The 72,089-nt window shown below is 45.1% G+C and overlaps 1 protein-coding gene and 1 long non-coding RNA gene across 2 annotated transcripts; one reads left to right on the top strand and one right to left on the bottom strand.

Annotated features, from left to right (window-relative positions):
- Window positions 1-40,895: 40,895 nt before the first annotated feature.
- Window positions 40,896-42,913, bottom strand: LOC126517822 (forkhead box protein D5-C-like). Its single transcript, XM_050167625.3, has one exon. The coding sequence runs from the start codon at window positions 42,877-42,879 to the stop codon at window positions 41,887-41,889; it is 993 nt and encodes a 330-aa protein (XP_050023582.2). The 5' UTR covers window positions 42,880-42,913; the 3' UTR covers window positions 40,896-41,886.
- A 14,667-nt stretch (window positions 42,914-57,580) lies between these two features.
- On the top strand, window positions 57,581-67,866 carry LOC140214094 (uncharacterized). The gene is made up of 3 exons (XR_011891016.1): window positions 57,581-59,112; window positions 65,636-65,720; window positions 67,676-67,866. It is a non-coding gene; the product is annotated as an uncharacterized lncRNA (long non-coding RNA).
- The last annotated feature ends 4,223 nt before the right edge of the window (window positions 67,867-72,089 follow it).

Genomic DNA, 72,089 nt, shown 5'->3' with positions numbered 1-72,089 from the left:
AGGTATAGAGCTGCGCTCAAATTTCGCATTAGGGAGTATCGTGATCGTCGGTGAATTTTCCTCAGGCTGGCTCAGCTACACTCCTTATACATTTATTGAGAGTCGACGCTGCAAGAGAGCTTCGCTGTCTCGCTCGTACCATCACGATAAGTTACTGGCATACACCACAGAACTCGTAAGTTTCGTTTATACAGCCTCGACCCATCACTGAAACTTAAATTACCATCGAATCTTCCACGACGTGACGCAACACTTCTGTGTCGGCTGTGGGTAGGAGTAGCATTCACCAACTTCTACAGCTATCGTATTGGAATGGCGGATTCACCAATGTGCGCTAATTGCAAGTGTGAAGAGACAATCAGCCACCTTCTGTGCCACTGTTCTCGCTTCGTTAATCAACGTGAGACTCTCCAGTGTGCCTTGAACAGACTCGATGACCGGTTATTTACGGAAGCGAAGATCTTGGGAGCCTGGCCTCACAGTTCATTAGCGCAGAAAGCAGTTCGAGCGCTTTTTCACTACCTGACGGCAACAGACTTGAGTGCCCGACTATTGACATCCTACACATAAGTTCTCTCTCTCTCTCTTTCACTCCCCATTCCCCTCCCCACGTGTAGGGTAGCAAACTGGACTCAGTCTGGTTAACCTCCCTGCCTTTCCTTCTTCCCTTCTCTCTCTCGCGTCAAGACATTTATTTTACTAAGATCCTGCAATTAAGCTGCCGAAAAGAAAGCCTCTGGGCTATCTCTTTCTCTAGGTATGTAATGCACGCAGCATCGTTATTTAAAATCATGCAGTTATGCAATACCAGATTGACAGGGACTTCGAAGAGCCTGTGCAGTTCATAATATTGTCACGTTGTAGTGGTGCGGAAGTACATAGTAGCGAAAACGTCAATAACATAACTTTTCATTGCGCGAACCTGTCCCACAGAAGCACGTTACAAGCAAAGCGCAACGATAGCGGCGAACACAGTCGGCAGTCGTCGAAAATCTGATCAGAGGGTCAAGCGTGCGTCGGCTTTTTATCCATCACTCGTCGAAGGTTCCAGAGTAATCGCTGGTGCCGACGTGGGTTATGACGCAACTACACAATTCTCGTCGCGCATGGAATCTGATAATACAAGACTCTGGAAGCGCATACAACAAGAGATCAAGCGAACAATAACATCTGCGTAAGTTCCAAATCATGCAGGAGCGTCTTGCGCTGAGCGAGAAGGTTTAATATTTCTTAGTCGCTGAGAAGCTGTCACCGGAGAAAGATACACATGCACGCGTCTCAATATATTATCGGACAGTAACCCCTTCTTAAGTACCATTTTCACCAAGCTTTTACACACAGAGGGACACAGTTGAACCGCAATTTCAGCATTTCGCCTGTTAAAAATTTGTACGATAGGTCCATTGCGTTCCTACATACGAACAAAAGTATGAAATAATCTTGGAAACGCGAGAGAACGGAATACTAAGCTTTCTCGAGCTTTTACCCAGCCCTAACTGATAATAAATATTATTACGATATCATCTAGCGATGCTCAAGGGACGAGCCGCCGCGAGAAGGACGATGAAGTGGGTCGGTGCTCTTGGCGCGAGTGAATGTCGGCCTGGCACTCTGGCTCCAGTTTAGTGTAAATAGCCTGTAAATAGCCTCTTTCGTCTTTGTCTTTCTACGCGTAACAATATGTTTCATTGGTGTAATATAGTATTTGCGGTTTCGCTACTCGTTGATTTTTATTTTGTCCACCTTTAAAGCGGAGTTGCAATGATGTATTGTTATATTTGGATGGGTCCAGAACTATCGCGTTGCCAAGCACCCAGGTGTTTTTTGCGTCAATATTTATGTACACTTATGCAAATAAGCTAATCATTCATTCGACTACTTCAGATTAGGACGAGATCTCACAGGTTATCCTTTTACACTGTGCCTATTCTGACAATGAATGACTCCTGCGCTATATATTTGAAGACAATGTGTTCGTGCGCGTCCCTTGTTCTTTCTTCTTACTGTCTCTTTCTGTCCCCCTTACCGCAGTGTAAAGTAGCCGACCAGGTGCTACCTCCCTGTCTGTCCTTTCTTTCTCTCTTACTTCTACGGTGATTCCTTTGTGAACACGAATCCTGCCGAGGTTGAACACGCGCTGCCAGAGAAAGTAATTTGGGGAGGTGTGCCAGGAGGGGTGCTACGATGCTATTTTCTCTAGCCCACACATAGGTCCTGCGTGCGTACACGACGCTCGCGCAACCATATGACGCCGATGATTTGATAGCTGCGGGAAAGGAGGCTGCCGCTTTCTCACCTCTAGCAGACATTGGCTGCCACACCGCGCAAAAGTATGTACCCTCCCATATGAGCAGAGCGCACAGCGTCAGCGTTCGGTGAGAGAAGCCATCCACGCTGGTCGGAGACGCGTTTCCGCGCGCCCCCACACAAGCGACAAAATGAAATATAACAACCTTTAGGCATGTTGGTGGCACGCTGGCCTATTTTAGGAGAAAGAGTAGAATAAAAAAATGGATAAAAATAAATTCTGGCGAAGATTCGTCCTTCACTGGTGAAGTTTCACAGTGACTGCATGTCCTGCGGCCATGTTCTCACTGAAACACCCATCAGCACGATTGAGTCCCAGGGCAACGCACGAGATGCTTCAGCGTAAGGCAGGCGCCCATGTTGCACATCCGAGACTTGGTGCTGGCGGCACATGCGACGTGTTGCCCACTGCGGTGAACTGCATGTTGAAGTTGAAGTTGATCTACCATATAAGTACACTGATGCATGTAAGCGGTGGGGATGGCAGGATAAAAGCTGCATAATGGCAGCTTGACTTGTCCCTCCTCCCCGCGAACAAGAGGCAACAACATGGCAACATATTCGTTGTACGTACTTGTGGCAAGGTTAATATGCACACACACACACACACACACACACGCACACGCACACGCACACACACACACACACACACACACACACACACACACACACACACACACACACACGCACGCACACGCATATATATATATATATATATATATATATATATATATTTACACGCACATGCACACTTACATAGATACGTACACACACATGCATATACCTATACATATATACAGGCGAAGCAGAAGTGACAACTATCAAATGGCAAACAAATACTTTTCAAGTGACAAACAAGAAAGCTAACATTCACAGAAATTTTCGCAGTAATGTGCTCTTGGATATATGTCCTATGTTTAAATCACTTAGATTGTGTTTGTAAACAAAAATAAATGATGGCGTTTAACGTGCCAAAGCCGCTGTCTGATTATGAGGTAAGCCGTAGTGGAGGACTCTGGAAATTTCGACCACCTGGGGTTCTCTAACGTGCACCTAAATCTAAGTACACAGGTGTCTCCGCATTTCGCCCCATCGAAATGCGGCCGCCGCGGCTGGAATATTGTATTTGTTAAATTTGTTAAGTGTTGAGGAAAGACAACAGAAGAGTGCTTGAAGGCCATAATTAGTTCTGGGCATGGAACTTCCCAGTGTTCGGTGTGTTGATTTAGGCGAAAAGCAGGATTCTGCGACAAGTTCGCGATGTTTATGATATCATTAGTCCTCTTAATCGTGTCACATTAAAAAGAACGAATAAGTTGATGCTCGTAAAGGTTGTCTGCTTGTAAAATTTTAAACTTCCGGAATACATCATGCGTATGTGCATTGTAAGGCAAGTTTGAAATAGCACGTAACGGCTAAACCCCATGAGCGCGATTTTGTTCGCGACAGCGACGAGCGACAACTTCGAGCTACGGATCGGGCCGTCATGTGAACAGATCGCTCGGTCTTGTCGCGCGATCGCTCGGTTCTGCAAATCTAGAATTCGTCGCTCGTCGCCCGGAAGTGCTATGAGCGACTGGTCAATAGCGCGACGCCGGAACTGGATGTACATATCTCAAGTACTTCCGGTTGTCGCACGGAATGAGCACACCATTGAATTTTAATACTTGGAAGGATACGAACCTACTGCAAGACTTTCAGAAATATTTTATGCTGCTTTTGCAGTAAAACACATCAACTTAAGGTAATAAAGCACGTGTCACGCTAGTTTCGGCGCCTATATTGCTGCCCTCATACTAGCAACACTGGGGAGACGTCGCTCGAAGTCATCACTCGCATGGGGTACAACTTGTAGGTGACGAGCCAACGTGACAGCCATCTCCATCGCGTCGCTTGTCGCTGTTGCGTGCAAGATCGCTTGCATGGGGTTTATACTTAAGGCATTCTTTTGAAGAGAAACTAAATTACCTAACGATCTCTTAGTACTATTTGCCCAAACGAGTTTACAATAGCGCAGGTGAGAAGCAAATAGTACGTTATAAACCTCAAGTTTCTGTGGTATTGGTAGTAACCTCCGACATTTGCGCAACATACATAACGCTTTACTAAGTTTATTTCCTGAGTAATCGGTGTGGGGGTCCGATTGTATCAGTTCATGAAAGATAGTACACAAAGTTTTTGCTATAGCGGAAAGTTCCATTTTCGTGTCATTGAGTGTGAGGCCCTGAGTGAGATCACAAGGCGTGGGTTTCGCTCTAAAGAGGACCGCTTTTGCCTTGGAGCAATTTACCTGGAGAGAGTTTTTTGCCAACCAGTTATATATTTTGCCTAGTATTTCATTTGCCAAATTCATGAGTTCATCCTCCTTAGTCCCTGGGAAGAATAAACTACTGTCATGAGCGTAAATAATATACGTAATCGAAACATCAATATTCACAATGTCATTGATATAAATGATAAATGGAAGTGATCCCAATATGCTACCTTGAGGCACACCTTGCTTAATAAGTTTAAGCGAAGATAATTTTCTATTTATTGGTACGCCTTGCTTTCCGTTGGTTATGTAACTTCTTATTAAATCTGAAGCTATTCCGCTTGTGCCGTTATGATGGATAGTTGGGCGTGTTGGTTAAGCATGATCTGAAGTGAAGGCGCTAAAATGACGGAGGACAAAGAAGAAACACTCCTGGTGACTCCTGGTCCGCCAACCGGACCAGGAGTCACCCCGCGAAAATGAAAAAGTTGCTGTCATACCCTACATACACCGCATGTCGCATAATTTGAAAAAGATTGCAAAGCGGGCCAACGTAAATGTCGTGTTTTCTGCCCCGTGCAAGCTCTCTAAGCTCTGTAGAATGACCAACCCTTATTTCCGCAAGGCACCGGCCTGTGCTACTAAACACGATAACAAATATGTAGAATGTCAGGCAGGAGTTGTTTATGAGATTCCTTTAGATTGTGGTAAAAAGTACGTGGGCCAAACAGAGCAGTGCCTGAATGACAGGCTGAGGCAACACAATAACAAAGTGAACAATGGGAGGGAGGGCCACCTGGCAATTCATTGTAGAAATTGCAAATGCATGCCAGACTTCCACGCCTGCGCTGTGGTTGCCAGAAGCCGTGACAAATGGGTTACATTAATAACTGAGGCCAAAAGAATCATTGAAGCAGCTGATAACTGCGTAAGTGTTGCATCCATATCACTGTCACGCAAAGAACTGCTGTACCTGAACGCGAATGCGCCCTGAGAAACTGTGATTGCGCTCCTAGTATAAATCAGTGGCGTTTTTTCCTGATTAAACATTGTTGGAAGTGGCGCCCTGTGTGTGTGTGTTTCTTCTTTGTCCTCCGTCATTTTAGCGCCTTCACTTCAGATCCGCTGGTGCCATAACAATACAATATTTCGAATAGTGGTGCATGAGTTCGTCATTTCTCAGGTACTTCTACAAAGGCTGCAGCAGTTGTGCGAGTTTCACCAGTTGCATCAGTTGCTCCAGTTGCGCAACTTGGGCTCAGAACTTATTACTGGCGCATTGCGTGGCAATTCTCTAGAAAGTCGATACGGGTTTGTTGGAAAAGCGAATACTTTCCTAGCTTGTTCTTCAAGCGAATTGCTCTTCTCGCCTGGGTTCTCTAGAGAGTGGAATTGTGATGTTGCTCGCATATAAAAGAAATAAGGGTAACGAGGAGTGTGGAAGCGTGCCCATTCTGCCAGCAGTAAAACAGTAAAGGCGTGAGTGGCACTAGCCCCGATGCCGTCCACGTGCCTGGGCATCTAGTCACCCGCCCTATACTGCATCATTCGGGCCGAGTGCGCGGTATTTTTATTTTATCGTGTCCGTCAGAGAGCCAAATTGAAAGGTGTTTTGATGGTGAGATCTTCGGATTGTTGCTCCGCAACTATATATGAATTGGTGTGGATTCCGAAGTCGCTGAACCTTCTCCCTCGGCTCAACCTGCATGTGGTAATGTACGCTGGTGGTGGACTTTCAGGCATTGGCTTGAAGGCATTTTCATCATTAGTTAATGTCACATTTGGCGATATTCACTTGAATTAAGCTTTATTTTCCGTTCAACAATACAAGATGGCTAGGAAAGAAACCGCAAAAAGATGCCTTGAAATTCCCCAACCCACAGACAACATAAGAAGACTAGGCAGAGCAGCAATATATGTGAAATAAAGAAATAATAATATTGTGCGTTCTTCCGAAGAACTAGACGCATCTTCTCGCGCAGGATCATCTTTGTAACGTGTACATCATCGGCATAAACACGTGAATGCAGACACACACACACATGCTCAGACAGAGAGATGTTTAGATTTGTACATGTTGTTGCATTAGAGTGTTTGATGTCAGTCAAAGAGAAGAAAGTTCCCTGAAGAAAGTGAAAAAAGTCATGAAAGAAGAGAGTTCCCTGAAGTAAGTGTCCTTTACCGAAATAAATAACTGTGCAGTAATCATCGACGGTGAGTGTCCATGTGCGGGACTAGAACGAAAGAACGAACGAAGGAAGGAAGGAAGGAAAGAAGGAAGGAAGGAAGGTGAACTATAGGGTTTCTAGAAAGAGGCACACGGGACAAGCGCTTTTCCCCGTTTTTCTATTTCACTGTACATGTTTTAGTTTGCACTGCTATGGCCTCATCAAGCAACTACATAACGGTGGAACCAACGAACAAACATTTTCCTTGTCTTAAGTGCATTATAAGAATTTCTTGCGAAAAAAGAACAAGGTTGCAAAGAAGTGGACATAAACACGCTGGTCCTTGTCAAAGTTTTCCTTGCCGAGTCCGACCACCGACCACCAGCCACCGACCAACCACGGAAACGGGTGAAAGAGGAAAATAAAGCCAGTCGCTTTCAAACCGGTATACTCGCACATTAAATTTCTTAGACAACTAGTGTGGCGAGATGTGCTTGTTGATAGTTCGTGATGCCTTATATATGTACAGCACACGCAAGAATATAAGATAACACGAAACGACACAAGCGCAGTGCTTGTAGGTTGATGCCATCGTGTGTTCTTAGAGCTCTCCAGATATCGCTTATGACGACTTACAGAGCTGTGCCCTGCGGCTGTTTGGGAAATACGAAACCCCTGCTTGCACTCGACCATGTCGATGCCGATGGCACTCGCCATCACCACGTAAACACACACCCGCTCCACTGGTTCTAGAGAGCGACAAGTTCGCACTATACGTCCGGTGCTCGCCCACGTGTGCGCAACATTGTCGGGCATATCAGCCACCGACAATAGGCTCAGCTAGTCGCTGCCAACGCTGCCTGGAGCCGTGCGCCATTGGGACACCGCGTGTGCGACTTTGTTATGCGCTTTACACACTCTTGCGGCCGTGCATCGAACTTTAGACCAGCCGTGCGGACTTTCGCGCACTGCTCCCTCGCCCCCAATGTCGATATTCGCAACTGAAATCGCGGTTAACTGCACCGGCTTTTCTTGCTTCCGCTGATGCGCGTCTGTGCTTCTGCTTGGGCTCTGCTGGCACTGCGAGAAGCTTTCATGCGCGTTTATGGGCACCATGCATTGTGCAGCACGTTATGCCATAAACATGTCAGTGCAGGTAACGGAGAACGAGAATGAGGCCGAGCACACACGCGCTTCTCCTTCGAGCTTATAAAATAAAGATGAAGAGATCGAGCACTGAATGCACCAGCCTAATTAAGCCTGGCGAGGAGCTAATCGGCTTAAAACGCGGAGCGAGCGGCGAGAGAGTGTGGATTGTTCCTGACAGCGGAGCGTAGCAGCGTCACTGAGTCACACCGGCCACGCACCGCGAGGATTTAAGCGCCGCTAACCCACTGTCAGCCCGCACTGCAGATATTTGCATTTCTGAAGGCCAGGGAGTGCAGGCATCGCTTCTTTATTTAGCCGAACCCGCGCCCCACACCTTTGTCCTTTTTTGTTTTCTGTCCATCTGGAAATGTTGTCACTGTGTCGCATGGTTTGCGATGATAATTGTTTAGGCGCCTTCATTTTTTTTGGAGACGAGTTGCACCGTTAGTTCAGTACGGGGGAACTTCAAACCGCCTTACCCCACCGCCCCCCCCCCGAAAAAAAATATAGAAAAAAGAAAAAAGAAAGAACAAAAAGTTGGCAGAAGCCACGCCTCGTGCGAATCGATGTTATGCGATGTAGTGTGCGGGGAGCCTACCAAGTTAACCAAACGACCATTACAGCGCCAAGACGTAGGCGGCGGTTTCATGACCTACATGACATGCATGTCGTGACATTCATGCTATGACCTATCATTTATGTTCGTCATACAGTCTTCTCATACTATGCCAATTTCTGTATATACCAAGTTAGCAAAACCACCATGAGAGCCCCAAGACGTAGGCGGCTGTTTCATGACCTACGCGACAGACATATCAGGATATTCATGTCATGAACGATGATTTATTTTCGTCATACGCTTTTGTTATACTATGCCGATTTTTGTTCATACCTAAACGTAGGCGGTTGGTTCATGACCTACACGCACGCCGTGACATTCCTGTCATGACCTATAATTTATGTTCGTCATGAACTCTTGTCTTACTATGCCAATTGTGGTACACACGAAGTTAACGAAACGACCATGGCAGCACCAAGACGTGGGCAGCTAGATGTATATATACTGCCAAAGTGGCAAATGTTCGCCAACAAATGCGTCGCATTTAATAACACTTTGGAAGCGTGTGTTTGCTAACTTCATGAGACTCACTATAGCATATAAGCAAGCGAAAAGCCAGAACAGATCACGTCTCGCCAGCGCTCTATGAGTACGAATTTTACGCTAGAACATCTGTTTGGGTGTCTAATGTGTAAGTGTAGCCCAATGCTGTTATACGAGCTGAGCTGGTTAGTTGCTGGAACTAAGCTACTTGTTGCCAAAACCACATTCCAGTCCACACAAATACACGCGGTCAGTAAGCGTTTTCTTTACAGTGAGCTACACGATAGCTATACGAAAGGCACCACGCGTGGGTGTTACTCATCCCGCCATGATCATCATCAACAGCCTATTTTATGCCCACTGCAGGACGGAGGTCTTTCCCTGCAATCTCCAATTACACTTGTTCTGCGACAACAGATTCCAACTTGCGCCTGTGAATTGCCTAATTTTTCCCCCATATATTTTTCTGCCACCGTCGACTGCGCTTTCCTTCTCTTGGCACGCATTCTGTAACTCTAATGGTCCGTCGGTTATCTATCACATGCGTTACATGGCTTTTCCAGCTCTTAGTTATTATTATTATTGCTCAATCCTTATTAGTGTCTTTTAATGTCAGCTCATCCTGTAAGGTAAGCCATTTGCTTGTTTTCGATTAGGAGCGCGCCGAAGCAACAGCGCGAGTGGCCCTCTTCTCCTGCAAGTGAGTTCGAAGGGGAAGGGAGTCGTCACTGCGGCAGTACCATGCCACCTTGACAAGACATCACAAAAGTTTGAAACTCTTACGCTAGATTGACGAAAACTGTTGGCATTACAAAGATTATAGCTTCATTTACGGCAACGCAGGCATTGTCGCATCGCCCTGTCTATAAGTAAAGTAAAAAGAAAGTATAGTAGAGAATTGTGCAGATCCCACGTACTGTAGCAATATATCTTATGTGAAACATTTTTCAGGTACCTGGTTATCCAGGTTCCGCAAAACGATGCTGGGTGGACCATCGTGTTCCTATAAATTGAGTAGTTGTGTGTGTTGGTCGTGAGCTTACGTGTTTGTAAGGATAGCAGTACGACGACAACCACGTCGTAGGTGATCGCATTACGGCAATGGCATGATTTCTACGCCGGCCGTTCGACGTGAGCCTATGACATGGTGATCCTTCGGTTCGACAGCGGTAGTGGACGAGCGTAAGCAAACTAGACACAGATTGTGACGTGATCAGTTTCTACGTGGTGTACAGTCGTACGTACACATGGGTATTTGATGTGGTGCATGGTAAAATTATGTTGGCGTTTGTACTTGAGCGAATAAATCTTAAGGCTTCATTAATTTGGGTGATCATGAAGTTTAAATGACGTCTGACATTTTATACGTAGCGTTACGTGTGGAATGTAATGGGCAAAATAGGCCGGTTCTCGAGATAGTCCGGTCTGACTAGAGCAGTCGTAAAGAAAGAAGACGACAAAGTGGCACGCACGGCATGCAGGCGCCGAGTGTTAGCGGGCTTAAGAGACGTGCTTGCGATTTAGGGCTTTTTTTCTTTAGTTATTATTATTTTTATATGGTTAGAGTGCTCGACAGCATAGGTTCGATACCCACATCAATCACAATTCAGTCGCTTAAAGCGAGGCGAGACCGCACCCTACCTGAAAGTATCAAGAATCACACGCAAAAAAAAAAATGCATCGCACTACAAAAAAGAAGCAGGAAAGGAGGCGAAGCGAAAAATTGCATACAACGCACGCACAACCTCATGATGATTGGGAAGCGCTTGTCTCGCCTTCCTTTGGTCGCTTGTTATGGCGCTTCACCGCAGTCAAATCCAGCCCAAATTCAACTAATTTCCTAGTGCATAGATCTTTTATCTATGCCTCCTCTCTTCGAGGGTTTTGCGTGTCTGCTAGGTTGGTTTCGCATGGGTCACGTGGCCCGCGTGAGAGAGGGTGGGGCGGCTCCGCGTTTTGCCGTGCTGCGGCGTATTCGGTATGCAGCTCAAAGCGGTGCAGAATACAGGAGTACGCTACCACGGAGCCAAGTGCACGAGACTTTAAGGATGGGATCAACACAGCTCGATGAAGGAACGTCACGGAGCCAACGCTTCAACATAGGGATTTGTCTTTGTCAAAGTAGCTTCTGCTTTCCTTTATGTATACACATGCGTAAATAAATGCTGTTGATTACTTCAAGCTTCTATCTTGCTGTCAACTCACTATCTCGTTATAATTTCTGCACCTGGATAATAAATTAACATGACACACATCACACACAGGACACGCATTTATTCGCATAGCAACATATCGAAACATTTAAAGAAAGTTTGACATAAAGTTTATTTCAATGGGCATGTTGGATCTGCCGTAATTTTAGTCGATGCGAATCTTTAGTCGCTAAGACAGACCTCAATGGGGACACGTGAAACCCCAGGAAGGTAGCAATGAAGGCTTTGCAAAATCGCACAATGTCCCGCATAGTTTTGTCAGGTTCAAAGACCTAAAATTCCCGCAAGCTGCGTCGTTACAAGTTTACGTTGGCGGGGATTTTGGAGCGCCCGTGTCTGTTGCCCAGAATAACATCCTCGAACTTGAGAAACCGCAGGCCTTTTTTGTCTTTTGGCAGGTAATCCTGCAGCACGGAATCAGCGCGGAATCAAGAATTAGTAGCGGAATCAAGGCTGTACAACAGATCTAGAACAAAGCAAGAGCACGGATCACCTGCTGCAGGATCTCCTGATATATTTAAACGCATTTCCAATGATTGTTTGCCGCTAAAAGATGCACGAATGCTAACAAAGCAAGAAAACCATAGATCACAAAAAAATATTAAAAATGATGGAGCATAAAGAGTACTATATGCCCAGATGTAAGGTCAAGAGGCTACGAAACGCTTAAAAATTTTGTCTTGAGGAACCATGAGACGTCAACAAGAGAAGCAAGATACTCTTAATTCTTAATATGTTCTCAGACAAAAATACGCTGTGCCATGATAGGGTTTGGCGCAAGCTTGATAAATTTTTGCGCCGAAACAGGTCGCCGCGAATTCTTGATGCTCCCCACTATACAGAACAGTATCTACAGTATCTCACTGTAGTATCTCACTTTCTCACGAATGAAGTTTTTCATGAATTTTTCTTTTGTCAGTCTAATCAGTCGAATAACTACAGCAGAAATAGTAATCTCGAGCAGTATGTCCCTGGCAACATCACCTCTCTGTCTTTTCTCTCTCTTTTCTTTTTTTTTTTTGCTCCGACGATCAATGCATAAGTTTTTGCTTCCCTAAAGTCTATTGGAAGCGGTCACGCTAAAGATGTCACTTACGTTCAAATAGGTCCTGTAAAGAACGTACATGACATAATAGTCGTACTTGCTAGGCACATACAAAGTACTTATTTTAGCGGCACCAATATTTTTTAAATATTGCCTATGGCAGATAGCACTGTTTTAACCATTGATCTAAAATTACTCGATGAGGCGGCCGTTAATTCTACGAGAACTAAAAATGTTCGACTGAATAATTAACGGGGTTACGCCAATTCATTTTTAAATTAATTACCTTACGCCACATGTTTGAACCTACGAATTCTAGCCGCTGAGTCCACACAGCTTATACAGCTGGAACGAATTCTCTGGACAGCACTAGCTCCGATATATTAATTTTCAGTGTCAGACGAAATACATTGGCGTTCCAGTTGCCACTGAGAGATGATGCAATTATCATCTAAAAACAAGCCATTACATTTATGCATGATATGCTCTAAGAACTTACAGCGTCTGGTAATTAAGGGCATGGGCCTGTAGCTTGAGAGCATTTCTCTGTTGCGAGATATAAATGCCGGGATAACGGTGGAAATTTTCCAGGCACGGGGAACAGTGCATGAGTCAATTAACTATTGGAAAATCATGGTTAGGTAACGTGCGACGCATTCTGAGTACCTTCTAAAGCGAACCTTTTTAGATTACCTTTTGGAGTACCCGAGGCGGCCGTTACTGCGGCGAGCGTCGGCGTCCCACGTAACCCAGCGAGCGAGCGCAGCGAACGAATAAAGAGAGAAGTCGGAGTGCCGCGGGGCGTGAAAGCAACACCTCCTGTGTATAGGAGGTGATGATGAAAGACGGCTAAGGTGTAGAAGGAGGGTGCAGCTGAACTATGATGCGGAAAGCGGAGGAGGAGTGTTTGGCCAAAGCGTGAGAGCAAAAAAACGTGGTGCCGCGCAAGACGGGCTCTGCAGCGACGATGGCTACAAGATGGCGCCAGAGTAGCGCGCATAGTCTGTGTGGAAACAAAGAACTGCATGAGTGGAGGTCTGTCTGCGACGGCTGCTGCGAATCGCGCCCACGCGTCACCCACGCGCTGCCTCTCGCGATTTCCCGATTAACCATGCACTCGCGCCACAATTTGCTCCGTTTGCAACGTGACGCAAGGGATCTATTGTCCGCGCCCTCCAATATATTGCCAAATGGAAACACGTATGGAGCCGCGCTCCAATTTTGCAATAGGGAGTCGGAGTAAAGCGTCGGCGAAATTTTAAAAATTTATTTTTCACACCATCTGGGCCATTAGTTTTGCTTGTTTCAATACTGAGCAGAAGTTCCAAAACTGTTGCTTTGGTTACTTGAATGTGAGGAATGGGCCGCACCATTTCGTACGCTCTGAAGCATGCATTAGTACTAGCGTCAGAGCCAAAAGCGGACTTGGAGTAACTGCTAAACTCTTCAGATACAGAAGATGGAACAGAACAGGGTCGGCCGTTAATTATGAATGTCGATGAAGCCAGGGATGCAGGGTTAATAGCTTAGCAATATTTCGCTGGGTTAGCTTTTATGAGCGTAGCCAGCGTATTATTATAATAGAGGTGTCTGGCATCATGCATTTTAGTTTTTAACGTAAACTTAAGTGAATTCAGCAAAACAATAATGGCCGATAATTCCGGTGCTTGCGAAGCCGTTTGACTCGTCGCGCAAGTTGCATGATACACCTGTTGTGTAGGGGCGTTCCAAGTTATTGTTTATACATTTTTCGGGGCAAATTGGGACATTTACTTCTGGACAAAGTTGTAAAAATATTAGTAATGTATAGGTAAGGTAGTAAGGTAAAGTAAGGTATTGACATCGCAATGATCACAGGAAGTTAATAAATAACCGAAAGACGTTGCTACTCAAACAGTAACCGCGACGTCGGCTTTTTGTAAACAGGCCCTACGACGTCAGTGTCCAAGCCGACTGCTCTGAGGCGTTCAGCTTGGCTCCTCTCTGCTGGTTCGGGCCAGACGTGGAAATGGACGCTTCTGCGCGCTGCACAAGCATTGCCGACGTGCAGTGCAGCGGGCATTTTCCAGGGGGCACACGTGATCCGACATAAAAACCGTCTTTGAATCAAATAACCCTGGTTTGGTATTCCCCTGGCTTTCGTTCGGCAATTGTCTAATGAGAAGACCTTAAGAATTTTTACGACGCTTTACTGCCCGTAAAACTGGTCTTCATGATAACAAAATGAAGTAACCACCAACGCAACTGTTTGATCGCTTGCACTGCGCTTTCGCGAAATCCCGCTGCTGGCGAGAGCGTCAGATACCGAATACGTTACAAAGAAGCGTGATCTTCGTGGCTCGTATCTAAAGATGTGATAACGGAGAAATTATCTTTCTGCGAAACCACATCACCAAATTTTATGACGTTGGTTGCAATAAATTTGATTGAAATTGAGAAAATTGAGATAAACAAGCACCTCAGCAAATTTTATGAAGTTTGTTGCAATAAAACAAAACCGTTATATTCTATGAATGTAGGAAGCTGTTGTTTTATTTTGGCCATCAAAAGCCACCAAGAACACAACGCTGGTCCTGTGCTCTACCTTATCCGTGTGCTTTTTGGCGCTGTTTCAAATGAATGACCCGTACCAACTAGCTCGCACCCAGAACCCTTCTAAGTCACCAAAAAACAACCACAAAGCCAAGTTTACAGCTCTGTAACCGAAAGCAAAATATCACATTTCTGCAAATCGCACCTAATATTAGATACAAAGTGGACAAAAGTGATGTATTATGAACCTCTGTAAACTGTGCCACTAATATGTCAGTAGGACTTTTGCGAAACCCTTGTAAATATTGAAACAAGTTTTTGTAAGCTGTAAATGCGTATAACACATTTGTCCTGACGAAATTTACAGAATATCGATGTTTCTTTGGCGCAGAGGTATGGCATTTATGAGCTTCGTACATCTATTTTTGTTTGACTTACCATTTATAGTCATTTCAAATATGTATGGAATGGCTCATACCCACGTAAGGCAGAGGCTACAAGCGCTCATCAAGGGGAAGCGAACAGTGCATACATTCATTCAAATCACCCATGCAACACACAGAATAGCATACCTTTGAATAAAGAACTAGCTCAAAACCAGCATCCGAAACATCAACGAAGCACTGCATACGCCCTAATCAAATGTAATTGATGTAAAAGCATCGCTAAGTTAACCCTCATTCACCTTAACACGAAAGGTCGAGGGTTTCAGTTCCGTAATGAACTCTGTCCAATTGAACTTGCTTTCTCATGTTCGAAAGCGAACATGATAAGCGAACGACCGATCAGGGTTGATAAAGTGTTTTGTTCTGGTCGGATTAAGTTCCATAACGCTGATAATGAAACCGGGCTGCGTGGAGATGAGCAAGTGACACAACGGTTACACATACTTAGAGGAGTTTCCGCGTGATTCTTTCTTTTTCAATTCCAGGTCCCATGTCAAAGTTATGTTTTCTCTGGAATTGAACTTTTCCTCTCAAATTATATTGTCCTGACCTTCGCTCATCAAAGCATTTCTGCGCTTTACATGTACTTGGACTCGCAGCATCGGAGTTGGCCCCAAGCTAAAGCTTGCTGTTGATTGAGCGGTTGGTGTGTTCGGCTGCATATTTTCAGTCGCGCTAGACGGGGTTTCATTGACAAGCTTACGAAATAAGTTGCGGCTCTGTTTCACGGTACTCTGGCTCGAAATACGCTCTAAGCTTCCGCGCAGTGGCATAACGTTGCCGTCAACTTGCTACCTCGACCACTTGGATAAGCGGTGGTGGCCCGGCCAAGTGCTGCTTCTTGTTGTCTCGTATGCTTCAGACGACCGCATCAATCACATAAAGTACATTTAGCTTCCTATGCTTCGCGGTGTGCCTCGACACGCTGTAGTGAACAAAGTGTACATCTGCATGGTATCGAAACCTTTTGTAGAAGCCCTTAACATTCTGTAACGGTGGCTTGTGGAGGCACCGTAGCGCCATCTACATTTCCCGTGGCCAACAGAAGGCGAGAGAAATAAATGTTTGCTGCTCGAAAGTCGTCCCCAGCGCCATCTCACATCCATCGCTGGCGCTGCATGCATAAAGCACTAACAGCGCCTTAACAATGTCTGCCATAAATACGTGCCACTGATTGGCACTGAATACGTACCACTGATTACGCCATTACTGATTGGTAATAAAAGTCTTCATTCTGTCAAGGCAGGCATTACACTAATGAGCCTTGAGAGTTTTGTTTGAATTAAGAGCATTAAGGGGGGGGGGGGGGGGGGGCTCACCCGTCACATTTTCAACTAAAGACCACAGGCGTGTATCAGTAGTACCACCGCACATGTGTTATTTCGGTGTCAAGAGAAAAGCAACATTGCATCACATCATTTCACAAGAGGCAGTTTCATCTTCGATAGCACCACACGCATGCCACCTGCAGTTTTTCTTTGCTACTGAACACAAAGATAAAACGTAACATCTGATGAACAGTCCATTAAAAGTTTATCGACTGAACCTGATAAGGTTGCTAATGTACAGTTCGCCACAACATTTTATAGCTACGCATACGAGACTTCTGGTGATATTGCACAATTAAATAGAATCTAGGCATATCTTGGCACGCATTGCCGCGATAAAGCTACCGAGAGCTGGCACACTTCCATGCCCATAATTGTTCGTGGATGGAAGCACACCAACCGTGACTTCACATTTTCTTATTCTAACCACAATTTGTCTATTGTAACAAATGTTTTCATAAGTGTTGTAATGGATGCATATTTTTTATGAACTGGTGTTTTGCATCGTATAGTCGTGCTGATATCGCACGAACCGCCTTTTGCCGTCGTCTTTGTGACCTGTGTGAACAGACCTTGGTTCGGAATGACCAGAAAATCAGCGTTTCTGCAGGCGTCGCTGTGTAACTCAGCTAAGGCCCGCCCTAACTCGTGGTCGTCTCGCAGAGAGGGCAAGAAAGCGAAATGCCGAGGACAGCACAAGATTACGCTCATGCGTTCTCTCAACGTGCAGTCAGGCGACACCAGTCAAAAACAGAGAGCCTTGCTCGCTCTTTATTGGATCGGCACGCGCAGTTCCTTCAACAGATCTAGAACAAAGCAAGAGCACGGATCACCTACTGCAGGATCTCCTTGACTTAGTAGCGGAAGCAAGGCTCTACAACAGATCTAGAACAAAGCAAGAGCACGGATCACCTACTGCAGGATCTCCTTGACTTATTAGCGGAAGCAAGGCTCTATACAACAGATCTAGAACAAAGCAAGGACACGGATCACCTACTGCAGAATATCCTTGACTTAGTAGCGGAAGCAAGGCTCTGCAACAGATCTAGAACAAAGCAAGAGCACGGATCACCTGCTGCAGGATCTCCTTGACTTAGTAGCGGAAGCAAGGCTCTACAACAGATCTAGAACAAAGCAAGAGCACGGATCACCTGCTGTAGGATCTACTTGACTTACCAGCGGAAGCAAGGCTCCTTGCTGCTCATTAGCAATTCATCGATCCCTTTTCAAGGATGATGGCGTCGACAAAATGCTACGATCACCCCCTTTCCACATGACAACAGTAAAGAAAGCATTCTTACGTGACCTTGCAGAAGCATGACCCCATTACCAGCGAAGCTGTTTCTCTTGAGCAGTCTGATTAGGAATTATAATTTATATACTGAAATTAAAAGAGCGCAAGAAAGGACACGGAAAAATCGTGTCAACACTAACAACTAACGCCTCTCAGGAAAAGATAAAATGATGAAATGAGAACTGAAGGTCTGCACATGCGCGACGCAAACGTCACAGCGGCACCAAAACAAAAAAAATATCTGCCAGTACATTATCAGACGTAAGGAGCTTGCCAACGCAACCTTTCCAACAACCTTGCATCTCCCTTCCTCAAGGTAAGAGGTGTGTCACTATACAATTGCCACCCCTCTGCTCGATACAAAAACCCTCTCAGATTTCACGCTTCACAGTTGCATACAAGAAAGACAGATAACTTAAGACGTTCCCTGTATTTAAGAAGCCAGTTTGAAACGTTACGCTCATAGAATAACTTCGAGCACTTCCCCAGATTTTTTCCAAATGTAGTAAGCCATCCGCATACGTTTTTCATTGCCAGAAAAATTTTCCATAATGTGCCGCAATTTTTCAGTAAACTTGGTCACAGTACGTTCAAGGTTCTCCCAGCCCAGCCGGTAAAATTATGCGTTTATAACATACATGTTCCGAGCCTGCTCTCATAGTGTTGCAAAGCTGGTCTACACGCATTGATTCTAGCCTCCACATCACCCATAACCTGAGCCTAATTTTAAACGAATATATAAACAAAGCCTTGTTTAATAAGCGACGACCCCGGGCAGCTTTACTATGAACCACCACGTATAGGGCATAACAGTAGGGAATGAACGACACTGTAGCAATTGTTTGTGATTCTTATGATTAAGCCTGGAACTTTGAAGTTTCGCCACTCGTTCCTCGTCACATAACCCCATTATTGCTGAAGAATAACTTGTGGTAACGTAGAGTTCTCGCAGAACGTCGGGAAACATACCTGATAACTGTTGTAGGCATTCTCGAACACTGGCTTAATACTTTTTTCCCAATTTGATATATGCTATACCGGTTTGCACACAAACTTGCCATAGTGTTTTCCCATTCTGGCGAAATTTGTACTCGTAGGCACTTGTAGTTCCGAGGAAACTGTGTAACTTTTACTGCAATCGGACAAGTCACTCACAACGCTCCGCAGCGCTAGCACACGTAATTTATTACAAAAGCTGCAAGTATAGCGCCAACTCACCCGCCTACACGTAATCCATAGCCTTGTCGATGTACTTTCGCCAAACATAAACAACCAGCCTAGTTTAGTTCACCGAGGAAGCGTAACAGATAAACCTGGTATAACGCATGGAAATACTAAAAAAATATAAGCAGTTGAGAATTATATGCGACGTTCCTACTTAGGCCGTAAAATATTTTTTTCAGACAAATTTGTGGTGGAAAAAAGTACACATACTTTGTACCTGTTCGCCACCTTCTCAATGTTGTGGCTAACCTTGCGTACATACGGCACAACTTGTGCTCCTTTTAGAGCTTCTTTTTTTGGACTGTTTCTTCGCCAGACAAACTTGTCTGCCTCTGTCCCCGAATCACGGATGCTCTGTGCGAAGGTGCGCGGTTAAGCACAATTACAATCTATGTGGTCACGAAATGCGGTTCCGCGCGATTGAAGCGCGACTACATCTCGCGGCGCAAAATACTAGTTGATGACAATTATGCATTAAATACGCCACCATGATCAAATACTTTTTTTCAAATGGAAGCATTTGAAAAACTACAGACAATGTCGTTATAATTGGATAAATTGAAGTCACAGGGTGTTTGCTTCCATCCACGAATAATTGCTTGTACGAAACTGTGCACGCTTTCTGAAGTTTGCTCGTGGCAGTGCATGCGGAGATATGCCGAGATTGCATTACCGTATTCAGCACTGTAATGTCGTCAAAGCTCTCTTATGCGTAGCCATAGAAAGTAATGGCAATATCTATAGTACTAACCTTATAAAATCAGAAGAGACTTTATTTTTAACGCAATTTCGGTACTGAAGAATAACCTTTAGCTATATCTTCAGTACCAGAGAAAAACTGCAGGTGGCACAAGGGCTGTGTTAGCGAAGGCTAAAGTGTGGTTTTTGTTAATTATTTCAATATAACGTTGATTTTAGCAACAAAATAACAGACATGTGTTGGTCTAAGAACACATGCATGTGGTACTTCAAAATCTGTATGCACCCATAGCTCTGAATTCATGCAAAATTCTCAATGCTCACCGGTGTAATACCTTCCGTAATAGCATGTGGTAAATAAACACAGATGGGGGTCTCGATTTTTCCGAGGTTTGTGGCCTCTTCCTCGCACCTTCTAAAACTTCACGCGCTCTACACTACGCAATATCGAGCTGGATGTAGACCAACCCTTTTCCACATTTTGTGGACGTGTGAAAGAATGCCTCCAGAGTTGGCTAACAATCATTAGCGGAGCAGTGGGAGGTACAGCTCGCCAGCTCGGACCTGGGGGTGCAGAGGACGCTCCACCAGCCAGTCCAGCGGGCGGCAAAAGCCAATGGAGCCCTGGATTAAGGGGGCCATCCATCACTCTTTGACCCCATTTCCCCCATCCCCTTTCTTAATAGAGTTTTTATTACTAGTACTACTACTACTACTACTATTACTACTACTACTACTACTACTATAGGTGGCGGTACATGCAACCGACTGTGACGCAATGTTGTGGCGAATGCTCTCACTTTGTGTGCGATGTGATGCGAGCTGGCCCAGTAGACGGTGCCACAAGCCTCGAATGGAAAACGTTGGCTTTTTTTCTATCGAGAAGCCGACCCCGCGAAAGGTAGATGGCGTTACCATGCCTCCACAAGCCGCCATTTTAGGACTTATGGGCTTCTATGGAGCTTCGCTACCATACGTAGATGTAGCTCAGGAAGGGCGTCAACCGCTACGTGCAGGGTTCAACAGGAGTGGTATAGCAAATTTCCCTGAGCAGCGGCAGAACCTACGTCCGGCAAAGTGGCCGCCGCGTCATCCACCCAATTGAGCAAGCATGCGAAAAGTTTAAGGGTTTTTTTTTTTTATTTTACACGCAAAATTGCTGTGCGACTGGCCCCTCGAGGCACTTTGCGCGTGTTCGTGGGCTTCTTTCACGCTCGGAAAAACGCCTTTTTGAAGCACTTATCGAGCGACAGAAAGTTGTATCGGGAAGAAAGGAGCGCTACGAAGACGCGGACCAAAAGAGGAACATGTACGACGGACAAGGCGTTCCTCTTTTAGACCGCGTCTTCGTAGCGCTCTTTTCTTCAAGTATGCAAAACCAATTCGCCCACATGAAGCTTCTGTTGTATCGGGAGTTTTTTTCTACTGCTCTACAATATTCTCATTGACGCGTTTAATCTAATTATAAAAATTATGATATATCACAGTCGCATTCGATGCAGCTTAAAGGAGGCATCGTATAAGCGCTTCCCAAGCATATGAGCAAGGCCGCTTCCAAGGTCGCCTATTTGACGTGTGGCTAAGAACCATATTGTTCTGGCGGCCCATCGCGCCACCCTGAGGATTTGCCCTTTGAGCGAAAGTCTCTGCCAATGAAACCTCCTCACACCCGACGTGTCAGCCTTGGGCTGCGCGTCAGTATCAGTTCCGTCACATTCGAAAAGACTTCTCCGAAGCCTGAGGCAGCCAGACGCGACCGTAAGCTGTTTGGTGTACCTCCGTCCGTACACGACTCGTGAATTCCCGGTAAGCACTGAAAGCTTTTCTTTTTCTGATTCTCTTTTCTCACACAACCTTTAAGTGCTGTTCAAATTCGCGGAAAATATACCGTGTGTCTAGCAGCGTTCATGGCCGCATGCGTACGGGAGACTCCGAATCCACGATGCTAGAGCCATTGCGAAATATTATGTTGTGCCACCTCTTGCGATAAGCAAAACCCGTTTATCGCGGATAATTCAATCATGTTTTCAGGCACGTAGGATCCTCTGGGCTGGAATTATCCGACATAAGATGGCCTGACAGCCCGCAGGGTTACGTGACTGGATGCTCGGTTGCCGCAGTCAGAAGTTCAAATCCTTACGTTTTATTTTTTTTTCATGAAGTTGCGAAACTCGTATTCCCCTTCCCCAGTACACTACATCTCCAGGCATGGAGTGGCGCCTGACACCAGCAATAAGGCTGAGAGCAAGTGGGGCTATACTAAGCAAGGTACAAACGAATCAGGAAGAACCACTATGCTTCAACTAGATACTCCCTCACCACAACAGGAATTGGCCTCCCAGGTGCAGTATTCGGCCATGCCCACTCAATAGACTGATTCGATTAACCAACGGCCATCAGTCCCCAGCAGCTGCGGAGTACCTGACCAAGCCGGTGGTCAGAACTGTAACGCAGCAGAGGGTGCTAAGAATATCTTGACCCGGACAGGCCGCCAATGGAAACTGAGCCTTGCAACCTTTAACACCTGAACCCTCTCTAGTGAAGCTTGCCTAGTAGGATATTTTTATGAACTATTAGGCATTGTATGGGATATCATTGGCCTTAGTGAGGTTAAAACAACTGGTGAGGCTTATAGAGTGCAGAAACACGGCCACATCCTCTGCTATAGACGACTACAAGATAAACTGTTTGGAGTAGAATTTCTAATCCATAAGGACAGAGCGAGCCACATTGACGAATTCTACAGCATTAATAAGAGGGTAGCTGTAGTCGTAATAAAGCTGAATAGGACGTATAGAATAAAGGTAGTACCAACCTACGATCCAACCTCCAGCCACGGTGATGAAGAAATAGAACAGTTCTATGAAGATGATGAATTCATCATCATCATCATCAGCCTGGTTATGCCTACTGCAGGGCAAAGGCCTCTCCCATATTTCTCCAACTACCGCGGTCATGTACTAATTGTGGCCATGTTGTCCCTGCAAACTTCGTAATCTAGTCCGCCCACCTAACTTTCTGCCGCCCTCTGCTACGCTTTCCTTCCCTTGGAATCCATTCCGTAACTCTTAATGACCATCGGTTATCTTCCCTCCTCATTACGTGTCCTTTTTCTTGATTTCAACTAAGATATCAATAACTCGCGTTTGTTCCCTCACCCAATCTGCTCTTCTCTTATCCCTTAATGTTACACCTATCATTCTTCTTTCCATAGCTCGTTGCGTCGTCCTCAATTTAAGTAGAACCCTTTTCGTAAGCCTCCAGGTTTATGCCCCGTACGTGAGTACTGGTAAGACACAGCTGTTATACACTTTTCTCTTGAGGGATAATGGCAACCTGCTGTTCATGATCTGAGAATGCCTGCCAAACGCACCCCAGCCCATTCTTATTCTTCTGATTATTTCAGTCTCATGATCCGGATCCGCAGTCACTACCTGTCCTAAGTAGATGTATTCCCTTACCACTTCCAGTGCCTCACTACCTCTTGTAAATTGCTGTTCTCTTCCGAGACTGTTAAACATTACTTTAGTTTCCTGCAGATTAATTTTTAGACCCACCCTTCGGCTTTGCCTCTCCAGGTCAGTGAGCATGCATTGCAGTTGGTCCCCTGAGTTACTAAGCAAGGCGATATCATCAGCGAATCGCAAGTTACTAAGGTATTCTCCATTAACTCTTATCCCCAATTCTTCCAAATCCAGGTCGCTGAATACCTCCTGTAAACATGCTGTGAATAGCATTGGAGAGATCGTATCTCCCTGCCTGACGCCTTTCTTTATTGTAATTTTGTTGCTTTCTTTATGGAGGACTACGGTGGCTGTGGAGCCGCTATAGATATCTTTCAGTATTTTTACATACGGCTCGTCTACACCCTGATTCCGCAATGCCTCCATGACTGCTGAGGTTTCGACTGAATCAAACGCTTTCTCGTAATCAATGAAGGCTATATATAAAGGTTGGTTATATTCCGCACATTTTTCTATCACATGATTGATAGTGTGAATATGGTCTATTGTTGAGTAGCCTTTGCGGAATCCTGCCTGGTCCTTTGGTTGACGGAAGTCTAAGGTGTACCTGATTCTATTTGCAATTACCTTAGTAAATACTTTGTAGGCAACGGACAGTAAACTGATCGGTCCATAATTTTTCAAGCCTTTGGCGTCCACCTTTCTTATGGATTAGGAATATGTTAGCGTTTTTCCAAGATTCGGGTACGCTCGAAGTCATGAGGCATTGCGTGTACAGGGTGGCCAGTTTCTCTAGAACAATCTGCCCACCATCCTTCAACAAATCTGCTGTTACCTGATCCTCCCCAGCTGCCTTCCCCCTTTGCATAGCTCCCAAGGCTTTCTTTACTTCTTCCGGCGTTACCTGTGGGATTTCGAATTCCTCTAGACTATTCTCCCTTCCATTATCGTCGTGGGTGCCATTGGTACTGTATAAATCTCTATAGAACTCCTCAACCACTTGAACTATCTCATCCATACTAGTAATGATATTGCCGGCTTTGTCTCTTAACGCATACATCTGATTCTTGCCAATTCCTAGTTTCTTCTTCACTGCTTTTAGGCTTCCTCCGTTCCTGAGAGCATTTCAATTCTATCCATATTTTACTTCCGTATGTCAGCTTTCTTACGCTTGTTGATTAACTGCGAAAGTTCTGCCAGTTCTATTCTAGCTGTATGGTTAGAGGCTTTCATACATTGGCGTTTCTTGATCAGATCTTTCGTCTCCTGCGATAGCTTACTGGTATCCTGTCTAACGGAGTTACCACCGACTTCTGTTGCACACTCCTTAATGATGCCCACAAGATTGTCGTTCATTGCTTCAACACTAAGGTCTTCTTCCTGAGTTAAAGCCGAATACCTGTTCTGTAGCTTGATCTGGAATTCCTCTATTTTCCCTCTTACCGCTAACTCATTGATCGACTTCTTATGTACCAGCTGCTGCCGTTCCCTCCTCAGGTCTAGGCTAATTCGAGTTCTTACCATCCTATGGTCACTGCAGCGCACCTTGCTGAGCACGTCCACATCTTGTATGATACCAGGGTTAGCGCAGAGTATGAAGTCTATTTCATTTCTAGTCTCGCCGTTCGGGCTCCTCCACGTCCACTTTCGGTTATCTCGCTTGCGGAAGAAGGTATTCGTTATCCGCATATTATTCTGTTCCGCAAACTCTACTAATAACTCCCCCCGGCTATTCCTAGTGCCTATGCCATATTCCCCCACTGCCGTGTCTCCAGCCTGCTTCTTGCCTACCTTGGCATTGAAGTCGCCCATCATTATAGTGTATTTTGTTTTGACTTTACCCATCGCCGATTCCACGTCTTCATAAAAGCTTTCGACACCCTTGTCATCGTGACTGGATGTAGGGGCGTAAACTTGTATAACCTTCATTAATGAATTAGCGATGCGAAAAGGGCAAACTCAGCATACTGTATTCATGGGCGACTTCAATGCAAAAGTGGGGTAAAAGCAGGCTGGTGAACGAGCAATTGACAACTACAGCGTGGAATCAAGGAACACTCGAGGAGAGGCGTTGGTAGAATTTGCGGAAAGGAATAAGCTGTGAATAACGAACACCTACTTCAAGAAGCGTTGGAACAAAAAGTGTACCTCGAAAAGCCTTAATGGTCAAACAAGAAAACAAATTGATTTCAAACTTCCTGTCTATCCCAGCATACTGCAGGATGCAGAAGTGTTGGGTAGGGTAAAGTACAGTGATCATAGGTTAGTGAGGGGTAGGATTCACCTCAATTTGAAGAGAGAAAGACTGGATTGGTCAAGAAGAAACAGGCCAACCTTCATGCATTAAGCGTAAAAGCAGACCAATTCAGGTTGGCACTTGCAAACAAGCATGCAGCCTTAGAAAAGAGAGGTGAAGATGACATAGAGGCAATGAATGAAACAGTAACTAGGCTTGCTTCAGAAGCAGCAATTGAAGTGGGAGGTAAGGCACCAAGGCAACCACTAGGTAAGCTTTCCCAAGTAACAAAGGACCTAATAAAGAAACGACATAGAATGAAAGTGTCCAACTCGAGAGATGAGATACAATTCGTGGAACTGTCAGAACTGATCAACAAGGAGGAAATAAGGGATATTCGAAATTATAGCGTCAGAAAGCAGTAAGAAATTGGCGCTGCCTGAAATCAGTGAGAGGGAAAGCAGGCATCGCACAAACCAAGACGTATACAGTGAAAAACAAGCAGGGGAATATCTTCAGCAATGTCGAAGACATAGTAAAACCAGCGAAAGAATTCTGTGCTGACCTCTAAAGTACCCAAAGCTGCCTCGATACCTCCATTAGAAGTAGTAATGAACAGGTTACAAAGTCTCCTGCTGTAACTAGCGATGGAGTTAGAAGGGCTTTGCAAGAAAGGAAACGATAAAAAGCAGCAGGAGAAGATGGACTACCAGTCGATTTAATCACGGATGAAGGTGACATAATACTTGAAAAACTAGCGGCCCTGTATACGAACTGTCTATCGACTTCAAGGGTCCAAGAAAACTGGAAGAATGCCAACATTATACTAATCCACAGAAAGGGAGACGATAAAGAATTGATAAATTATAGGCCCATTAGCTTACTTCCAATATTATATAATATATTCACCAAGAAAATCACCAACAGAATAAGGGCAATACTGGGCCTTAGTCAACCAAGGTAACAGGCAGGTTTCACGAAGGGATACTCTACAATGCATCTCATCCATGTCATCAATCAGGGAATTGAGAAATCCGCAGAGTACAATCAGCCTCTATATATGTATTTCATGGATTACGAAAAGTCATTTGATTCAGTAGAGATACCAGCAGTCATCGAGGCAGAACGTAATCAAGGAGTACAGGATGCTTACGTAAATATCTCGGAAAGTATCTGCAGAGATTCCACAGCTAGCTTAATTATCCACAAAAAAGTTGCGAGATACCTATAAAAAAAGTGGTGAGACCAGAAGACACAACTTATTCAATGCTATTCACTGCGTGCTTGGAAGAAGTATTCAAGCTATTAAACTTGGAAGGCTTAGGAGTAATGATCGGCGGCGAATATCTCAGCCACCTTCGATTACTCGGGACGAGTTACAAGAAATGATTGACGACCTTAACAGAGAGTTTAAGAATGGGGTTGAAGATTAATATACAGAAGACAAAGATAATGATGAATAACTGGGCAAGAGAACAAGAGTTCGGGATCACCAGTCAGCCTCTAGAGTCTGTGAAGGAGTACATTTACCTAATTACTCACAAGGGACCCTGATCATGACAAAGAAATTTACAGAAGAATAAAATTGGGTTGGAGCGCATACGGCAGACATTGTCAGCTCCTGACTGGAAGCTTACCATTATCATTAAAAAGAAAGGTGTACAATCAATGCATTCTACCGGTGCTGAAATATGGGGCAGAATCTTGGAGACTCACACAGAAGCTCCAAAACAAGTTAAGGACCACGGAAAGAGCGATGGGATGACGAATGTTAGGCGTAACGTTAAGAGACAGGAAGAGAGTGGTTTGGATCAGAGAGCTAACAGGGATAGACAATATTCTAATTCACATTAAGCGAAAGAATGGAGCTGGGCAGGTCGTCTAATGCGTAGGTTAGATAACCGGTGGACAATTAGGGTTACAGAATGGGTGCCAAGAGACAAGAAGCGCAGTCGAGTACGGTCGAATACTTGGCGGGGTGAGGAAATTAACAAATTCGCAGGCTCCAGCTGGAATCGGTTGTCGCAGGACATGGGTAATTGGAGATCGCATGGAGATGTCTTCATCCTGCAGTGGGCATAATATAGGCTAATGATGATAATAATAATAATATTTTAGAAGCTTTATATTTAATTAGGCATATTTATCTATTTAGATGCAATGAGAAAAATATCCTATTGGTTCTCTCCAGGTACGTGACATGTGCTTTTTCCTCAAGCTCAATGTTTGGCTCAAGTTACGTGGAACACCACCGCGTATACTCTATATACGCCTAGACATGTGGGCCGAGAACGAGGTGTTATTTGTTTTCGTTTAACCCTTAATGAAAAGACCCCTCAAAGTATGCGTACATACTTAACATTCTCTGAATTTCCTCGAAATGAAAGTTGGACTAATTTAGTCTTTATTATTTATTCAGAGAAGTACGAAAACAGGCATATGATTTTTTTAGTGCTTCGCGATGCACTAACGGAGTGGTTTTAAAAACAAAAATGCACGGGAGCGAGCGACCAAGCTAGCAAACATGAACAACAGACTTTTGCGCCCCCACCACGCGGTGAATAATAAACGTTCGCAGTTTCGTTTAAACGGTGCAGCATTAGCAGCGATGGCAAACCAAGGCGTTCCGGCCGAACTGCTTGGACGACATTGTATCAAAACGGGGGTGTGACATCACGGCGCCGTGCTAGTTTGGCCCCACTACCATGGCCGTCAAACGTCCCGTTCCGTCACCGTCACGGCACCGACGTGCGTGATGAGAGAATGTGAGAACGCGCTTTCTCTCCGGTTTCTTCTTTAAAATGTCATCAGGTCGGCGGCGACCCAGCTTTGAAAATTTATTGGTCAGAAAACTCTGTGTCATGACGGACGCTGCTGGAATCTTCGACTGCAGTCGAAATCCGAGGCCTAAAAGTGTCCGCTACGAAGGCGATGAGACATGCGCGTGGCAGTGAACGAGATCTGCTTCAGAGAGCGAGGAAAAAATAAGGCGGCTATATGGTGACGCATATGTAGAGGCCGCGGTGAGACATCTTTCGCGGCTAATCAAGCGCCCAGCTCAATTCCGGATTCTAACGTGCCAGTTAAGTACTGTTGATAAAGGAGACCGTACAGAGTAAGCAAAGTGTGGTTGTGATGAAGGTATTGTGGCGCAGCTGAAAATAACACACGGGACAACAAAGGAGACCACAGAAGCAGCGCCAGACTTTCAACTAATTCTATTTCGAGCACAACACCCCAATTAAAATGTGCTCGCCAAAGATGAGCAGCACGTGCACACGAGCCGACTTCGTGCAGTACCTAAATATTCACATTCATTCTTGAAAACAGTAATGAATGGGACACCGATAGAGCCATCACATTTATTCGTAGTGTGACAGCGCATTAATGCGTATACTGCATGAAGATAGCCTGCCTGCACGTGCTGAGTCTTCGTATATAGTGTGCGCATCATTGGCGAGCATATGCATTTGACGCTTGTGCTTGAAATATAATTGGTTGGAAATCCGGCGCTCTTTCTGTCGTTTTTTTTTCTTCTTCCATGTATATTTGTACATTGCGCCACTTTATCTTGATGCGCCAACAGGCCCGTCATAGCACCCTGCTGTCGTTCTGATCGAACGAACTTTGCGTATCATTTTATTTACGAACGGGAGGAGCTTATTTCCATACGTTTAAGGCGTAATCTAAAGGTATGCTAAAGACGCCTTCCCACAGGTAGCTGTAATACCCCCATTCTAGAAAATATTACACAGTGTGATATATGTGTGTCATGATGCCTGGCACTAAAGAGAATGCTTACGGCAAAAAAAGACAATTTCGCGCATGAATTCATTCGGTGTCATCAGCCGCGTGCTGCACCATGGAATTCACTGCATTATGATCAGCTTCTAGAGTTAAATGGTGATCAAGAATTCAACTGCGCTTTATAGGATGCGAACATCGGTGAAATGACTTACGCTGAATGATAGTTTATTAAGTAGGCATCGGTTTTAAAATGTAAGGGTAGAGAACTTGCTCCCATGAGTAGCACTGCGAATAATAGCTATGCGGAGACTAGGGGGAGTCAGATGTTGGTGGAGAAAGATGAACTACTTGAAACTGCGGCATAAACAAAAACATTTGAAAATTTCCATCGTTCAGCTGCCAAGAGAAACAACGTGAAAAAGGAGAAAGCGAGAGAAGGGACTTTCTTTCCGCTTTTGCATGATACGTTAGAGGAATCTTTCTCACAAAGTAACGGTTCGTAATTTTGCAGAGCCTACTGATAAGAATTAATCATTGGGCTGGTTGGTCTTACATTGATGATGAGGAAAATTACCGCAACAAAGAAGACGTTGCACACAAAAAGAAAGACAAGTTAATTCTGCTGCGTCGAGAAAACTACGCTTACTGTGCAATCTTTCCGGTGTGCACCACGCGGCAAATATTCTCTAAGCCTTTCTTTTTTTGTTCTAGCCTCTCCGGTAACCTTTCAATCAGTTTGACACTTTTCACGGCGACACACACAGACGGGTTCTAGGTAACTTGCTATTAAATGTTGAATCCTGCAGAAAGCACTGCAGTTCCAGAAGGTGCACTAACTCGAAGCCTTAGCTTTCATGTGCGTCGGAGTCGTTGGTTGGTAATCGTCGCATGAATAACGACTGTAGTTCCGCATTGTGCAACCGTTTAAAAGTCGGTACACTTACCCACGCTTGCCAATATTCGCGATAATGCATCGTCGAAATCGGACGCAACTGTCGCTATGAATAAACGGAATACTCAATTTCTTGCCCAGTTGCGTCTGTACAAGTTTAGCGGTTGTAGCTTAGTCACGTGTAACTCTAGTTAGTGTGAAAAATTGAAGTACAATAAATTTAATACATTATTGTTGGTGTTCTTATTTATGTTATTATTTTTACCGTTTATTGTGACCTCCGCATTACAAAACCTTGAAGGAAAGGCGGGAGATCTCAGAAATGTGCTCAGAGTAGCATGTGCCAGCAACCTTACCTTCAACAAGGACATGCTCCAGCTATGTTTGCCAATAACCACGCACACAACTCACACCTCAAGAGATCCCTCAAGATCCACGGGAAGCCGACTGCTGAAACCACACCACTTCCGTCGAACGAGAATGGCCAAGCAGGAATGATCATACATACAGCCAATTCCATGAAGAAAATGAAAGCAGAGGAAGGCAAGGAGCTCGCCGTAGCGCTACTATCAATCGCTCAACGCAACCATACGAAGGACGATGCGCAGCTGAGCTTCTAATGGGTAGAAAGTTTCGTACATCCTACCAACCCTACCGAGCGTTTTCAACCAAGCTTCCCAACCACACCTCACCATACGCTAAGGCATTCAAAAGCAAAGGGAACAGCAGAAACACGGTGACAGCCAGACGAGAAATCCCCTGGCACTAATTCCAGGTCAGCCGGTTTGACTTTGCCCCAATCAAAACTGGCACAAAGCCACAGTGGTCAACGTCGGTCCTGAACCGCGTAGGTACGCCGTAAGGACAGGCACCGGAGGCATCTTCTTCAGAAACCATATACATCTACGACCAAGAGCTGCGGAACAGACTGTTGCCGAAGCTTCACCAGAGAACTAGGACACATACAGCCGATCCAAGTATATAAAATGCATTAAGTGTGTCGGTTTACACTATATCCACCAGTTCCCGATAAGCAGATTCAACCTCGGCACCTCAAGCTACTCGCTCCGGACCGTGAGAAAGCCTCCTGTGCGATGCCTAAGCTTGAGAAGCGACTTCACTTGATGCTTGCAATAACTATCGAATCGGCTTTTGTAAGCGGCACAATCCTTAGCTAGAACACCGATTCTCATAAAAAAGGAGGGCGTGCTGCGCATCGCTTCCTCTTCTCCTGCCATCTCTGCGACGTCTTCGAAATTAACCGACAGCTCGCGCCACCTATGTAAAGCTCCTTTAATCTGCACAGCCTGATAAACCCACCATGTACTTTTGTCCAGCGCTCACAAATCGACGAACGACGAAGCAGAAACACACGGGACAGGCGCTACATCATGAATGCTTGCCGACTTGCTCAGTTTTCTATCCTGATAAACACAGTTCCACTTCTGCTCGTCAGTCGGCTTGTCCCGTGCTGTCCGACTCGCTCCGCCAAAAAGGCCACATAAAATTGCATAGATAGATGTTAACGCAAACCACCAAACGTCTTCTTTGTACATATCGGCAAAGGTCATCACTAAAAGCGCTCCCTTTCTTTTTTTGTTCATTACGTTTTCTCCGCTATCAAAAATACTTCCTTAATTCTACATGCCGATGAAATGAGTATTTCTCGAGAAATTCACACTGTCGATGACTCTCGCTCATGTTGCAGTACAATCTGTCTTAGTATTCTGTACGATGCGAAAATTAGGATCTCAACTTGAACGCTCCTCAGAGCAAAGTCGCGACTTTGGCTCGCGAAACAACAAATATTTTAAAAGAGTTGAATGCTGGGCTAGTTGGTATTTTGCCACGAGAACCACCTTGAAATAGACCGCAACCGGACGCCTGTGTTCAGCACGCTTATGTTCGTTTTCCTTTCTGATGTGCCGTCCCGTTGCGCTATATTTCAACATGTTTCTCACAACAAATATTTCATTTTCTTTTTTTGTCGATGCTGTACCGTTCTGTAAGATCTTTGAGGTTAGTGATATCAGTGTATACTCTTTGATACAACCTTACACATTTTTGCTAACTCTAACCGGTTGCTATGCGGAGTCTATTCTATCTCTGCTCTGTTCCAACCAAGAGAAGTCCGAAATGCGAATCATTGATTCCGATAGAAAATTACTGGGCAGCTGTACGCAGAAAGCTTAGTAGTTTTATCACGTGTATCAAGTGGTGCAAACGTTCGCGTACTAACTAAATTACCAAGTACGGTGTCACGCGCGCAGAATCAAACATGTACACATCTCACTCGATCACCACGGACGCGCTCGGCCAGAAGGCTGGCACAATGAAGAGCGGCACCTTCGTGCTGCAGCCTCTCGCTTCAACGCGAACTAGGCGCGCGAAAACGCAGCGCACGCGAAACCGTCAGCCATCTCGGGTTGGGTCGCCTTCGTACCCACCACAGATTACCTGCAATAAGGGACGCGCTCGGCGGCGCCATGCGCAGCCACGGCCGCAAATATCGCGGAAATTTGGGTTTCAACATCTGCGGGTTCAATAGCGCAAACGGAACCATAAGAAGAACAACACAACACCCAAAGCGCTATACCCAATTCACTTTATAAGTCGCTGTGTCGTTTTTGCGCTGTACAACCTGCAGAAGCGGAGACTCACGCTACTCTGACGCCCCCGCCCATTCTCGACGCGCGCACACCTGGCCGCTTCGCCCCTCGCGCGCGCGAAAGGTCGGCGCGTGTACCTCCCCGGCTTCTTCCCTCGCACGCCGGAATTCGGAGGGAGGATGGACGCACCATCATGATCGGCACCGCCGCTTTCTCAGCGGCGGTGCGCTCTTTCCGTAAGCAACTCGCCTCTGCTCGCCAGGCTGAAGATTCTCTAGATTGTGAATTTGTTGCGTCAATCCGGTCTTCAAAGACCGTGCGCGCGGCGAGACCAACGAGTACGCCTAAGCCTCCATTAGGTGAACGCTTCGCTTAGATAGCCAGCCAGATTCCTGTAAGTTGCTGACTGCTGCTGCATGCACGGGACTGCAACGAACACAGGCGACTGCGCACGATGCGCATCGGCTCATCTGACGTGGTGTCGGATGAGCCGATGCTCGTTGTGCGCCTCTCGTGGCCGCTGAGCGTTACCCAAGGCCAAAAGCACTTTTCGCATTGGAACTATGACCATGCGCAACAAGTTCTGCACTCACTGCCCACCTATATGCCATGGGCTTGATACTATTCGCCGTTAAGCGTCTGAAGGCCAAGCACGATAAGTATAAATCATTCCACGTCGAGGCTTTCAACCGTCTCTCCTTGATTCTTCCTGAGCCCAAGTCTTGATTGCTTGATTGCTCAAGCCGTTTCTTTATGACACCAACTACTAACACATTTTCAATCTGAAATCATTCTTAACGTTACACGCTTGCGTAGTTTAGCCACTTTGCAGCGTAATCCCGCCTCTCGTCTCACGAGACACACCGATCATTGGCAGACACTGAGGCAGCGTACATATGACGGTTTTCAACTGCGGCACGAGTCTCTTCAGAAAATACTAAGCAGGTTTAAACTAACAAATGAAATCTACGTGATTATTCAGAAAAGACAACATTGCAAATGCTGCGTTGAATCACGAATGTATATATTTTTCCCTGTGGAGTCGTTGTTTTCGTTTTTTTTTCTTTTCTTATATAAGCCCTGGGCTTTTCCGTTTTGTCTATCTGCTGTTTGAACAGCGCTTTTTGAAGATTGTGTTATGTCATGTGAGCAGTATGCTATGTAAACATTGTTGTCTTCTGCTGCCTTCGTTTTCCTTTCTTCTACGGCCGCAGTATTGGCTAGTCAAGCTGCTCGAACGCAGGTTTTATGCCATTATCCTTTGTCACTAATGTGCACATTGGCGTGTGCCAGCGGGATCAAAAATAAATCAACTCAACTCAAAAGAGCCGATGCGCTTCATCCGCTCTTCGGATATCGTCGGCTAGTGACGCATGTGGTGATCGTTCTGCCCGAGTGTAACTCGCGCGCACTGCAGGTTCGCCCAGTAAAGAGTCAGTGTCGGTACTCGCCGTTGTGCCACTGTCACGACAACGTGACAATGTATAAAGTGATTCAAGAAATAGCTCCCAAAGTCTTGCAACAGAAGAGTCCAACTACATGCTTATTCAGACATTTTCAGAAATGGCGCGCTTCAAATAAATAGCTAATTTCGGCAGCAACGGGACAAAAGTAGCATTGAATGAGAACTGCTACGTCGTGCACAGATGCAAAATAGTACAGTTCTCTATTTTTGTGGAACTACATGTCCTGTCTGAAAAGGCAAAAAAAAAGATGATGTGCAGCGGCATTCCACACTGCGGTCGTTTCCATGCCTCAATGGCCGCTTAGCGGTATACCGATGAATAAGGCAGCGCTACCGTTTATATCTTAAGGCAGGTAAAGCGTAAATAAAACACGGGCAGCGGAAAGAAAGCGGACCTAATAAGCGATACTTCTACCAACTTCCAACATTTATTACTGAAACCTATATGAATGCACTCGCCATTATAGCCTCAACGCACGCGTCAGAAATATTCGATATCTGCCTAATTGACCAACACCACTGCCCATCGAGGCGACCCCTGAGCCCCATACTCACATAAAAAAATCCCGCCCACATGGCAAAGAACGCCGTCACAGCAATATAAAACGACAAAGAAAACAAAAAGACAACAAGAAGAGATTTTAGCTCAGAAAGGGAGATCATTAAATAGGTAAAAAGTAACAATGCCAAAATTATATCAGAAGAAACTAGCGCCATGAAACGCTAAAACACTTCCGCTGTGAATAAAAAGTTAGAACAGGTGGTGAAAGCAGTGTAAAAAACCCAGGCACCAAAAAGGCAGTTCCATGTGCGAAAACTCCATGAAATAAAATGCTAGGTCATTTATTTGCGCTTTACCTTCCTTAAAATGTCGCCTAGCTCGGATGCCGTTCAGTAGGATGCATCTGTCCGCATTGTCTGACTTAGATTCACGTGGAGCCGAATGAATTTCGCCATGGCGTTTAAGCGTGACTCGAAAAGAAATTAGAAGCAATATACTCTCATAACTCAGTAATATTGTTGGCAGTAATTGGCAAGAATATTTTAGAATATCAATTGCTCTTATTGTGGTACTTCAGTGCACACATTATAGTGTATAGTCGGTTGACGTAAACAACAGCCGCTTCCGATGTCAATAAGGTCGACAGAAGCAGGCCACACGGCGATGCGACGAATGCTGTCAGCACTGGCCATGCAGCTGTGAATAAAATTGCCCAATATTTTACACACACTTGCGATTCATGAAATTGCAAGTATTCCCCGAGTTTTCGGACAGTGCTGGCAGTTGGGGACTAATCGTGGTTTATGGCCAGCTTCATAGCATCTACCCGCCGTGGTGGGGCTTTGGCATGGCGCTACTAAGCCCGAGGTCGCGGGGTCAAATCCCGGTCATGGCGGCCGCACTTCCATGAAGGCAAAATCCAGAAACCCGGGCTTACCGACCACTGGGTGCACGTTAAAGAAACCCAGGTGGTCAAAATTAACCCGCAGTCCCACACTACAGCGTGCCTCATAATCATATCGTGGATTTGGCACCTAAAATGGCAGAATTTCATTTCAGTAATTTATCCTTAGTATCAGATCTGGAACTAGAAGAAAAGGAAGGCATGTCTCCACCCTAAGATATTGGCCCATGTGAGGATTCGTGCATGATTTGTAAACATTTCTTTATTTATATTTCATTTATATACTAGTACACTCAGCGTCTCACAATGATTCGGAATAAGAGGATGGAATCTATTCATGAAAAGGACGCATGTGTTATGAATTAACCGGCACATTCTGTCCGGCACAGCGGGCAAAAACGCGGCGTGGCACCATGAAGCTGACATCGAGCATGCTTGGACACCTGCTTCTTCTAATCGGCAAGCTAAGTCCTTCACCAAAGCCAGACCTATGTACATCGTCGTGGAGAGAAGCAGTTTGAGTCCACGAGTGTGAGTCCCATGGAAAACTACGCGCTGGTACACATGTGAAGACTGGAAGGAGTGTGCTGTCGGATATACAGTGCTTCAGATGATGAACCTCGATGCCGATGTTTGAGCATTACATTGTCCCGGTCACTTGCAGGCGGCAGACTGCAATGACGCGATCTGTAAAGCTGGAGCTTTACAGATCGCGTCATTGCAGTCTGCGAGCTTTACAGATCGCGTCATTGCAGGAAGCGAGAGGTCTTGAGCTCTCGCTTCCTGCCGACTTTGGTACAATGTTTCCTGCTTTGTTCATGAAAGAATATGCTTCTATAGCTTAAAAGGAGTTGAAGAGGGCCTAGTTGGTGCACACTGGACATCGATCATTAAGGAGCGCAAAAAACAAGCACGTCATAAAAGAAAAGGGGGTGTGCACGGGACAAAGCGCTTGTCCCTATAAGCGCTTTTACCAGACCCGCTCCCTTTTCTTTGGTGGCGTGGTTATTTTTCACGCTCCTTAATGATTTCTGAAGCTTAACGCGTTAGAGCGAAGCTGCTGTACCACCTTATAAAACAGACAGACGCCTAGGAAAGGGTGCCTGCGCTTGTAGCCCTAAGTACGCCTAGTGAGTAATAATAAACAAGTGCTGTCCGCTGTATATATAGGTGACACTTTCCGTGAATGTGCCCAACTGCTGCTGTGACCGACGTGCATGGGCAGGGTCGGGTCAGCAGGAAAATGAATGAAGAGTAACATTTATACATATATTGACTCATATGTTTGTTCTCGCTCGTTCACACTGTGTTGTATATAATATAGTAAAGCAACACATGAAGCAAGCGCCTGCCCTTCTCTGTAGTTTCTCGTGAAGGTAGGTCGTCCCTGTGGAATGTTTCACTATATAAGTCTCGTCTACCTTAATTGACCCTAAACTGCAACTATGTGTACAACTGGGGTACCCGTGGCACGAATAGAATATGTTCTACTATTTGCAACTCGGCGTTGCATTATATCACATTTGCCTTCCTCATTTGAACGTATAGCAACCATGCGCCAGGGGCAGCTGTGACCAGGCATTTTATACCTTATCTGTGTCTGTCCAGAGTACATAGTGTCGAGAGGAGTGCGATGAGCGCAGTGCTTGATTGAGTTGTTCGCTATACATGGCAAAAGAGAGTTCTAAGCCAATGCTTTGAAGGTACCAATGCAAAGGACTATGTTTACACGTGTCTACATAATATATACTTTGAGGAAGCTGGAGAGGATAGAAAAGGGGGGCGAGTTGGCGCTGGTTTGAACGCGGTTAAGACGAGCGACACAAGCCTGATGGATTGTGTGTTGCAGGGCGTCTAATTGGATCTACATCTGGTTAAAGCCTTTCGAAACGCCTCTTCTATTTATGTAGCGCCTGTCCTCGTTTCGTTTCTTTTTCCTGCGGTTCTGCATCATGCATTCATAAATTTAGTGTGTCCTCAGGACATATACACAAGCATTTGGGCATTCTCCTTAGCAGAGTGGAATACCGCACATACAAGGCGCACAAGACTGCACAGACTAAACCCTTCTTTGCAACTCAGACCTCCGGCCGGAGTGCACCGACGCGAAGAGTCTCTTCTGTGTCGGTTGTGGCTGGGAGTTGCCTTCACGAAAGCTTACTCAGCACAGTGCAGAAGCTTTCGCGCACGGCTGGGTATTTGCGCCGCTATTGTTCATTTTTTCCCATTTCGGTCAATATACTGCCTTACAATTCCCTGTTTTCCTCGATCGTGAATTACGGCGTTCTGGTCTGGGCAACGACAACAGTTGAATTTATTACGTTGGGCATCGCGTTTACAGAAACGTGTAATTCGCATAATGGCTAAGGCCCCTTACTATTCGCACGCTGCAGAACTTTTTACTAGGTTTAACATTATCCGTGTACATTCTCTATACACTTATAGACTGATCCGTTATTACAAGTCGGAAATAGTTAAGCACGATAATTCATTAGCTTAATTAGTAGAACTTACAACGCACAATCTTGTGTATCGTACACGAAATCCCGAAAAATGGAAATTTAATGTATGCCGCACAAATGACGGAAAACAGATGTTGAAATTTCGCTTACCGTCAATCTTGATCGGACTGTACGAACAACATACCTCAGATGTGATAAATAAATCATTCAGAGGTTTACGTTGAACATTGTTGTAAACCGAACAAAAATGTACGTAGCAGTATGGTTGGTTCCTTTCCTGTTCTGTGTCATGTGTATAGACGCCAGTGTCTTCTTATCACGCATATTTTGTACTCACGCATACCTAGTTTTGGTGTAATGCGCATTGTCCTAGCATTTCTTTCTTTCTTTTTTCACTTTCTTTTAAGTCTTTTCTTTGTTTCCCGCATATTTGTGTACACCAGATAATTCATGTTCCCCAGCCTGATCTTGTTTGCATTCGTTTATTTATATCGCAATTTTGCTCTTGTGCCCATTTTTTAGCCGCGAGCAGCTGTGTCCTGCGAATTCACTGCGTGTATTTTAACGTGCCGCGCTTTCCACTGTATGCCTGGGCGCGGAACCGCGTCAAGCCTTTCCAGGGCTTTTTTTCCGTGCCCCTAAGCATCTCAGGATGTGTGAATAAACTGATTTGATTTGCTTCGATTTACCTGGAATGACTGATAGTCCTGCATGCGATGTTTGCGGATGCGAGGAGAATATTGACCACTTATTGTGCCACTGTCCTCAATTTTAAGCACAAAGACAATCGTTGTCCAACACGTTGAGGAAATTAGATGATCGTCCTCTGAGTGAACAGACCGTACTAGTGCACCGTCCACACCGATCATGGGTTCGGAAGGCAGTGAATGAACTTTTGTGCTTTCTGAGAACGTTTGGTTTGCACGAGCGGCTTTGACTCAATGACTGTCCGTGCACGTCTCTATACCCTCTCTCTCTCCGTGCTCTCTCTTCCCATTCTGCCTTCCCCCAGCGTAGGGTAGCTAACGAGACTCCTGGTCAACATCCCTGCCTTCCTTATCTTTCTCTCTATGTATAGTCTCACCATAAAATATGGCGCACATTTGTTGTATTAGTGTTGACCACTTTCAGTGAAGCTCTGCGCTACTTGGGGGCCTTTTACACGTCAGACTTAGTAAATCATGAGAAAATGAGGCAGGCTAGGAAAGAGCAACATTTCGAATGAAATAAACAGAGTGGGTTACATGGACTCAATTCCTCTTTCCCCTGAAGTGCTCAGAAACTAAACGTGTCGGAGTAAACTATAACGAACGCCCTGTAGTGAGATGGACTGAATTAACTTTTACATCTGCGATTATTTCGTGCACCGAAATTTAGGTAAAGCAGTGAGTTTGTATTCTGGCTCCATCGGAATGTGGCCACCAATGAGCCATCATGGCGGGTACATTAGAAAGTATAGCTTGAGTTTTATGTAACGAGTATATGTGCAGTATAAGAATTCACGTTGTATAGTAACGTGGAAGCAGCGCCTTTGGCGATTCAGTTTCATGTTGTATTCAGTTAAAATTGTAGCTTGAGTTTTCATTTCAAAAGAAGTCGTAAGAAAAAAGTGAATCTTCCATGGTGTGATCTGTAAGTGTTTACTGGAAAACATAACACAAAGCTTTAGAGACACACACACGGAACGTACAAGGGCGAACGCCCTAGTCTGCTCGTTGCATCCACTCTCCTGTGCTAAGTTTTCCAGTCAACATGATATATCAGCTACACATTCCAGCAGTCAGTCCTCCTCTGATCTGAAAATGTATGAGTATATTGGAAAACATGTTGCATCTTCATGAACCTGAATTCACCTTTGCTTTACTAACTAGAGAATGCCTGTAAAAACAAAAATGCCAAGGCGCGTGCTTTTTTTTTCTTGTCATGTCTATCATATATCCATATTTGTGATATGTTGCTCAGTTTGTCATTTCGCCTTATGAAATCCGGTCACTGTGTAAACTGGCTGCAACTTTGTGTTAAAATAAAGGACGTTTCTCGTCACGCAGCCCCGATGTCATGTATGCTGCAGTGAGTTCATTGCATCGACATAGCAATTGACCACAATTTCAATATTAACCTCAATCTAGCCGCGAAGCCATTCGGTACAACGTCTCAAAGGTCATACAATTTCCTATTCCATGAGATCATCCATTTTACTTGCATTGCAAGTGATGACGGTTTTTTATCCACGTGCATATAAGTATGTTTGATCGAACGAAGACCATGACCAAGCACGCAGACAAAAACGAGCTTGAACTTATACAAGGTTTTCCTATACCAAGGCCGCATGATGATCACTTAATGGAAGATTCTATGTCTTTATTATATGGTGAGATGGTACTCTTTGCTGACCTATTGCATGTGACTTGATAGCATGCACGCACAGGTGTGGTTTTCCTTTTGTGTGTTGTTCTCGATAAATTGCATTTGTTAGGTAGCGCTTGTGCAGTAATACTCTGCCGCGCTGGTTTAAAGTATGCATGCATGAAGTGGACTTGCGGACAAGTCAAGCTCACTTTAACTCCTTTATTGGTGTTTTATTTCAACTTATAGTTATTATTAACGACACGTCTAGCAATATTTATTTTTGAGGCCATATTTTGCAACGTTTCTTTTCATCTTCCCTTATTTAGCACTTCGTAAGTTCGCAGTTTGTAAGCATCCAGCCGCACCCTTGCTATTTATTGTATACGAATCAACCATGCACTCGGCGGGATGATAAATATAACAGTAAAAAAATGTGAAATTTCGCCCCTGTGTATATTTTTTCTGGAAGAATGCAAAAAGCCGTACGCAAAGAAACGAAGAATATTCCATGAGAACATACAATCTTTATTTTACAGAGGCAGTCTTGTTCACCTAAACACTATTTCGTAACATAGTAGTATTTTTGGCAGCTATGTTCGCTCTAGAAGGCGCCATAATGCACTCACCGAGGTATGCTGATAGTAATTTCACGGGCTCCTCAGAATGATGAAGAAAACAAAAATTAGCACATAGTCCCGGTACATAACATCGCCATTTACCGCTGCCCTTTGAAAGTAAAATGAATGTGGGGAACAGATTTCTGACATAGGATCAGAATCCGCACGTGTTCATAATTGTTCCCTTCCATCTAGAACCAGCCAATAACGCATACAAAATGTTAATTAAAGGCGGTACATTCATTAACCACGGAGTATACAATAGAACTCCGCAGATCAGCGACAATGGAAAACTTATTTACACCTATATGCGCAAACGGTATTTACAGCAGAGAAGGATGCCGTCTGCAAACTACACAGCTTCCGCGAAGTATAGTTCCAGTTCGTAACACACTCCCTGTCGCCAAAGTTCAGCAAAGTCTTCGCCAAGGGACTTACTCTTGAGGACGTTCACGGGGCCGGATGGTGCGAGTGGCTGCAGTGCGTAGGGCTACGAAATGACGTCATGGTCCGCGGCGACAACACGCGCCGCCAAAGGCAAGAGGTGTCTCTCAAGGTCATCCTCAAGAAACTTTTGTTGCCCCGTGCCGAACGGCTGTACTTCCAATGAGATCCTTACACAAGGTTCGCGTCTGCTGCACCGCACTGTCATCACGCGTCGCATTGAGTCGGCTCTCTGTGCAAGCCGCTATGAGGCTTCACACGCGGGTCCTTAATTGCTGAGTGAACTTTCAGGAGTCCGCGAGAGACTCCTAGAAGGAGCTTCGAGCCGAAGACATGCATCGAAAGCGTCGTCACTGACGAGCAGGGGGCACGGCAGAAGAAGCGCTCCGCCAGTATCTGAACTAGCTTCCTTCCGTGAGTGCGCTTTGGACAAATCAGCGAGGGGGCCACGGCTGCAGGCAAGGTCTACAAAATCCTGTAAGCACTCCAACATCGTCGAGGCGAGGCTGTTGGTGATTGAGCTTTGTTCCTATGATGCTGTCGATGCTGAAACTCGACGGCGATGACACCGCTGGTGGTTTGCCGCTGCGCCGCTCTCCGCCGAGCACCATGGGGGCAGGTACCGGCGGCATCGGTGGCAGCACGTGCAGAGCCGGATGGTGAACGGGCAGAGGAAGGAATGCTTGCTGGTGCTGGTAGGGAATCGGTGGAACTAGCCCCGCCGCGCCAGGAAAGAGAGGATGGTGCCTAAGCAGATCTCCGAAGAAGAAGCCGTCACCGAGCGGGTCCGGTGGCTGGCGCTTGTATCGCTTGCGGCGTCTCAGGAAGCTGCCGTTGTCGAACATGTCTTCGCTGGCCGGGTCCAGCGTCCAATAGTTTCCTTTACCGGGGTTGCCGGGCTCCCGGGGGATTTTGACGAAGCAGTCGTTGAGCGAAAGGTTGTGCCGTATCGAATTCTGCCACATCGGATACTTGTCCCGGTAGAAGGGAAAACGGTTCCGGATGAACTCGCAGATTCCCGACAGTGTCAAGCGCTTCTCGGGGCTCTGCAGGATCGCCATGGTGATTAGTGCGATGTAAGAGTAAGGCGGCTTCACCGGTGGAGCCTTGCCGTCACTCGCGGGCCTCGGCGTGTCCTCCTTGCTTTTCGTCTTGGACGAACAAGTCTTCGAAGACTTGCCAGAAGAAGGCTTTGACGTCGTCATTGACAGCGAGGACTCCTGATGCGTCCTGGCGGCCAGTTCGTAAGGTGTGGTCAACGGTGTCGCATTGGTGCCCACGCCGCTCACCGTGACGGTGCTTGGCGGCCGAAAAGGCCTGGCACCGGTGCTCGGTGCGCCGCTGCCGACCCCGGGCAGGAACCGCGGCTCGTTGCCGGCCACCGCGGCACGACAGCTCTGGAGGCTCAGCTCGACCGCGTCCCTCATCGAGCGGCAATCCTCGGCCAGTCCGACAGCGCGCGCGCTCTCGTCGCTGGCGGCGGGGCATGGGCGGAGCGCGCGGGCGGGACCTGCGTTCGCCGACGCCCACCGCAAGGGTGCCGGGGGGAGGAGTCCTTGCGGTGGGGCTTTCATAGCTCGCAATGTTTGGCCGTTATTGTTCGCAGCGCGCTCTCGCCCCCGCGCTTTTCGATAGCCCTCGTGGAGGGTTCTCGCACTTTGGCGTTGGAGATCGCCTCTTTCGCTGCTGTTTGACGTGACGCGGAGAGCAGTAAGTACCGGTTTCCCTCTCACTCTCTCTGTCGTTTGATACACTCAAAGTAAAGACCGCGGCGATCGGACCTCCTTTCCCTTAGTTGCGCACTCTGTTTGATAAATGTGTGTGCGTTTGTATATGTGGAAATGCTTCGGATCAGGAACTATGATGGCAGAAAGGGCCACATTACGATTACGTCCCCGCAACTTCTGCTACAGCAGGCCGAAATGCTCCTGTTCGGTTTTTCCGCCGCCGGGCTCTGTCCGCGCCGATTCCTGGAGGATACGGTTTGGTCCCGCTGCCGCAGCAGTCTCCTCTGAAGTAACTTTTGCAGATTGTGAAAAGCGAGGAAATGCAAGCGCAAACGATGTGCACTCGAGTTTCTTTTCGTTATTATCGCCTCCGTGTCGTTGGTTTCGACGCTTGCCATATGCGCAGCTTTTTGCGCCAGCGCCTTGAAATGGAGCAGGCGCCTTCCGTGCCTTCTCGTGGTCCTTGCGAGGGGGACGGGCAGCGGGAGCAGGCGGAGGAGGTTTCGACCAATCAGACGCCAGTGTTCGCTATTGCCGTCTGCATCAGCCGGATCGTGCGCGCCTCGCGATTTTTACGCGCCTGTGGGTTCGCGGTTGCCGTAATGCGCAACAATGGCATTTGCTCCTTGCCTGGCTGTTCACCAGTCCGCCAAGTCTCGACGTGTCCAGCGTGCCGTGAATGATTGAAGCGCTCTCGGGAACGAGCATTTGGGCGAAGCGTGGCACCTCTTCTGTTGTCTTATTTTTACACTGCTGCTAGCGAAGGCGGAGGCAACCGCGAGTTGAAGGATTCCGTTACAACGTTTGCTAGGAGGCGCGTTGTATGCTTGCGGAGTCCTTCCTCGCGTCGTGTGTACATACATTCGTTTTTCTTTCTTTTTGCTTGCTGTTTATTTTGTTTTTGACCCACACAGCGTTCTTTTCTCATCGCCGGCAGCTTGCCACGGCAAGGCAAGAGGTTTCTCTCTCCCTCTCTATTCGCGCTCCTTAGAATGTGCACAAAGGCGATATCGCGGGCGGCGTTGTTCGCGGATTCGTGTGAAAGGCGCCTGTTTGCAAACCGCGGTTCTCATGCCCGTACTCTCCTGATGCTCTTCCAGCGGTCCGCAACTGCGCAAGGGGCGTGGCGTCCCGCAAATGCTGCTTCCAGTGGGAAAGAACCTCGCAGGTCTCTTACCTTAAACTGCAGAATCAGCGGCGGAGACCCAAGGGAGCTCCTTTGTCCTCTATACTCAGCATCCTACAGGATCACAACATTTGCTTTATATGCAGAAACCTTTCCACTAGTTGTAATTCAATAGCTCGAGAGGGAATCGTTTGTCGCTTCTTTTAGCTGCTTCAAGCGCGTGATGTAAAATGGACGAGTACAAACACTAATCCCATCTCATGTCTAAACGCGCATAACAGCAAGGAATCTAGACAAGACGCCTCGCGTCTATCGCTCTGTGCCACGCGTTGAAATACGCGCATGCTCAGCGGGCACACCGTCGTCTGCAAAAAGTAGTCTTTGCACCTTTTTTCACAGAGAACTGCTTGCATGGAACAAACGTGGCTTGCATGCAGGCGGGTTCTGAACGCAGGGTGCAACTGCATGCTCGTGCAGTGCTAAGCGACCAACTGGAACACACTTTATCTTCGAGAAGTCGCTTCGGACCTGCTTAGTGACATAATGAAGGAGCGCGCAAAGGAAACAAAGCAGGACAGAAAAAAAGGGGTGGGACGGGACAAGCGCTACACTCAACTATATTTTCCACGACCTCGCCTTGAAGTATGTATACATGTTATCTGCGCACGCTGGTATTACGTATACAGATTCTCCCAACTATCACGCACAAAGATTTAAAAATATGCAAATGCCGGACAGAACCAAGTTATAATGTTGTTTACCGTCGCTTGGAGATACTCAGATTGTTTCTTATATTCCGGTTAGTTACATAATTATTCTTAATTATTATTCAACATTTCAAATATTGTAGTCAGAGGAGAAGTGTCAATAAGAAAATTGTAGAGCAACGTGAAAAACTCCCGATACAACTTTCTGTTGCTTAGTATACGAGCTACATAAGAGGTTTTTCTGACCGCGAAGGAAGTCCGCCAATACACGCAATATTGCCGCCCGACTGGCCGCTCGAAGCACTTATTCGCGGACATCAAGCTCCAGCGATGAGCAGTCTCGCTTGACGTTTGTGGAAAATTGGTTTTTCTGTCTGGAAGGAAGATTTTATAATATTTAAAAGTCACGGGGCCTTGAATATGCACCGTGCGGCCACGAGCGGAACAGCAGCTGGGAAAATGAGGCTGAATGTAGCAACTGCTTGTGCAATTGGGGAGAAAAGCAGTACGCAGGAAAGCGCTGGCAGCGACATTGCCTTGATTGCAGTACCTAGCATGCCAGGCACCGGCAACACGTGGTCGTGATGGTGGAAAAGGTAATCTAAGACAGCTTCTGGATCTTCGCGCCAATGACATTCCAGAACTGCAATCATGGCTTTCTCAAACCAAGTACAGGTGGCTCTCCCACGACATTTTAAGCGAAATGTTGGAAATTTCGGCTCATGATGTTCTCCGCTCACTCACAAGTAAGTCACTAACTTTGTGCGAATGCACGCAAAGTGCCTCTATCGGCTGGTCGCGCAGCAATTTTGCGTCTATTCGCGGGCTTCTTTCATATATAAGCTTGAAAAAACGATTTTATCATGGCACGTATTCACCAACAGAATGCTGGATCGAGAGGTTTTCACGTCATACTCTACAATTTTCTAATTGACACTTTTCATATAGTCATAATATTTGAGAAGTTTATTAATTAATTAAGACTAATTTTATAACTACCCGGAATGCTAAAAAAACATAATCTGAGTATGTCCAAGCGACGCCAAGCAACATTAACTTGGTGCTGTCAAGCTACGTGGCATTTGTATATTTTTTTAAATCTTGGTACATGATAGCTGGGACAGCCTGTATAGTGTAGGGTTAGCGTTATACTGCAGGGGGGAATGTGACCGCAGCACCGCTTTCAAGCACGCTTTCGAATTTTTCTTTTGCCTTCCTGTCGACGGACCAAAGTTATTCGGCGATACGTCCAGGACGTCGTTCGCTCCTACACGCCGAGCAGCTTCGTGCGATTTGTAAGCATAGTGGTTGGCGGGGAGCGGACTGTAAGAGCTGGCATGTACCATCCGAGGAGGCTATGATATACAAGTCACTTGCCGTGATCGCCGGACAGTACTACGCACGAGAACCAAACATTACTCACCGCGATTAGCGTGACTGACCCCGCTCACAATTGACGATATCAGAAGGCTAAGTGCTGGTATCTCTTGCGTTATATCGGTGTCCAGGAAAGTCGTGGTTAGGAAGATTGCTGCAATACAGTATATACAGGCTACACAACTAGTGCGACCATAGCGCATAAATGCAGTGGCTGAAACGGGACCATCGCGACGAATGACCGGGAAGGATAACTCCGGCTATGGAGTACGCCGCCTCTCTCCGAGCGCGCCTCTATGTATACATACTAATACTGCACATCAGAGAGAGGCTGGTTTCGCTTCGTACAGGCGTCAGAGTTGGACACCCTTCAGCTTTCTGGAATCCCGGCACTCGAAACTGTGCAAAGCGGTGCCGTCACCACGCGTGTCCCAATGTCTTGGTCTCCCATTCACCTCTAGGCCCGTCCCGTCCGCTTGTGCTCTTCATTAGGCTTTTGTTGCTTTGTAGTTTCAATTGTCCCTCTGCATGTTATCTTCGAGAGTGCCTCATACAGTTCACAGACGCTGCCAGCCGTATGTGCAAAGCCGCAACGCGGAGCTTAGCAATTTGTAAAAGCTTTGCGTTATTTTCTGGATACTTTTTGTTTGTATGTTTCCTGGTATATAGCCCGCCTTTCGGGAAATGCACCTTGTGTTGGTCGGCGCTTCCCGTCTCTCTATGCCGTCCTGCACACTACACGATGCATCACGGAGACGAGCGCGAATGACGCTGGATATAATCTGGTTGCGTGGTCCTTGCTCTGGCGGCGGCAGGGACGGAGGCGTCGACATCGCTTGCGGCAGTAATGCTCTCACACGCGTCGCCATGGCAAACGTATTTTGCTTTCGTTTCGAAGCTACAAGACGGCCACAGATGCACATTTTTTGGTATAGCTTAACTTTCTCCTCGCCCTAATTTGCAGCATCAAAGCGAAAGAAGCTGGCCGTTATTGGCGGCATCTAGCGCGCTATATATAGATGCCCGACTACGGGCTAGTCTCGCTGTGCGTCACCAGGAGGACGCTGCTTTCGAGTGGAACTGTTTTCGTAACGCAGCTCCCGTTCGGACTAGAGGTTTGACACTGGTGGTCGCTTGTGGTGAAAGATTTAGACCTCGGGATATATGCTATTGGCATCGCTTTCCGTTGAAAACGCTATTGTGGCCGATGTTCGGGTGACCGGCGGCGCGCGATACGCGCGCTTGCGAGGACCATTCCTCGCCTTTTGATTGCCTCGAGAGGGCGTGAAATGTCGAGTGCGTGTGACGGAAGAACTCGTCAGTCTGGAGGAGGTAAACAGGTGGTTTGTCCTTTTTTCGCTCGCTCACGTTTTTCTAAAGCGCATGTTTCTAACATTAAAAACTAAAACCCTGAAATTTTGCCTAAAGTGTGAAGAAACGGCAGCGATAGCAGTGCACATTAGCCTAAGTATAGGCTGCCGGCTTTACGGCCGCAATTCGGAGTACACGGCGCGTCGCTACGTATGGTTTCAAGAAACCTTTCGCACGCGAACCTCCGCGTTCCAGTTATTCAGCGTCTCAATATTCGAGAAAGCCGTAAACCCATGCAGAAAGGGTTGAGATCCCGGGAAATGTTGTGCCGGTGCATATATAAGCGCATATTATATGTAGCAATCGCACTAACCAATGACAATATGTGTGCGTGAGCGCATACATGTGTGCGTGTGTGTGTATGTGTTTTCTGCTAGGTTAACATCAGTTAACTTCAATGAGGCGCGCGGCTGGAGCGTATTCCAAGAAGCGGTCACACGCGCGAAAAACTCCGGTACAGAATTGCGTAAGTCACTGAAGTTACGTGTATGACAAATCGCAATGACTATCTGTCCACTAAAAATTACCTCCGTGACTTTTCTAATTCCATCTTCTCGATCATTTTCCTCAACAGACACAAATGTCAAATCGTTCTTTTTCCTGATATTTTATTATTTCCAGGGTTTCCGTATGGTTAAGTCATTCATAGCTTGAAGTTATCGAAATAGCCAAGCAGGAAATTAAGAAACAGAGGGAAAGGGGGGGGCGCTCTTCCGCTAACTGTTGGCACTCCGACAGCGCCTACGTTTGTCGAAAACGGCAGCTTAAAAAGAAATTTCGCTGACCGCCGATAGCCCATGAGGTGGTTACATGCGCGGTGACATACAGTGAGCCTTTTTTTTTGTCACGTTTTTTCTTTATTTAGAGCTCAGCTCAGCTCTCAGGTGCCCGTTTCCGCGTTTAGCTTGACCTATATTCCCATATACCCCCATTGGGCCTCATGTATATCTTGTAGAGCGCAACGCGTGTCACGTGTTTCAGACAGATGGACAGATTTCCCAGGGAAGCAACTCTCGAATGTTTACGCTTCAAAACAGTGCTGCTATTCGCCAGACGCGCCGCGATTTCTCAGTGGTGTTGGGCGGCTGAGCACGAGTCGTGGGATCGAATCCCAGCCTCGGCGGCCGCGTTTCTCTGGCGGCGACTACGCCCGTGCATTTAGACTTAGGTGCCCGTTCATGAACCCCCGGTGGCCGAAATTTGCGGAGTCCCCCACTATACGGCGTGCCTCATAATCAAAAAGTAGATTTTCACGTAAAACCCTACAATTTAATTTTGGTATTGGCCACGCTTCAGTGCACAAACTTATTAGTAACCGCAACGTCAAACAGCATTATCACAACTGCGCTGGCGACGGGAAGTTGCACACATGGTATAAAGAGACGCATGGTGGGAGTGCCAACACTTACTAGAACAGCGTCCTCCTTTCCACTTGGTTTCCGACGGCGGCCACCGCATATCGCCCACAGTAGGGTTCCCAGTGCTCACGACAGTACCCTATAATAGTGATGGCTACTCTTTCTCGCATAGAAGAAACAGTATATATAGTAAGAAGAGAAAACACAACTTTATTTCTTTTTCACCAAAATGACGGTTTGCCGCCCTGTTGCGCTCGTTTATAAACTGGCTTTATTTGATAGGTTTTGGCAGATATAAAGGAGCCGAAAGTTTGTCCTCCTCCGCCTCCATTACGTATTTGTTGACTTTGCGATACATCTCTATTTCAGCGCAGTATTCAAGGCACAGCAATTCACCAGGAGTGTCGCTTGTCGTACGCAGTGGACTGTAAAAATTGGATAATAATCACTATCTTATTGGACCGCGTAAGATTTGTGCACATCTGTCGCGTAATATTTATATAACGTGAAATTTAAAAAAAAAAGAAAACTCTTAATCCTTCAGCTGCAGGAGGGAAGCTCACAAGTGCTTTAATGTGCGCCTCGGTCGTCACGAGTGAAAGGGAGCCAGTCGTCTCTACCCCGCAAGCACGGAATAGGCCTGCGACGATGTATTACTGCCTTTAATTCGCGCAACGCGCATGTCGTTATCATAGGCAAGCTGGACGCAGTATGGCAGGGCCTAAAGGTTCCAGAGGCCGGTTTCGGTTGCTGATGCCGCTCTCTCCGGTCATTTGATCCAGAAGAAGCTCGCGCTCGGCTGAGTGAAAAGGAATGTAATTTGTTGTGGTGCATATATAAGGGACTGGGGCCGAAGTACTTCTGGTTCGGACAGCACATAACGATTAGGCGAGGGGCGCAAATTGAGACATACACTGTAAACGGAAATGAGCCGAAAAAGGCATTTTAAGGGATGTGACCTCCCTTGAGACTACGTGCCTGAAAACCGTGCTCCCTTAGAGTGGTGTAGAAATGCTCAGCGTCCTCCATTTCTCTCCCTCGCAAAATGCGGATGAAAGAAGGAGACAGAACCTCAATTCTACATCCTTTTTAAGAGGGAGTTTAGAAGATACAGGCCTCCCTTTAGCGTAAACGGAGTTCTGTTTCTTATTTTATGCGTTATTTTCTTTTCTTTTACACATCTGTGAGAAGGAAACGAGAAAGGAGAGATATATTGTCCAAGTGGTTCTTCTTCTTTTTTTTTTTCTTTCTGCAAATTTATACATTTCCGGAGTGCAAGCCAACTTATTTAGGGCGATATAATAGACGCTTTGTTCGTCTCGTCGACCACAATGTCCTGTCGCGCTGCCAGAACCCCCGGTCGGCATCTGACGAGCTGTCTTCGGAAGCGAGACCATGCAAAACTTCGACGGCTTAGGCCGCAGAATGTCCTCGCTTCTGTTCGTCTTCCCATCAACTAAAAGTGAAACTGAAGGCAAAGCTCGCAAAGCGCCACTGTCGTCGGCGCCGGTGCCGTTTTGCTCATCGTAGTTCTGCGTGTGTGTCTATATGCGTGCTTACGAGGTAATTTTGGCGGCCGTCGGAGAGTGTTTCGTGTAGTGTGGAACCTCACAAGAAAGCTACCTGCCCCACTGCGCAGCACGGCGGTGATCGGCCACCGCGTAGTCATCGCTTTGACGTGATCTGTGTACTACAATACACTTTCGTGGTTCGCGCGGCCGTGCTCGGGTATTCCCTCCTGCGCCACGATATGACAGCGGCTAGTGAAACCTCACCCACAGTCCTCACAAAATCGGACTGCGTACGGTGTCGACTGCTTTTGGAAACGGCGCGTTTCGGATTACCGCTTGCCCAGTTGCCTCATGTTTGACGCGGCCTTTTCAAGCTGCGGTGGTGAGTACGGCGCGGAAGCATTGCGCTATGCGCATAATGCTCACACCTTTTATGTCGCGGTGTTGAGACTTACCGGTCCTCTCAATAAAACTCAAGAAGCCAGTGCCGCACAAAAAAGAGACGTTTCAACTTTTTTCTTTCTCTTTTTCAATTTAATTGTCGTGTTTTACGTGTCAGAACCATGATCTGTTCCTGTGACCTCGTGCTTAATACTAAGCACAACTCCAAGGACGCTTATAACAACCACGGCGGGTCAAAGAGTATTGGAGTTTCGTCATCAGGTGTGTTTGATAACCACTTCGCCTTAAGTGTCGATATAGGTTGTGACAGCCCACTTGAAAAACACAACAGGAAATTTTAGTCTGTCGTTCTGTTGTCCGTAGTGTGACGTCCTGTAGTTCTTGATCAATATTGAATTAAAAATTGACAGAGACCTCTTTAAGGCTATGTAAATTTGTTTGTAGAAAAAAGAAAAAAAAAAGGAAAAAAAAATCTGCCTGCAGGGGGGATTCGAACTCCGGACTGAGGCATCCCGAGCCCAACATCTTACCACTACGCCACGCCGAATATGCGCCATGATGCATATTTAAGCTATACAAAGGCTTTACGTTTATGTTTATATTTGCATTTTAAGAGTCAACAGGTGCTTTCATTCCACCGCGTCAACTGCCGCATCTCTAGAAAAGTAAAAGTGTTCTTACCATCGACAGGTACATTGTGTAGTGCTAGAACATCGATTTTGCTGTAGGATATCCATATTAAATAAGAAATACAGAAATAGACAACGGTGACCGGGGACACTGTTAGGTTGTTACTGCTAATTTCGACAGTTGTCTCTCGCTCTGCACTTTTGAGCGCGCATATAATTCTGTGTTCAATGCAAGATAGCTACATAAACATTCGTGGATGATTGTTCATTCTGACAGCATACTGGCATCTCTCGGCAGCGCTGTACCAGAATAATGAGACCCGAGCGGGACAGCTTTTCACGCAACTTTGTGGAACAACCCAAAACTTCTTTTTCGCTTTGTAAAAGCTTATGCAATATTTCTGGGAAGTTAACTGTGTCAGTGTAACGGCACATGTAAGTCCACAGGCCTGTGTGCCACATCTTACCAAATAACACAAAACGGATACGCAGCCATTCCCGCAGATGATATGATTTTCATCAGCGGCCGATGTTGAGGAGGCCGGTAGGGCATTTATGGTGCTTCGTCGTCACGGCACAATTATAACAATTGGCCACTTCGACTTTAATACCGGTGTCTGTGCTATCAGCATTGCCGGCTTCAGAGAAGCACGATTGAATACCGCGCAAGAGAAAAGTACAGGGTACACCACCGATGCGAAATTGACATACAATTTTAAAGCGTCGCGACTGAAAGCGCTTCTGTCGCGGCGTCAGAAATTATGTCGCTGCGACAGAAAGTGGCACATTTCTAACGCCACGACCGAAAATGTGTAGTCCCGACAGAGAGTTCCTGTTGCGACGTCAGAATCGCTGTTGCGATAGAAAGTTGCTGTTGCGACTTCAGAACTCTTGGTCTTCACGACAGGATGATTCTGTTGGGACATCAGAATTTCTGTCATAATGTCAGAAATGTCTGTCGCAACTACAGAAACATCAGGAACTTCTGTCGTACAACAGAAATTTCCGTAGTTGCGACAGGAACTCCTGTTGTCTTTTTCAACTGGGAGCGATTTGCGTCACAGCAACATTATTTTTAAGGCGGCAAATTACTGTTATGCAGCATGAACAATGCGAACAGCCAGCCTGTTTCTGTGTTAAATGGAGGCACGCAGTGTGTGCACACAATTATGTTCATTTTGTCAGTTTTGTGAAATAAGCTTCAAACTGCATGCATTTTCACTGGGAAATCTGTACCAGCACTTCCTTGTATCAAGTTGTCTATGCACAAAGGTTTGTGCATTAGAAATCACAGTTTCAGGCAGTTACAGCCTACAATTTCTTTTTTTTTTTTTTTTTGTATACAGACACTAACTGTGTTTTCATAGTCATGTATTGCACGTTTGACCAGTGCTGAAAAGGACAAATGGAATAAATTCAAATAGGCCTGCGAATTTGTTTGCTTGGTCAGGCTTTGATGTATTTTAGTAACGTGTTCATGTGCAGATGTCGTGTGAATGCATACTTGGACTTTAGTTACGTTTCACTGCATCAAAAGAAACCACCCAGCCAATCTCAATTTCCTTCCTTGTTTCTTGCCCTTGGTGTCCACATACCTGAATGTATTCTGAGTTTTTGTACCAAGACAACAGCAGGGCATCACACATGCTAGAAACATTAAGACAAAGAACAAGGAATGTGGCACAAATGATCCACAGAGTCACAAAACAAAAAAGAGGCTTCAAAGAAGCGGAGGCAGTCAGACTTGTGCGAGCATTAATTATTAGCAGGGTGACCTATAGCCTCCCCTTTCAAAAACTAAATAAGGCTGAAATGTCTAAAGTGATCGAGCTCCATCATCAGGGCAGCTAGGGCTCCCAAAAACACATGTGCCAAAAAGCTGGAGGCTCTTGGTATTCACAACACATATGAAGAACATGACACGGCATGTGGTCATGCCTCAGAGAGAACATCTGAATTCTACAAAACAAGGAAAGGCTCTGTTACAAAAGGCAGGATATCCCCTGATAGCGCAGTATGGCTGAGAAAAAACAGTTTTGCTACCCAGACAAACAAGAGAGGAAATTCTAGTTTCACGAATCCCAAAGAATATGAGCACGGAACACCACCAAAGCAGAAGAAAAGCGCAATCAAAGGCTTTACAAAAGAAATGTGAAAGAAATCCAGACGTATACTACACAGATGCATGTAGAGTGGCAACAGACAAATTCAAAATAGTGGCCTTCAATTGGTCCACAGGGATAACAACTTCCATTCGGAACCCTTTAACCTGCACCGTGGAGGCAGCAGCCATAGCGCTGGCCTTTCAAGATGCAGAAGCAAAAGAAACAATCTGCATTGGCCATGATGGACTCTAAGGCAGCATGCTGTTCGTGCATGACGGGTACCGTCCCATACAAAATTCACAGAATTGCACCAGGTGGTAATTTGGTGCCCGGCGCACTCTGGACTCGAGGAAAATGAGAGGGTGGACCGAACTGCTCGAGCAATAAGCATCCGAGCACTAGTCAGTCCTTTCAAGGAACTCCCATTGACCCACACGACACTTCGAAAACCAGGAAAAGGAGAGACAAAAATACAGCCGCCCGCACTCCAACCTTATGAAAGAACAGGCCAGGGATTCGCGCTGTGTACAGACTAACACATATTTACACCTACAAATACTCACTAAGGTACACCCTGCATTCTATGAAAGTATGTGTTCTTGGTGCGAGGAGCTGCCAACTCTTGCCCACGTAACATGAACGTATAAACTACAGCCTCCAAATTCCAATTCGCCCCTTATGGCGTAAGTGCCAAGTAACAGGCACTGGGATGTTTGGCTTGCTAGTGAAGAAGTAGAGAGCCAGAGAGCTCTTCTCGATCAAGCCCAGCAAACCACAGAGATCAGTGGAGCCCTGTACTGAGGGACGCACCGACCGCCCAAACCACTAAGAGAAATAAACTTTATACTACTATTACTTGCCCTTAGTGCTATCAGCCATCAAGTTTACCTACAACTACAAATGAGCCACATGTCACTTGATTCACTCAGATTCCATTTCACTCTTTGTAGGAGGGCATGCATGACTGATTGCGTATGTGCAGCATTTTGTTGCCACAGAGGGGTGTGTAATATGAAAACCAACATAAACATTAATACACTCTGTAGTAACTTGTTCTGAATTGAACTTTTAAAAATAAAGAGCAATTTCAATAAATGACAACATGTGTTTGTTTTTTTAGCTGGGTGAGTAGTGTGCTACCGTCTGGGATTTTTTTTATTCCACGTGGTAGAGGTGTGTGGCTGTCACTCTACTGCTTTCAAGCTTCTGCATCAAGTGTGCTTGTGGCACCTGGGACTAATTCTCAAAGCAAATATGCTTCAGGTAATTGTGAATTCTCGTCAAACATGACATGCATATTGCTGTATTTGTCTTGGAAAATTTATTCAGAAAAGCAGCTTTTATAGCTTCAGTAAATTATTCATTGTGGCCAATTCAGGTGACCCTTTCCGAGATTGACCATTAATTTTACAGCAGTGGCTTTCTATCATTCAAGTATTCAGTGTGTATGCTGCTTCTTTTCAGATATGTTAACATCATACAAGTCTGCATTCCTAAGAACATAAACAGCCAGAGGCCACATTGCAAAGACAGGGATCTGAGTATCAAGAAAAGAAATCAGTAATAAAGGTAGCAAGAAGTACTCACAAGCAAATGTTTGTTGTCAGAGGGATGCAAGAATAATACAGCCCATCCAGGGGGTGCGCGAAAGCCAGATAATGGCCACAAAAAACAAAGCCTACTCATATGTCACAGCCATTTTAATCAATATTGACATTTAACTCCAGGGTATGCATATTGAAGCCTTGCTAATTATGTAAATTTACTAGCACTACCGTCCAGTACTGCTGTGCTCCTGAATGGTGGCTCACATTTGCAGGCAGCAATAGGTGCAGCGACATCCATCATTCGTGCATCACTCATTTTGGACAATACACACCTTGCTGCAAGGAAAAGTAGCCACAATATAGCTTTCTAACAATTATTGGCAATTAGTTTGAGAAAGGCGTTTCCAACAACACCAGGCTAGACCGGCATTTCTTTGCAGCATGCTCTACACCGGGAACGTAACTCCTTGCCCCCGAACCCAACATGTCTGTTTACCTGGCATAGGACAATGTGCAGACAATGCTCACCCCCCCCCCCCCCCCCACACACATGCACCAATATATTCCTGGCTACCGGCACTGGTCCTTGTTACAAGAAATAGAAGTACGGATCCTTGGTCTCGATGTTCGCCAATCCGGAACAAGATGAAATTGGCTAGGCAAAATAAAGAAGACACCAATGTCAACCTTCCACCTGATATGAAGGATTGCATCTAAATGTGGAGAAGATTGTACCAAAATAGCTAGTAATGCTGTTTGGTCTGTACTCCAGCCACATATTATTCATCAGGCTCAGTTTTACTGGCCCTCACTGAAGCAGAGGGACCAGATTGAGATCATTATTCAAAACGTGATGAGGGCAATAGCTGCTCTCCCTCTGTTCGCTCAAGAACATGCCCAGGTGAACACCACGGCAGCATTGCTAATTCAATGTGAATGAGCATTTGAATTAAAGAGGTTGCATGTTGCAGTCACTTCTGATTGCTTGGGTGCAAGAACAGACTTAAGGCCATGGCACGGCTGTACACTGATGTTCCTTTGGACCAATGTATTTTGTACAGACGCTGCTATTACAAGAGATGGAAGCATAGTATCAGTCAGCCTTAAGTACTTCCCTCTTTATAAAAATAAGGAATCTACAATGGATGTCTGCAACTCTACTTGAGCTTCATACCATACATGACAAGAGTATGCAGAACGGAGCTGGTACACGGTAAAGTCACACATGACACCAATGAGGCAGCCTCATTTTTATCAAACTTCACCCAAATACAGACACACCAATTCCTTGAGTGCCATTTAGCAGCTGAAGCAAGACAGTAAAGCCACATAGCTTTGTCAGAAGATACACAAGCTTCACAACTACTCACTTTTAATGCTTGCTTACACTAGGTACAGGGACACATCTCTGGCCTTTTCAATGCCATGGCAGATAACAAAGAACACAACAACATCAAGAACATGTATCTACCCGCACCTCTTGTGCCAGGCTCACTTACCGTCTTTCTACCCTGAAAAGTTTGCTCTGATGCGACACATGCTTTTACGTCAAGTTTGACAGCCATTGCTGCATCAATTTTGCAAGCACTGTCAAGGACGCAGTATTCTTAACTGCAATTTATTATCAGGAAATACGTAATTTTAATAATGTGAGCACAGGCATCTTGACTCACTTATTATGAATGGAAAGAAATGTCACTGCTGCCTGAATGAAAAGAGTAATCTTCTGCAGTTGTAGAGAGTCAGTGTAGCTTCATGCAATACTGTTTCACAGCAAGTTTGTACAAAGTATCATTACAGGCAGGGAATTATAGGCCTAATTGTGCTTTTCACTTGCTCTGAATGTGACCTTAAACAAAGCATTGTGTGTAAAAAGGGCAAATGTTCTTTGATATGAAGCATCTATCAGGGAGTAGCATTTTGCCTTTTGAGACTTTTTAGCATCCATGGGGGAGAGATTAAATTGCCAGTGTATCTCTATAAGGCATGCCTCTAAAGATGCACATGGCGTTTAGGAAGGTAAATTTTTTTGAACCAGGGAGGGACGTACGGAAATAACTTTAATGAGAAAAGGATCTGCAAGGTTTCCAGCCCAGGCTCAGGCCACCCGGGCATTATGTGCGGTGAGGCATAGCCTTTCCACTGCTGCCCGGGCCCACTGGATAGCCCATAGTTGGTCGTGTAGTTCCGAGCTAGTCAGAGCGCTTAGCTATCGCTCCTCGAGAAGGTCCTGTTCTATCATGTCCTCTAGATATATCGATCTGATCTGTGTGCACTTCCATGAGATCTGTGCATTGTATGCGGGTTCGTGCTTGCAGAGCTTGCAGCTCGCGTCTGGGTATTGTGTTGAATTTACTCTGTCTAAATGTACTGGGTTTCGGAATATTCTGGTTTGCAACCTCCTCCAATCTGTTTCTTGAAACCTGTCGAGTTGTTTGCGGGGTTGTGGGTATGTTTCTCCTCGTTTCGTATAGTGTGTCAGTATGTCGTGGTACGTGACCAGTCTGTGCCTGTTGTTTCGTATCGCTACTTCGTTGTCGTTGCCTCCCCGCTGTCCTTCCCCTTTCCCCGGGGGTTGCGGGGTGTTGTGCCGTCACTGTCCGAGACGCGGTGGATTAGTTCTCGCGCGGCTCGGTCGGCCTTCTCATTGAGGTTGGGAGGGCCATTCGTGGTTACTTCTCCCATATGTACTGGGATCCATTTGAGGTATTTGGGTCATGTCAGAGAAACACAAATGTATTGTTCCAAAATGGTACAGTGTTACTCCGCTGCTAGAAAGGTGATTTAGAAGAGCTCTCTAACTCCATTGACTAAATTTTCAGAGGTGATTGCAATGGGTGATTCCCCTGTTACTCTGGTATTGCTAGTCTGGTGCTTACTGTCAGTGATATACACAGCATGCCAGTCTTGGAGCTCAACTTTCAAGAGCCAATTAAGAGGCATGTCATGGGTGATTTAATAAGCTTATTAGGCTTCTTTTTAAACAAACAATTAATTTATTCTTTATTTTTGCTGTCATTTTGATGGCCTGTCTATGCTTTTTGTTTTCAAAGGCCATATTATTTTCATAATTATGGCCTTCAATGTTTAATTGTAATATCCCTTATAATCCACAGTGATTACTCGTAAAAGAGAAATCAATATAGAACAAACAGTAGATGTGGGTAAATGTATGTGCATTGACTTGAACAGTCACCTGCAAAAGTTTAAAGTCAGGTTGCTCAATGGATTGAATAATCTCAGTTGGAAAGCAGCACTAAGTGTGTTCATATGCCCCTCACTCATCCAGTATACGTAAATGTAACCAAATGTAGTATATGTAACCAACACACTCTCAGACTTTAGCGCAATAAGTTAATATGTTGTGTTATGCTGTTGAGTTGAGACTGTGAATGGAACGATTATTAAAATGAGCAAGCTAGAGACAACTATTGCAGTGTTTATAATTTGTGGTAATTGCAGCATGATATTGCAAAAGAACATAAATAATGCTCCTCTCAATGTTTCTATCTATGCCTTTCGTTCATCTCTTAGTCTCTCTGAAATTAAGCAGCAGAGCATGGCACAAGCACTGCTGCTTACGTTTATAATGGAGTCATCAGTGGGTTTCAGACAGAGGCAACTCCTGTCCCTTATGCACATATGTTTTGGTATTTTCAAGACTGTTCCTGTCATACCAAAGCCAAGGCTCACTGGCCCCTCATGGTATTGAAGCTTGCTCACCAATTACTCAGAGTGGATGATACATTTTCTGGATTTTGTCAGGTGCCATCTGTCTTGCCCTAATCATGGTATGAAAGGTAGGTCCTGCCGGTCCAATGCAGCTATCTTAATAAAAAAATATTATAATTTGCATGTTTCTTCTCTTGGCCACCGAAGTGCATCATCCAAACCAAACACAAACACTTTCTTTCCTAGGCGCACTCTTGAAAACAAAGGCTTGCAGCCACATGCAGAAGAAAGTGCAAAACAAATTATGCAAATTAATGCTCTGCAGTGTGCAGATTATGCAATGTGTACAGTAACTAAGGCTGCACCTCTAATGCATTAACTGTATTCAAGATTATGAAAGCTTTTTGCTAATTAAGCCATGTTCTAAAATTGGATTGCATACCCTAGCTGCATATGTGACTAAAAATGTGGTAGCTCAGTTGAAAAAGCTACAAGTGGCATTCCTGTGGGGTATGTTTGTTCACTTGAAAAGCAGATTTTACTCAGTTGGTCATATGACAAGAAATTTTGTTGTTGTGTTCTTAATACTTCATTCCTACATTGCATATTACACTACACCCTAAAGGTCCACACAGCCCACATATCATCATCATCATCATCATCATCAGCCTGATTACGCCCACTGCAGGGCAAAGGCCTCTCCCATACTTCTCCAACTACCCCGGTCATGTACTAATTGTGGCCATGTTGACCCTCCAAACTTCCTAATCTCATCTGCCCACCTAACTTTCTGTCGCCCCATGCTACGCTTTCCTTCCCTCGGAATCCAGTCCGTAACCCTTAATGACCATCGGTTATCTTCCCTCCTCATTACATGTCCTGCCCATGCCCATTTCTTTTTCTTGATTTCAACTAAGATGTCATTAACGCGCGTTTGTTCCCTCACCCAATCTGCTCTTTTCTTATCCCTTAACGTTACACCTATCATTTTTCTTTCCATAGCTCGTTGCGTCGTCCTCAATTTAAGTAGAACCCTTTTCGTAAGCCTCCAGGTTTCTGCCCCGTACGTGAGCACTAGTAAGACACAGCTGTTATACACTTTTCTCTTGAGGGATAATGGCAACCTGCTGTTCATGATCTGCGAATGCCTGCCAAACGCACCCCAGCCCATTCTTATTCTTCTGATTATTTCACTCTCATGATCTGGATCAGTAGTCACTACCTGTCCTAAGTAGATGTATTCTCTTACCACTTCCAGTGCCTCGCTACCTATCGTAAACTGCTGTTCCCTTCCGAGACTGTTAAACATTACTTTAGTTTTCTGCAGATTCATTTTTAGTCCCACCCTTCTGCTCTGCCTCTCCAGATCAGTGAGCATGCATTGCAGTTGGTCCCCTGAGTTACTAAGCAAGGCAATATCATCAGCGAAGCGCAAGTTACTAAGGTATTCTCCATTTACTCTTATCCCCAATTCTTCCCAATCCAGGTCTCTGAATACCTCCTGTAAACACGCTGCGAATAGCATTGGAGAGATCGTATCTCCCTGCCTGACGCCTTTCTTTATTGGGATTTTGTTGCTTTCTTTATGGAGGAGTACAGACTGGCTGTGGAGCCGCTATAGATATCTTTCAGTATTTTTACATACGGCTCGTCTACACCCTGATTCCGCAATGCCTCCATGACTGCTGAGGTTTCGACTGAATCAAATGCTTTCTCATAATCAATGAAAGCTACATATAATGGTTGGTTATATTCCGCACATTTCTCTATCACCTGATTGATAGTGTGAATATGATCTATTGTTGAGTAGCCTTTACGGAATCCTGCCTGGTCCTTTGGTTGACGGAAGTCTAAGGTGTTCCGGATTCTATTTGCAATTACCTTAGTAAATACTTTGTAGGCAACGGACAGTAAGCTGATCGGTCTATAATTTTTCAAGTCTTTGGCGTCGCCTTTCTTATGGATTAGGATTATGTTAGCGTTCTTCCAAGATTCCGGTACGCTCGAGGTCTTGAGGCATTGCGTATAGAGGCTGGCCAGTTTTTCTAGAACAATCTGCCCACCATCCTTCAGCAAATCTGCTGTTACCTGATCCTCCCCAGCTGCCTTCCCCCTTTGTATAGCTCCCAAGGCGTTCTTTACTTCTTCCGGCGTTACTTCTGGGATATCGAATTCCTCTAGATTATTCTCTCTTCCATTGTCATCGTGGGTGCCACTCGTACTGTATAAATCTATGTATATCATCATTAAATTAATAAAATGTGAATACCATGTGCACATTTGTAATGTTCCTCTTCAGGCGAATATGTACGGTACTGTACCTATATGCCGCCCTCATCATTCGTCTACACGCTAATAGGAAGTTCGTTTACATAGTTGCGTGCGAGAAAAATACTAAACAGCACTTCATCGGCATGTCGTCGGTGAGCATATCTCATGAGAGCCTCTCAACTGTACGTGCCAATTCGACCGAGTCATACATACATACATACGGTGCGATTCGGCAAACATGAACCTATCTCCAGGGCCAGTATGTCAATGGATTCCTTTCTCGGGGTTATCGTTATTATTATTACCTACCGTCCATATAAACGACCTATCGTTGATAGTGTACGCGCAGCACGGCAAGGAAAGGCCCTAGCGAGTACGGCACCTCGATCCGGCCTGCCTGCTCTATCATTACATAGCATAACCGTCGGAATAAAGTGATCGCAATCGCACCTATTGTGTAACACAATAAGAAAAAAAGGCTAATGCCAACAGAGCTGTGATACGGAAGCGATCGACGTTTCACGTACCGTCAACACGCTAACTTAATTGTTGACAAAACACGATTTTACTACTAGCGCTGGCCAGACAGAAAGCGTTGTCGGCCGCATATGCCAAACTCGGTCCAAGGATGCTCGGGGGGGCCAAGCAATTGCTGACTCGGGCCCGGGCCGGGCTTGGACCTAGGAGCGTCTGGCCGGGGAACATTCATTGGCAACAGACGGGAAGTCAGCGAGTCGTGGAAAGTTCTTGCGCGAGCGAAACGCAAGCGAAATTAAAATATGTTACAATGTCCACCGTCTACAATCGGGCAGCGCGAAGCATTGGGCCGCGCAACAGCTACGCAGTTAATCTGAACCCTCGGGCTAATCACAGGTCACATACCGAACCCCGCGTCGTAAGAATGGGCTATTTTCCAATGCCCTTCACCTGCGGCGTGCCCTCACGCAGCGAGCGTACTACCATCCAAAAGTCAATCTATTATTGCCCGGCCGGCACCGCGTACGGCGGACGTGAGGTGGCACACAACGACGGGAGCTTTGCCCAAGCCGGATTAGCAAACGTTAAGAAACTGCCGTATTGTAATAAGTCGTGGTTATCAGCGCGTCAAATGACAAGGAAGAGCTCAATCATAAACTACGCTTATCCATGCCGGCCTGGTCGCTGTGGACGCGGATATAACACATAGCGTTACAGAAAAGTGTTCACAAACCATTAACAGCCCTGCTCGTGTATTTAATAACGTTTTCTACTCATCGTACCTTTGCGCTAGCTGTTACCAAAACTAAGATAAATCCTAACCAATTCGCCCACCTTGCTGTCTTGCTGACATAATATGACTGGTGAAAGTTATTCTAGTGCATGCACATATATCGTATTCACATGTGCATATATTGATTGTTTACTTCAGCATAAAAAAAGAAGGATGCTCCATCTGTATAATCTCACAAAATTACATTTTCCTTCCTTTCTTTCCTTTTTTTTACTGTTGCAGTGGGTTGAGTACAATATGTACAAATAAAATATGTCACTTTCACACTACTCCATCACTTAGGAACAGCAAATCAGCAATCAGGATGACAGATATATTTATTTTCTTATTAATTTTTTAAAATTTGTAGTCAGTATGAGACAGCTCACACTAAGCTTGCTTGGTTTTTAACAAGCTCTTGGTCAACAACGACACATACGTTTGGGACTCGGAAATAAATTGTGCAGTGCGTCTGTCTCAGCATGCTTTAAGAATGATAAGCCAAACCTTCATCTTATGCAAGTGTGGAAACTGACAGTTTATGCAACCACACACCCATAACACGTCTACAAACCTGTCATTCTTATGCACTAGAGGTTGAAGTTTGATGTCAAAATATATGTCACTTTCATCACTCATTGATTCATGCGTGACATCTCTTCTTGTACTAATCAAGACGTGGCTAAACGATACCATCTACTATAAAATTTTTCTTTTCACATCTTCATGCAACACTTTTTGTTGTGAATGATGCAACTGCATAGAAGGTGGCATGCTCATAGCTTTAAAAAAATAAATTCTTGCAGTTCCAAATGGCATTCGTTCATTCCTAGAGCACATTTTCATTTCACTTCAATGCTCAAGCAGAATGTTCTCATAAGTGCATACTACTGCCCTCCGGATGTAAATTGTGCATTTTCAAGCGAGTTTCAAAACATTCTAAATGAAGTGCATGTGCTATTTTGGCATTCTACTGTGATCATTTATGGCAATTTTAATTTCTCCATTATTAACTGGACAACAGAATCTGTCACAGCTGCTCACGCTCAATGGCATATTTTCCTTCATTCCTGTCTACACTTCATGTTACCTCAACTCATTACTCTCCCAACCTGTTCATCATGTACAGTGGCCAATATTCTAGATCTCATCAGAGGTAGAAAAAAATTAACATTCAAATATGCAAAGCCATCAAAACTGCCCTGGGCCTAACATCTACGGCTTTGACTACGAGACTTCTCAAGACGGGCATACACAACACCTGGCAAGAATTAGCCGAAGCTCGTAAAGCCAGTCAGTTAGAATGACTTAAGCTCATGCCCACCGGGAGATCAGTGCTGCAACGGCTGAGCTACAGTGAAACCTTTATAGGCCACCACGGACTGAAAAGAAAGAATTCCTCCAAACATCTGCAAATCCCTGTGCATAGCACCAATTGTACCACAAGGAAAGAAGACAAGCCCAAGTGGATGCCCTACGGCAAAGACACAGGCAAGGTCCGGATGCCAGATACACCGACACAGTCAAATACCCGCAAAGAAATGCTTACGCCCTGAACGTCACAGATTCTAAGGGCAGAGAGCTAGCGTCTGCCACAGTCCGTGCGCAAAACTCTGAGACTGCAGAAGAGACGGCGATCGCCCTAGCAACTACCACGTGCAGACGCAGCTGTAGTTCTTTCCGATTCTGAAGCAGCTGTCAGGAACTATGCTAAGGGTCTAGTGTCGACAGAAGCACTAAAGATATTGAAGCACGACAGCGCTTCGATCCGCTACACCTGCGTGACCTGAGTTCCTGGGCATGACGGGCTGGAGGGGAACGAATCAGCACACGCCGTGGCCCGAGGCCACACCTGCCGGGCCAACCCTTCCTACTCTCAAGATGCCGGTCTGCATCAGCAGGGGCAGAGACCGTACCCATCACCTACTCAGCGATCCTTCAATATCACAGGCTGGAATGCAGGCTGCACCCACCACCTCACCTAAAGCTCACCGAAGAAGAAAGTACCACACTCAGAAGACTACAGAGTAACACTTACACCGACGGAATACTCATGCACAGACTATACCAAATGCTACAAGGAAATACTCATGCACAGACTATGCCCAATGCTACAAGGATACCGCTGCCCAATGTGCGGCTTACCATACACCTTGGCGCACCTGATCCTCGAGTGTCCATGGCATCTAGATACAGACGCATCGCCTTCACCGAAAGAATATAACGCCAGACAAGAAAGCGAAGACCTCATTGAAACGTGAGAGGCCAAGCTCGTCTCCGAGGGCCTGGAGCAACAATGACACCTCGTCGCCAGGGCCAAGGAGGCAGCGAAGGCCAGAGGATTCCTGGAATGAGGAGACCTGCCACCTAGAGTAGAACTGGGGCTTAACCCGGGATACTGTTTCAAAAATAAATATTTATTCCTCCTCCTCCTCATCTCGACCAGCGATCCTCTAATCTGTTCCGGCATTACTCACCTGGACGGGCTGTCTGATCATGCAGTTATAGTACGTCTGCTTAACTTCTCTTTAACAAAAAAGAAAACACTACTAAACACATTAGGTGCTACAATAGGGCCAACATTACTCGGCATAATCGTTAATTAGCCACCTTTGCAGACACAGTCGAGCTATTGAAGAGAACTGGTTATGTTTAGAGCCACCTTTGCAAATCTTATCAAAATGTTCGTCCTTTTTCTCAGCATTAGATGCAACAAAACATTCAATAAATGCCTGCAGCACCTCATAAATAAAATGAAGCGCTCTATAGAATGGCAAATAAAAAAAAAGCCAAGACATGGCAAAGATACATATTATGTGACAAAGAATGCCAGATGCTACTAAAATCCACACGTCAACAGGTTTACAGCTATGATTTATTATGAATAACAGTGATTATGGCACGTAATAAACCCCTATTCACAGCCTGACATAATCCTAATTCTGGTGGTGATGTAGTTCCTGAGTTATAGTGTGTGCAGTTACTAAATGACATGTTTTGTTGAGTGTCCAAATGTGAAGACATCACTGCATGCCCTGACTTCCCCATGCAATCTGACATGTCTGAAATTGTTATTAGTGGGTCGGGCATTTTTACCTTACTAAACAGATTAAAAACTTCATCTACAACAGGTCACAGCAAATTTAATAACAAGCTGCTCAAGAATGTGTCCCAGCTAGTGTCGCAACATACCCCCTGGGTTCATTCTTAAGACTGGTGAGTGGCTAAAGTCATCCCATTCTACAAATCCAGCGAGTGTTTATCACCCTTTAACTACCAATGAATATTATTAACCAGTACAATTCGCAAATTTATGGAACACATTATTAATTCACAAGTCATCGACTATTTCGAAGATCCCAGTTTAACATTCAACTACCAGCACAGGTTTTCATTTACATTACGACTTAGCATGAAACCACCACATTTACTCCATCTTTGCAGCAGTTCACCACTCTCTTGGCATCATCAAATTAAACCTAAAGCATGCTTTTGTCAACATACATAAACTTGCTTACACTACACTAATCCACACAAAGCTCGAATACGCATCGCTAATATAGCACTCTGGCAGGTAAACATTGTTGACGAGATTGCATTTGTTCAAAACTGGGCTGCTCACCTTCATATTTTCCGACTATTCATCTTACACTTCCGTGTCATCATTAAAAGCACGTACTGATTTACAAGCACTATCCCTTCGCCACAAATCAGTGCGTCTTTGCCTGCTTGACAAACTTTATAATCGTACTTCTCTTCACAATGATTTCTTTCAGTCACCACCTGTCGTATTTTCATGCCGGGATCACCACCTCATATTCAAGCATACACCATCTCGCACGTTACAATATGCATGCTCCTTTATACCCTGCACCATCACTGAAGGGAACTGCTTTCCCTCTGATATTGCCACAGAATCTGACATTAAAATTTTACGACGTGCTACGCACTGTTAATTAGTTGCCTTTTTTATTACATTCTTGTTTAGTTGTTTTTGTGAGTTACTAATAAATACCTGTATTAATACCGTAGTTTATGTGTGCATGCATATTTGCAACATTTTATTTTGCTGTGTGCATAACTTTTGTTTTGCAATTCTTATGATTTCTTACATTCTGTTTCTTAATACCTAAACAATGTTAGCATACCTTTGTTCTGTACTTTGTCCTATTATTTGTTGTAACTATTTCTTTGTAATCTCATCTATGTTTGTACTCTCCCTGCCCCTGTTATGTGATGGGCGCAACTGAAGCCTTTAAGGGCACCGTTGAGCGCTGCAACACTGCTACTTTGATGTAGCAGTGTTGTGAGGCATTTTGCTACCCTAGGTAAAGTCAAACTACTGCACTCCTCTCCACTCTAGCACCAAATTTAGGTGCACCATGTGAAGAATCTTAAGACACATTGTAAGGCATTATAGTAACTAATATGGGAAGAAAGTTGGTAGACAGGTTTCCAGGCATCACTTCATTGTTCTTTCAAAAGTCAGTCATCCATAGTGCATTTGAAATTGGATATTTTACGGAATCCAACATTGTCCTTTGCCATTGGTGAAATGTAAATGTTAAAGTGGGGTGAGGAACGACTAGATGCGATGTGCCCATCTAGAGCTGCCAAATCTAAGTGGCCACTTGTTTTGCCTACAGCACAATATACCTCTGCTTGGTTGTGTTGCTGGTCAGAAATATACATACAAAATAACAGAAGGTGCTGCTGTGCCAATATATTCACAAAAGTCTTACATGATTATACAGGTGCCATCCATTAGCATCAAAACATGGCCTGCACAACAAGCACAGTATCTTCAGCAGAAATTGTAGTGTTATATCTTGCATACAGAAATGCAGAAAAGTGTAAACAAGGTGCACTCTGCTAAAATTTGTCTTGTGAATTCCTACTGTGCCAACTGTGCAGATTGATGGCATATAGTTTGATCTGGGAGCTAGCCCAATGCACATGTACACAAAGAAAAATGATTCACCTCTTAAATATGTGAAATGACGCCCAGGTAGGCACAGTAAATTTTCAACTTTGTATGCTTCAGTGCTATGCTAGAAGAAAACGTTTTTTTAGTGTGTTGCTGATTCACAATTATATACCAACTATGCATATAGGAGAAGAATCTGCAATCTGTTAGGCTGCGTGTTAAAATACCATGTATACAAACCCAGGGAAAACATGGGGAAGGCAGGAAATGGAAATTCAAGACGATGAGCAAACCGAGAACAAGATGAAAGCAGGAGCCAACGTTTCAACAAGTGGACTTGTCTTCTTCAAGGCGACATATGCTTTCCTCGCCACAGTTACAGATATTAAGAATCAATTTGGTTGATGCCCAGCCTGATACTCCGTGATTATACTGATAGATATGCATACAATTGCTTATCCTTTTTCTGTGGATTGCATTTCACCTACTAACAATTGAAAGATATCAGTCAACGTGAGATGCAAATAGTGTTGTACTTTGCGGAAGGTATGTATATATATATATATATATATATACAGCACCAGCAATTATGTTACGACCTTTGACGAGTCATGTGACTCGCTTGACACACCATGCTCGCTGCTGGGTTGTTGTGCTTTGAGTGCCACGTGTTTTTCTGAGCACAAGTTTGACCGATAAAGATTTAATGCTGTGAAGTGATGTTTCCAGTGATGCCACAACAACGCAACAATGCTCTGAAGTATATATTTATTGATTTGACAGCAAGAATTCCATAGACATTTTCTGTAGCATGAAGGAAGGAGATGCAGATACGGTAGCAGATCTGAATCATTATTATTATTATTATAATAATTATTATTATTATTATATACATAATATTACTGTATTAATCATTAATATACATCATTGTACTGTGTGGTAGTACAATATATAGTATACCACTCAACACAGTCAGTGCTCAAAGTTAGCCAGGGCTCGAGAGAGTTCGGCCTCTCTTCCATTTTCTAAGCAGGGGTTCGGCCCCGTCTTTGCAGGTCAACTGTAGCACTGCGGCACCCATTCGACAAGCACTGTAGGTGATTTTATTGCCAATAGTGCCTTGTGAGGGGAAATTCCAACTCTCCAATTTTTTGGAATAATGACTTAAATAAACAACAAATCGGTTTACTACCTCTGTCCAAGCGGCGTGATTAAGAATGCCTTAAATTGTTGCAGAATTCAAATAACACCCCACACTACTCATTAAAGAACAACTATCTGTCTCCTGATAATTTGAAACCTACTAGGAATAGCCACAAACTTAACCTTGCTCCATTTCAACTGCATACTAACCTGTTTAAGTACAGCTTTCCTCATACAATTGAAAAATGGAACTTACTCCCAGGTGAAACTAGGTAAATTAGAAAAATCATTGTATTTACTTGATTCATGCTGCGTTTATTATACTGATTGTATCTTTTATATCGAAGTTATCATGTTTTTTAAGGCATTGAAGTTGATTTGTGCAGAAAAATATTTTGTTATATGCAATGTACAAACCCACTCCTGCGATAGCCCAATTGGACTACAGTATGTGAAAATAAAAATAAATAAATAAATAAGTGATTAATCAGTTGATAGGGCATGAGCAAAGACAGAGCAACAGCTATTGTCCTACTTCTGCATGCATTTGCCCAAGGCATTGCACATGACAGTCACCACCCTTAATTGCTCGACTAATTAAGATTCTTGGCACAGCTAGCATACTGTTTCATGAGTCAATTGAGTGTGAACCTACCTGTTCGTGAATTATTGAAGGTTCACCTTGGTTTCTTAGTTTACAAATTAATTTTAATTCGTTTATTTTTGCATTACGAGTACAGTGCTATACCATGCATGTACTTTGTACACTTTTGCAGTAAGCAGGTGTGAAACCATGAAATATATTCTTGTAGTGCCCTGAGGTTCTAGGTCCTTTCGGCTCCCCTTATTACCACCGGTACCACTATAGCCGTTACCACCAGTGGTGCGGCCGGTATGTCGATCGATACCGCCGGAATGCTTTATTGAGCGATATATGTGTGAACGTGACACGCGCGGCTTGCCCGTAAATCCGTTTCACTTGCACGTGCCGCGTCAACAGAAACACGCCGCTTTTCTTTCTTTCTTTTTCTGGTGGAAATGGGGCACAACATCGAATAAACGAAGCTTTGCACAACACGTTTACAAACGGACATACACGAAATAACAACCACTCTGACTCATCATTAACATGTCTAATTGACCAACGATTTGGCGGCTGTCCATTGTATTTGTTAGGTTGTTAATTATGCTGTTTCTCACTGGTCAACCAAGCGAGACTGTACTAGTAATCATGCAAGCCGTTCGTTTTCTTGCATTTCGTGACTTGCTCGTCCGGCTCCTTTTGCCGACGAGAAGCAGCCTATATTTCTCGCTTTATCCCCAGCAGCAATACTCTACAAAACGAAATATTGTCCCTCCATTTAAACCCCATTCAACCAGGTTTAATGTCCTCGACATTGAGCCACAATATGTAAGGAATATCGTTTAAAGGCCGCAGGCCAGGTGACAATGGACATAAATCGGAGGGGCCGAGGGGCCAAAGAAACTAAACTGAAACATTGTTTGCCGTGAGTATTTTCGAAACAGCATGTGCCTTATATCTTAAATAAATAAATATAAAATAATCTAGACGGACATACGTTAGAACTTTGTTTTGTTTTGTCCATATTCAAACTCTTCTAGGTGGCGCCCCAACAGCTCATCGAAATGCACGCAGCGCGAATTCGAATCCACAGCGAGATTTGAGCGCGGGAAGCTGTTATGTGCCAGTATGCTGGGGTAGGCTTGACAACTCAAAATTTTCTATTTGTACTTACGAAGCAGCAGTATTTGACAGAAAAGAATAATACTTTGATGCTCTTCTCACGCCTACAAGCGAGGGCGGCGTGATTAACAACACAGCGTAATGCGCAACGGTGAACGCCAACGAACTGCGTGCCGCCACCAACCTGGACGAAGCATTTTGGTAAGCTCGTATTTTATTTCTTGTTTGCAAAGTTTGTCGCAGGCAAACAATTTCTTTATTTCTAGAAGGATCGCATTTGACTTCGCTATCGTGAGTCTCACGCCGTGAACAACGGCTTCTGCGATATCCAGAACGTATTGATGTGCTCAGTGCGCATGCATGATGTAAGACGATAGAATAAGCAGAACTGTGTAACCTCTATATCGTACAAGGGGGAGAAGGCGCGAAGATTATACGTCAGTTGAATAAAAAGGACACATCTCGTTTGTACGCGTCCTTTTGTTTTAGTTACTGTATATTTTGGTAATGTATCGTCATATGGGTTTACCAGTCATGGCCGGACTTGGTGCTCTCGTTCTCGCGTGCAAATGTGCCAGTTGGCTGAGGTGGCACTGTGAACAGCGCCAGACAGGGCGCGATTCCCCCGGTTCTTGAGCCCCTGGCCAAAAACTTATTTCTGGTATAGGAAACATTTTCACAGCTGTGCACTGTACCCACCTAGGTTGCTTAGGGGTTATGGTGTTGGGCTGCTAAGCACGAGGTCGTGGGATCGATTCCCGGCCACGGCGGTCGCATTTTGATGGGGGCAGAATGCAGAAACACCCGTGTACTTTGATTTAGGTGCATGTTAAAGAACATCAGGTGGTCAAAATTATTTCGGAGTCCCCCCACTATGGCGTGCCTCATAATCAGATTGTAGTTTTGGCAAGTAAAACTCCATGATCTATTTTTTTTACCTCCGCACAATGTGTTTTGAAATGTTCTCCCTTGTTTAAGCGTGTTGGTACAAGCCTTTACCGTAGTTTTAGCTTTAAGATTTGACCATATTCTCTCGGTGCGTAATGCCTTTATATACAACAACCGCGGATAGAAGTTGCGACTGTTTGAGATCGTAGCGCCTTTCCTCTAAGTTGTAGTGATTAGATGTCATTGGAAATGTGTAAGGTTGGAAATGCTTGTTTTCATCCTTCACATTCTAGAATACAAATTTATACTAGGGTAACTAAAACTTGCAAAATGCAGTGTGAATCTTCATACTAAACTTTATTTATTCAAAGAAAATAAACAATATTTTCAATGTCCCTTTATAATAGCATCATTGTGCACTGTGGAGGTGAACTGGTTCGAAGGCACAAACTGACTGAACGGATTCTTATCTTGCTTTAGCATAACTCAGTTTGAGTATGGAAGAAAAAGTACAGGTGACAAGATGAGCACTAACTTCTAACTGGTCTTATTCCACGACCCTACTGCACATTATATGCGCCGCTCATAGCACACATGAGAAAAACAACTGAAACAACAACCTTACAAGAAGCAGACGGCTGCAGTTCACTGAAAACATGCCGACCAACTTAGAAAGTAAAGTTCCTTGCCTGATAAAGATAAGGAGGGTGTACTCACGCACACCCTAACGTATTTGGCAATGGCATTAGCCTGATCAGTAATCTCGCGCATCAGTTGAATGTTACTGCATCCTATGATGACACATTCTTTAAAAAAACTAGTTTGCATCCACAAGTCTTGCAATGCATGGCAAGGGGCCTACTTCGTTAACTTTTATGAAGGTTGTATCTATGCTCACCCAAGCAATCGTTGATACTGCATC

The sequence above is a fragment of the Dermacentor andersoni genome, chromosome 11 (assembly GCF_023375885.2).
Source record: "Dermacentor andersoni chromosome 11, qqDerAnde1_hic_scaffold, whole genome shotgun sequence".
NCBI lineage: Eukaryota > Metazoa > Arthropoda > Arachnida > Ixodida > Ixodidae > Dermacentor > Dermacentor andersoni.
Note: the sequence above shows the minus strand (reverse complement) of the source record. Positions and strands in the feature narration are given on the sequence as shown.

What these genes read in the sequence shown, in the direction of transcription:
- LOC126517822 (XM_050167625.3), bottom strand. Translation starts at nt 42,879, where the DNA reads ATGAGGGACGCGGTCGAGCTGAGCCTCCAGAGCTGTCGTGCCGCGGTG.